This window comes from Acomys minous, assembly GCF_964271855.1.
Source record: "Acomys minous genome assembly, chromosome: 4".
Taxonomy (NCBI): domain Eukaryota; kingdom Metazoa; phylum Chordata; class Mammalia; order Rodentia; family Muridae; genus Acomys; species Acomys minous.
In genome coordinates this window covers 64157675-64229763 of record NC_140486.1, presented here as the reverse complement: position 1 = coordinate 64229763, position 72089 = coordinate 64157675, and the positions used below count along the sequence as shown (strand labels likewise).

The window sequence follows — 72089 nt, the reverse complement described above, 5'->3', positions numbered from 1 at the left end:
CATGTACTTTTTGAAAATTTGCACCAATTAAAAAAGTAATTCTTTTGTAATACAAGGAGTAGATTTTTGCATTTCTGTTAAATAAAATATTTACTTTCTACTGTTGCACATGCTTCTTTTAAGCTTGCTTTTCCAATTTAGTGTTGGTGAAGTGGAATATACACACGGGAGCCAGGGACAGAGAGCATGCTTGAGTGTAGATCCCAGGCCAAACAAGGCAAGATTGTCCTGGTTTTCTTCTTTCTTGTTGGCTGTGCCTGTGTAGTCTCTTCTGGTTGTGTGCACACTGTCCCTTGTACATTATCTATCTGACTTGGAATTATTGCAGCACTCAAAGCATTGGTGCACACACACACACATGCATGTGCAAACATCTGTGTTTTTCAGACTCTTGCACTCATAGGTTTCTTTTGCTATAAGTTCTATGGTATGTTTTTTCTTCTGCTTGAAGATTTCTCCTATGATTCTGGGCAGATTAACTTTTTTCCTTTCTACGAATATCAACTTTCATTTGTCCCCTGGCCAAGTAAAACCCTCTTCATTAAACCAATTCAGAACATGTGTCACAAGTACCATGGTAAATTTGTTAGAGTGAATTTTTATTTTTTAATATATTTTATTAATTTATTCATACTACATCTCAATTGTTATCCCATCCCTTGTACCCTCCCATTCCTCCCTCCCTCCCATTTTCCCCTTACTCCCCTCCCCTATGACTGTGACTGAGGGGGACCGCCTTCCCCTGTAAATGCTCATAGGGTATCAAGTCTCTTCTTAGTAGCCTGCTATCCTTCCTCTCAGTGCCACCAGGCCTCCCCATGCAGAAGACATGGTCAAATATGGGGCACCAGAGTTCATGTGAAAGTCAGACCCCACTCTCCACTCAACTGTGAAGAATGTCCTGTCCATTGGCTAGATCTGGGTAGAGGTTCAAAGTTTAATGCACGTATTGTCCTTGGCTGGTGCCATAGTGTGAGCAGGACCCCTGGGCCCAGATCTGCTCATCATAATGTTCTTCTTGTAGGTTTCTAGGACCCTCTGAATCCTTCTATTTCCCCATTCTCCCATGCTTCTCTCACCTAGAGTCCCAATAGGATGTCCTCTCCTCTGTCACACTTTCCTGATAAACCCAGTTATTCCACTCCTTGGAATATACTAAGAAGATGCTCCAGCACACAACAGGGACATATGCTCAACCATGTTCATAGCAGCCTTAATCATAATAGCCAGAACATGGAAACAGCCTAAGTGTCCCTCAATAGAAAAACAGATAAAGAAACTGTGGTACATTTACAGTATGGAATACTACTCAGCAATTAAAAACAAGGAATTCCTGAAATTTGTGGACAAATGGATTGAACTAGAAATGATGATAATGAGTGAGTTAACCCAGAAGCAGAAAGAGTCAAATAGTATATACTCATTTATATCTGCACACTAGCCTAAGGGGCATGTCCCATTAAAGTCTTCACTTATTAGAGTGAATTTTTAAATAATTTTTCTTACCAAAGATTACGTTTAATAGCTATGTTTTGGGTTTTTTTTTGTTTTGGTGGGGTGTTTTTGGTTGTTGTTGTTGTTGTTGTTGTTGTTGTTGTTGTTGTTATTGTTGTTCATCTTTATGCTCCCACACTGGTACAATTCCCAAACAGTTAACACTTAAGTATTTGTGGTTTGGATGAGCAAATGGGCAAATAAAGATTGACAAATGTACAGCACATTTGGGCATTTTTTTTGACAAGTGGCATATTAGATTGAAGTCTTGGGTCACATTTATTAAGACTGGAATTCCTGATAAGTATAAAAGACACTGAATATGTTTAATTGATAAAGATGAGCCTGCAAGGAAAGACCACTGTTATTTCTGTAAAAGAGTAGACAAATACACTGATTGATTTTTAACTTATAATTTAAGAAAGACTAGTGTGCACTACGAACTTAATCTCTATAAGTAAATAAATGTGGCAGAGTATAGTGCTTAACCTCAGAGTCACCTCAGAGAAACTCCATAAAGGAGAAGACGCTCCCCCAGGTGACAAGCACTTTCAAGGGGCAGTGCAAGTTACCTTGGCTTCTCCCTGGTGAGGGCACCTGTTCTTTGTTACTAAAGCTGCCCTCCTCCCCTAATGTCAGATTAGGCCCAACTGAAGCATCCAGCCTCATAGACTAACCTGGTATGCTAACCAACCATGCAAAGGAAGGCACTAAATTCTGTGGCCAACAGGAAATTGCTCAGTAGATAAATTCTATAACTACTGCCTATTCAAGACTCTAGTATTCTTTAGGACTTCTTAGGAACATTACAACCCCATAACGAGTCAAAAAAAAAAACTTACTGAAATTCTAAGAAAAATAGATTTGATAATCTAGAAGAATACAGTAATGTATTTTAAAATTATTTGATTTATCAAACTCTAATATTTGAAATATTAATGTTTTAAAAGATTCATCGGTTCAACTACAACTTACATTATAGAAATAACTTTAGTTGACAATATTTATGACAAGTTTCCACGTGTTCAGGGGAAAGTTATTCTTTGAAGTTTTGTTAATAAAATGTAAAGATTTATCTTGAAGGATATGTCAATGAAGAGACACTCAATAATGGGGCTGCAGGGTGTTTGATGGGGCAGCTGACAAACAGAAAAAAGAGGACGGCAGCTGTCACTCTGCCTGGAGGCCATTTAGTAGCATAATGGAGAAAGAAGAGAACACAGTAACTGCTGATGGGCATCGTCATCAGACTCCCTTCTCCTGTGTGTTCCCACCATTATCCAGTGTGAAGTTGTGAGAGGAACCTCCCTAGAGCTTTGTTGTTGTTGTTGTTGTTGTTGTTGTTGTTGTTGGAAATGTGCTTTATTGTCTCTTCAGTTACCTTGTTTGTTTTCTTTCCAGTTTTCCACCTTGGCATGGAGGCTGTTCTACACACATGGAAAAGTGAGTGAGTGCACTGGTGAACCAAGAACAGATTCAGATAGAGGAAGCAAGAAGGAAGAGAGAAAGAAATTCTGGGGAGCCAGAGACCCCTCCAACACCCTCCCCGCTGCCAACTTGTGCAGGGCCACCTCCCTCACCATGACACCCATGCCCATGTGGTGAAAAGTGCCTGCACACTTGCCATTCACAGTGTCAAGAGGCCCTGAGACTGCGGCCTAGCTCTGTGCTACCCTAGCCTAGAGCTTTTCTTTAGCCATCTTTGTATACTTCTGCTCTGTTCAAACTCAGAACACCTGCCTGACCTGTCACTGACCTGTTTTCTGTTTCATAGAGCATTTGGAAATTATGGATAACTTCTAGAGGCCTCTCTCCACCTAAACACCCCAGGGCACTTGTGCCAGTTGTGGTGATCTCTTCTTCCATTTCTTGCAAGCATCACCCTATTCATGACTGAAGTCAGGGCTTTCTTCTTGTGTCATCATCCGTCTTCTCCCACCTGCTCAAGGTCATTGCTGGACACATTCTGCCTCTTCTCTCCCACCTCATCCACTAAATCACCACTTTCTTCCCATCGTACATGAAGAAACACAAGGAAAGCCCTGGCTTTGAACTACCCCCATGCCTTCTGCTAGTTACCACATCCCAAGTATAAAGGGATGATCTTATAGTTGAATGGAACAGACACTTTTTTTTTCCAGCTTTGTCTTCGTATCTGAATTGTATGAAGCAGGTTCACCCGTCACTGAAACATACCTCACCCTTTGCTTCTGCTTTTCCTTCCCCATATCATTAACTGATGCCTTTTCCTTGTGCAACCTCTCAATATTGCAGTGCTGTCGGACTTTGTGAATACATGGGCACTAAGTACACATCACAGGTCTCAGTATTCTCACTCGCCTATTGATCTCATCCAGACTCCAACTTTATGTTTTGGCAGAATGCCAAGACAAGTATGTCTAAGTCTCTGTTACAGATCTCTTTCTAGATTCTAGATTCCAACTCTCTCATATGGTCTTAACTCTGGTGCCTCCAAAGTCTAGAAATATCAGTCTTTCTGCTTTCAGTCAAAACCAATGCCCCCTTCCAGTAGTTAATGAAAAATTTTAGCATTTATTTTTCTTATATTCTAGGGCCAATCAGTAAACTCTACCAAAGGTACCTATGGACCATACCTGGACTTTTCCTTGTTCTCAACATCTCTAGCAAGATTGTTCTGGTCTAAACCACCTTCATCTTTTCTCAGGGTTATGCCAAAACCTCTTACTTGGAGTTCCTGTTGCCAATACTCCTAACTTTAATCTGTTTTCAGCCAAACAGCTTTCCTGCCTTTGTCATTAAATAATTTAGAATTGTGCCTAACAGTACACACCTGTCATCCCAGCCCTCAATGACTGAGGAAGAAAGACCAGGAGCTCAAGGCTAGCCTGGGCTACATAGAGAGTCCGTTTCTCAGTAAATCACTAAGTAAATGGATGTAAAGAATTTGGATTCTTCTGTTATTGTACTAAGTTCCTCTACAGTCTTTCAAATTAAACAAACAAACAAGTGAACAAAAGAAAATCCTTCAGCGGTTTCCCATCCCAATGAGATCAATACCAAATGTCACCAAGAGTCTCCGGGATTTGAAATACCACATGTTGCCTGGCTAGTTCAGTGTGTTCAGAAGGCTTCAGAGTCTCTAAGAGGCTTTCCATGGCCTGCTGTTGCTTCCTGGGAGCTGAAGGGGACCTCTGCAACTACAGTCTTTACTCAGTCACGTCCACCCAATAGAAAATCATCTACCTCTCAGTCACTGGGCTCTTTTGTTTTCTCTCACTTTGTTTTTCTTTCTGTAATGGCTCTTTTAAAATAGAACTTAAGTTGTTTTCTCTAATGATAATTGTATTTTTACAAGAAAGTAAGCTTTCTGGGACTGTGGCTGTAGCTCAGTTGGTAGATTGCTTGCCTAGAATGCACAAAGCTCTGAGTTTAATACACAGCACCTCCGAAATTGAGCACAGTGGTGCATGACTGTGATCCCAGGACTCGGAGAGGTTCAGGCATAAAGATCAGAACTTCAAGGCTATCCTCAGCTATATGTAAAGTGCAAGGCTGCTCCAGGATACAAGAGTCTGTTGCTGCTGCTGCTGCTGCTGCTGATGATGATGATGATGATGATGAACATATTAGTTTGACTTTTCCAACAAACCCTAGCACCTAGAGTCAGGATAGGAGATATAGGTAAATGGGAAGAAATAGCCACAAACCAAAATGCTTTCCATGTTCTTGAGCATAAGTCAAATATGCACAGTTGAATCTCTGTGCAGTTGAATAGCCACACAGAATGAGTCACAGCACTAGTCATTTTTATAGCTACATAATAATTGACCCCTGCCCTGAATGAAATTCGAACACTTGAGAATAGATTACATGTGTGCTAAATAGTAGCAAAAAGGTACATTTAGTATGTCCTTTATGACTAAGTTAGAGACAGGATGGATTTGTCTGAAACTCCTATAAATAGCTCATGCTCAAAATATCTGACCTAAATTGGCATCGTCACTCCAAAATAAAATGAGCTCTGCTGTTGTCTTCAGTGAAGCTAATGACTTTGTCATCCTCCCACTTGGTCAAGAATGAAGAGTCATGGATATCAGCATCTCTTCTCCTCTTGGGCCTCTTACCAAGGTCCCAGATCACAGTTGTTCTGGTCTCAACTCTGATGACCGCATCACCTGGTCTCCCGACTCACTACCATCCCCTACCTATTCATTTAACATCAGTTTCCTAGCTGCTTTTGGGGGCTCTTTTGCTTCTTGCTTGGTTGTTTCTACTGCTGGTTCTGGTTGTTTCTGCTTTTTCTTGGCTCTCCTCTCTACTTCTATGTCAACAAAATGCTGGCCTTTGCCTCACTTGAGCCATGCGTCACTTTTCCGTGGAGGACAAAGCCCTTGACACTTTCATGTGCATCTGACAATTTTTCTCCACTTCTGTCATTACAACAACCAAAGAAAGGCAATGATTAGATTTGTAAATAGGTTTCCTGTCTTTAACCTTTTGTTTTGCTTTGTTTTGTTTTGTTTTGTTTTGTTTTGTTTTGTTTTAGTTTCTCTGTGTAGCTCTGGCTGTCTTGAAACTTGCTCTGTAGACCAGGCTGGCCTTGAACTCAGAGATCCACCTGCATCTGCCTCCCAAGCACTGGGATCAAAGGTGTGTGCCACCACTGTCAGGCATCTTCTGGTCTCTTTGTAGTCAGATAATTGTAGAGTTCTAGATTCATTATCAGTTTCAGCAATCACTTTAGAGACAAATGTGATAGTTGGAATTTCATTGGTCATCTTGTGTTTTACATAAAGTGTTTTGTTTAAAAGATAGCAAACAAAAATTTATTTCAAGAACAGTGATTAAGTTTCCTCCATATGAGCCCAGCATTTGCCTTGCTTTGTGCTAGAGAAAAACTAACTTCTATTACGTTTAAGCCACTGCTGTATACCTGCTATTAGAGACTAACACAGGTCCTAGCCATTCCATTGTGATAATTAAGATGTTTTATATAGTCTGTAACACACAGCAACAGAATTCCAATGCTGTTCACTGGAAGCTGTTATAAGCATTGGTCACACAGCAAAACCACAAAATTGTCACAGACTGAAACTGCCACCATCTCTGTCAAGCTCGCCTTTAATGGTTCTAAGGCTGAAATCTATGCAAGGAAGCATAGAAAATGGCTTGGGCTTGTAATTGATGTAAAAAGACAGAATTTTGACGAGCTGAAAAGTGAAATCATGCCTTGGGCTATGATATTGCAAGTCAGTATTGAGTCTGTCAGACTGAAGGCAACTAGAACACTGCCACACCATCCAGCAGGAGTGCTCACAGAACAGAGCACAGCACATCCCAAAAATAAACACACTGCATTTTAACCAGTGTCCACTGGTTAAAGGGACTTTCACTTAGAGAGCTGACTTAAGGCAACAATTAAAGATTCAACACCAGGTATAAGAACAATTTAAAAACAAAACCTCAGGCCTGGGGGTAGAGCTCTGGGGCAGAGATGTGTCTAGCATTCATGACACAGATTCCATCCCCGGCACAACAAAAAGTAAAAACGAAAGAAGATACTGAACTCAGGTGTCAGGTTTAACAAAAAGCTACTTTACCCAATGAGCTCTCAGTATTTCTAAAAATTTTAAATTAACTATTGAAAACTTGGCTATATGTGTATGTATGTATGTATGTATATGTGTATGTTATGCAAATATATAAGAGGGTGTGTGTGTAAGTTTGTGAAAGACTGAGTGTCACAAGTGTGTGAGAGATTGTGTGTGAGGTATATGCATGTATGTGTGTGTGAGTATATGTGTGTTCAGGTGCATGAGTGCATGTGGTATGTTGAGTGGATAAGGATGTGTGTGTGAGTATGTGAGTATGTGCCATGTGTGCATATATGAATATTTTTGAGTGTATAAGAGCGTTGTGAAAGTGTTGTGAGAGAGTGTATGTGTATATGTGTGGGAATGTATGTGTATGTGAGTGTGTACATAAGTGCACGTGAGTATGTGTGGTGTGTGAGTGTATAGAAATGTATAGGTGTATGTGTGTGTTGGAGTACGTGCGCATGTGAGTATGAGTGTGTGTGAGTACATGTGTGAGAGTGTATGTATGAGTGCATATGTCTGAGTGGGTGTGAGTGTATGTGCATGGCTGTTTGCATTCACATTAGTACGTATAAAGGCAGTCACTCACGCAAGGAGGTCAGAGGACAACTCCGATTTCATCTCTCACTTTCTACCTTGTATGAAGCATGTAATGTGGTTTTGTGGGAATTCTTCTTTCCCCATTTTTCATCTATGCTGGAGGAATGGAGGAATCCCACTTTTAGATGGGGCCTGGGGATTTAAACTCATGTTTTCAGGCTTGCACGGCAAGTGCTTTTACTGACTGATTCATCTTCCTAGACCTTGTCTTAGCATTTTCTGCATGGCTTCCGAGCCTGGGGGGAAAAAAGAGCATCCTTGGCAGAGTGTGATTACTTGACATAAAAGACAGGTTTTGACAATGTCTTAGTCACAGCTATGACATTCTGTACCAGCCACACCCAACAAAATAAAACTTTAAAAGCAAGCATAACAAGAAACTGTACAAAAAAAAGAGACTACATCAAGCCACCTCTTCGTCAAAGCAATATTACTCATTTGAGTTATTCAACTTCATTAGCAGATCAAATTGTATAAATAGTTTTGATGGATCTGACTCAAAACTTACATCAAATCACACACATGCAGACGTATACATTCATACACACACACACACACACACACACACACACATTCTTACACATTCACACACACTCACACATACACATATATTCCTACACATTCAGACATCATACATCAACATTTAATTTTGTTAAATGTAATTTTTCTTAATTCGAGGTGGGGAAAACAATTTTATTAAGTAGTAATGAAAATGTCTCTTGTTGAAGAGTTCCAAGGTGGCGGTGCCTATCATGCACTGTATCTGATCTACCACACGGAGAGCAGGGACCAGACTGGGAACCACAGACTGCAAGAACTGGAGAACACTAGGTGAGTGGGGCCCTGCACAGCGCAGACCACAGGTGGATCTGTGCCCAGGTCAACCAACAGCCCATAGAGGTCCTGAACCCACTCTCCAGACTTTGGAATGGAATTCACCTGTGGACTGCAGCTGGCCTCTATAGCCCAGGCACAGTGTGTGAGATGGTGGAATACCGGAGCTCCTGGCCTAGGAAAGTCTCAGGGAAACAAGTGATTCTGTCTTCAGAGACCCCTACCTGCCCCATGCAAGTCCATGGAGAGCCCCAGAGGCTGTGGGTAAGCCCAGGCGGTGGTAAACACGGTGGAGGTAATCACTATGCCCAGCAACAGGTGCACATTCTGGGCAGAGCCGGCCGGAGCCAGGCAGCCAACCTCAGCAGACTAAGCTTGCAAATTTGGGCTGATAGAACCTGGCCCAGACAGTCCCCACAGTCCAGCAGGGACTCCCACGCTCATGAGAGAAGCTGGACAGCCCTGAAGGGTCTGGAAAGGTGTCTGAATTGCGGCCAAAGCTCAGTGGGACTGAACCACCAGAGGTGTGCTATCTAGACTGGTCCGCTATCTAGACTGGTCTGGGCAGGAACCTCACTGTGGGCCACAGCGATCCTGGCCTGGATAATTGGGCAGATAAAGCCTGGCCTGGACAGTCCCCACAGCCCAGCAAGGTCTCTCACGCTCTTGGGAGAGGATGGACAGCCCTGAAGGATCTGGTAGGGGGTCCAAAATGTGGCCACATCTCAGTGGGACAGAACCACCATAGTCCTGCTGTCTGAACAGGTCTGGACAGTAACCTATCTAACTACCATAGCAGTCCGTGCCTACACAATTGGACAACTAAAACCTGGCCTGGCCAGTCCCCATGGCCCAGTGGGGTCTCCCACACACTTAGGAGAGGCTGGAATGCCCCAAGGGGTCAGGACAGAAAATTAAAAAGCAGCCTCCAACACAGCTGGTCTGAATCCATTCAGTAGCATGAACTGGATCAGGTAGAAGCCTACCTCTGCTGACCTAGTCAGGAGCTTAAGGTGTAGAGCAAAGTCTCCTGGAGCAGAAACCAGATCACCTGCTGGTTCCAGGGAAGAACTCCCTGATCTCCACAGGCAAGGGCACATGACCTATAATCACTCACCAATGATCCACTCTAAAAGACCAGTGAAGGATACAAGAAGCTACCACCCAACATTAGATATAGCAAGATGATTAAAGACAGCGTAAGAATGCAATCAACAAAAACCAAAACAACTTGGCATCGCCAGATCCCAGCTAGCCCAAATAAAACAACCCTGAGAACTCAAAACACAATTGAAATACAAGAAAATGACCTCAAATCCTTAGTAATGAAGATTATAATGGAGGAAATGAATAAAATCCATAATCAAAAGCAGAAGATGCAGCCAAAAAGATGGAAGACAGAAAAGAGGCCTATAGAGAGGCACTGGAAAAAATTCAGGAAAATACAAACAACCAGATGAAAGAAATAAGTAAAGCAGTTCAACATCTTAAGCTGAAAATGGCAACAGTGATAAAAGCACAGACAAAAGAAAAACGAAAAAGAGAGACCTTAGAGGAGAAAGTAAGCAATACAGATGTGAGCTTCTCTAACAGAATTCAAGAAATGGAGGAACAAGTCTTGGGACTAGAAGATATAATTGTAGAACTCAAAGCAATTGTCAAAGAAAATGCTAAATCTAAAAAATTCCTGACACAAAATATTCAAGAACTCAAGGACACCATGAAAAGATGAAACCTAAGAATAATAGGCATCGAGGAAACAGGAGACAGACAACTCCAAGGACTAAAAAATAATTTCAACAAAATCATAGAAGAAAATTTCCCAATTTAAAGAAGGAGATGCATATAAACATAAAAGAGGCCTACAGAACACCAAATAGAATAGATCAGAAAAGAAAATCTTCCCAACATATAATAATAAAACCACAAAATATACAGAACAACAAAAATATTAAAAGCAGCAAGAGAAAAAGGCTAAGTGACATACAATGGCAAACCTATCAGAATTACACCTGACTTCTCAGCAGAGACCATAAAAGCCAGAAGGGCCTGAACAGAGGTCCTGAAAACACTAAGAAACCACAGATGCCAGTCCAGACTACTATATCCAGCAAAATTATCAATAAGCATTGATGGAGAAAACAAAATATTCCATGACAAAAACAAATTAAAACAGTTCTGTTCCACAAAACCAGCTTTACAGAGGTTATTGGAAGGAAAACTCCAACAACCAAAACTACACAGGAAATAGATAACTACACCTTCACAAAAACATGACCACACAAACTCTTTACTGTAACCAACATCAAAAATTAAGGGACTTAACAGTCACTGGTCATTAATATCTCTCAACATCAATGGTCTCAATTCTCAAAAAAAAAAAAAAAGGCACAAACTAACTGAATGGATGCATAAACAAGATCCAACATTCTTCTGCATTCAAGAAACACATCTGACCCACAAGGAGAGACATTACCTCAGGGTAAAAGGCTGGAAAAAAATTCCAAGCAAATAGTCACAAGAAGCAAGTTGGTATAGCCATTTTAATATCTAATAAAATAGACTTTCAACCAAAATTAATCAAAATAGATGAGGAAGGACATTTCATACTCACCAAAGGTAAAATCAACCAAGATGACATCACAATTCTGAACATGTATACTCCAAATACAGGGTCACACACATACATAAAGAAACTATTAACAAAGCGTAAACCACACATTGATCCTCACACATTAATATTGGGAGACTTCAACAACCCACTTTCACTGAAGGGTAGGTCATTGAAACAGAAACTAAGCAGAGAAATAACGTCATTCACCGATGTTATGAACCAAATGGATCTCATAGATATTTATGAAACTTTTTACCCAAACACAAAGGATTATACCTTCTTCTCAGAAACCCATGGAACTGTCTCCAAAATTGATCACATAATAGGTCATAAAGCAAGACTCAACAGATTCAAGAAGATTGAAATAATACCTTGTATCCTATCAGATCATCATGGTCTAAGGCTGGACTTCAACAACAACAGAAATAACAAAAAGCCTACTCATACATGGAAACTGAACAACTCCATACTTAATGACACCTGGGTCAGGGAAGAAAGAAAGAAAGAAAGGAAGAAAGAAAGAAAGAAATTAATTAAGGACTTCCTAAAACTCAATGAACATGAAGGAACAACATACCCAAATTTGTGGGACACACTGATAGTGGTGCTAAGAGGAAAAGTCATAGCACTAAGTGCCTTTATAAAGAAATTGGAAACATCCCACATAAGCAACTTAATGACACATCTGGAAGCCCTAGATAAAAGAAGCAGAAATACCCAAGAGGAGTAGATGTCTGGAAATAATCAAACTTAGGGCTGAAATCAATAAATTAGAAGCAAAGAGAACAATTCAAAGAGTCAACAAAACCAGGAGCTGGTTCTTTGAGAAAATCAACAAGATAGAAAAACCACTAGCCAAACTAACTAAAAGGCAGAGACACTATCCAAATAACAAAATCAGAAATGAAAAAAGGAGACATAACAACAGATGCTGAAGGAATACAAAGAATCATAAGCTCCTACTTTAAAGACATATATGCCACAAAATTTGAAAATCTAAGGGAAATGGACAATTTTCTTGATCGATTCCACTTGCTAAAATTGAATCAATATCAGATAAACAAATTAAATAGTCCTATTTCTCCTATAGAAATAGAAGCAGTCATTGATAGTATCCCAACCAAAAAAAAAAAAAAAAAAAAAAGCCCAGAGCCAGATAATTTCAGTGCAGATTTCTACCAGCCCTTCAAAGAAGAGCTAATACCGATACTCTTCCAGCTACTCCAAAAGATAGAAATGGATAGAACATTACCAAATTCATTCTATGCGGCTACAGTCACGTTGATATCTAAACCCCACAAAGACTCAACAGACCAATTTCTCTTATGAACATTGATGCAAAAATACTCAGTCAAATACTTGTAAATTGAATACAAGAACATAGCAAAGATATCATTCACCATGACCAGGTAGGCTTCATTCTGGGCATGCAGGAATGGTTTAATATATGGAAATCCATCAATGTAATCCACCATATAAACAAACTGAAAGGAAAAAAACATATGATCATCTCCTTAGATGCAGAAAAAGCATTTGATAAAATCCAACATGCATTCATGTTTAAAGTTTTGGCAAGATTGGGCATACAAGGCACATACCTAAACATAATAAAGGCTATATACAGCAAGCCAATAGCCAAAATCAAATTAAATGGTGAGACACTCAAGGAAATTCCTCTAAAATCAGGAACCAGACAAGGCTGCCCACTTTCTCCATATCTCTTCAATATAGTTCTAGCCAGAGCAATAAGACAACAAAAGGAGATAAAGGGGATCCAAATGGGAAAGGAGGAAGTCAAATTATCTCTATTTTCCCCCCAAAATTCCACCAGAGCATTCCTACAGCTGATAAACACCTTCAGCAAATTGGATGGACATAATTAACTCAAAAAAGTCAGTTGCCTTCCTATATACAAATGGCAATAATGCAGAAGAAGAAATTAGGAAAACTACACCTTTCACGATAGCCACAAGCAATATAAAATATTTAGGAGTAACTCTAACCAAGCAAGTGAAGGATTTGTTTGAAAAAAAACTTCAAATTTCTGCAGAAAGAGATTGAAGATGACATAAGAAGATGGAAGGATCTCCCTTATTTGTGGATCAGGAGAATTAACATAGTAAAAATGGCCATCTTACTAAAAGCAATTTACAGATTCAATGCAATCCCTATCAAATTCTTACACAATTCTTAAAAGACATTGAAATTCTCAATTTCACATGAAAAAACAAAAACCCAGAATAGCTAAACCAATCCTATACAATAAAAGATCCCCTGGAGGACTCTCCATACATCATCTCACACTGTTCTACAGAGCAACAGTAATTAAACAGCATGGTACTGGCACAGCAATAGGCTGGTTGATCAATGGAATCAAATCGAAGACTCAGAAATAAATCCACACACATTTTGTCATTTGATTTTTGACAAAGAAGCCAAATCTACTCAATGGAAAAAGGATAGCATTGTCAACAAATGGTGCTGGTCTAACTGGATGTCTACATGTAGAAAAATGCAATTGGACCTATATTTGTCACCATGCACAAAACTCAAGTCCAAGTGGATTGAAGACCACAACATAAAACCAGAGATACCAAATTGGTTAGAAGAAAAAGTGGGGAAGAGCCTGGAACACGTTGGCACAGGAGACAACTTCCTGAACAGAACTCCAACAGCCTAGGCCTTAAGGTCAACAATTAATAAACGGGATCTCATGAGGCTGAAAAACTTCTGTAAGCTGGAGACACTGTCAACAGAACAAAGCAACAGCCTACAGACTGGGAAAATATCTTTACCAACCCTTCATCTGACATAGCTCTAATTTCTAAAATATATAAAGAACTCAAGAAATTAAACACTACCAAACCAAATAACTCAATTGGGAAATGGGGCTCAGAACTAAACAGAGAATTCTCAACAGAGGAATATTGAATGGCTGAGAAACACTTAAAGAAATGCTCAACATCTTTAGTCACCAGAGAATTGCAAATCAAAACTACTTAGAGATTCCATCTTACACCCATCAGAATGGCTAAGATCAAAAAGTCAAGTGACACCACATGCTGGTGAGGATGTGGAGAAAGAGGAACATTTCTTCATTGCTGGTGGGAATGCAAACTTATATAACCACTTTGGAAAACTATCTGGCACTTTCTCAGAAAACTGGGAATAGGGCTTCCTCAAGAAACATCTATTCCACTCCTTGGAATATACCCGGAAAATGCTCCATCACACAACAAGGACATATGCTCAACCATGTTCATACCAGCTTTATTCATAGTATACAGAACCTGGAGACAGCCTAAATGCCCCTCAGTTGAAGAATGGATAAAGAAACTGTGGTACATTTACACTATGGAATACTACTCAGCTGTTAAAAACAAGGAAATCTTGAAATTTTAGACAAATGGATGGAACTAGAAGTGATCATACCAAGTGAGTTAACATGGTATATACTCACTTATAGGGCATTAGGCCAAAAGGCATGTCCCATTAAAGTCTTCACTTACCAGGAGATTGGGATAGATGTGAGGACATCCTACTGAGACTTTAGGTAAGAGAAATATAGGAGATGGGGAAATAGAAGGATCCAGAGTGTCCTAGAAACCTATAAGAATAACATCGTGATGGGTGGATTGGGGCTCAAAGGGGTCTGCTCAAACTTTTGCAGTAACCAATGACAATACAACTAGTAAACATTGAACCCCTACTCTGATCTACCCGATAGACAGGACATTCTCCACAGTTATGTGGAGAGCAGGGACTGACTCTGACATGAATTCTGGTGCCCCATATTTGACCACCTCCCCTTGGTGGGGAGGCCTGATGGCACCCAAAGAAAGAATAAGCAGGCTACCAAGATGAGACTTGATAGCCTATGACCATAGAGTGGAGGAGGAGGTCCCCTCAGTCATAGACCTAGGGGAGGGGAATAAGGTGAAAGCAGGGGGGAGAAATGGGGTGATACAAGTGATGGGATAACAATTGAGTTGTAATCTGAATAAATTAATTAAATTTAAAAAATGTCTCTTGTTAAATTTGATTACATTATATGTCCCTATGTCCCTTACAGTATATGATCTTGTTTAGGTATGGAATTTCAAAAAGTCAGTTGTCCACAACAACTGGTAAAGACTGATACTTTGCAACTGATGAGAGATGGTTTTGAATGTGGGTCTCCTACTCAGCAAGGCTAACTTTACCTCAGACCTACAGCTCCAGCCAACCCTCCCTGCCAATGGCTTCATTTACTTGTAGTAGGTTCGGTCCTTCTTCTCACCCAATCATTTACATGGACCTTACCAAAGTTTTGTGTGTATGCACAGCTACTGGCACTCTTCCTGAAATGTGGATTCTAATTCAATCAGGCTGAGGTGAGGACTGAGATACCCCTACCCTGACAGGCTGTCAGGTCCATGGGTCTACAACCACAAGGATGAAAGAGCAAGCAGAACACAGAGATGAAGAATCACTGGAGAACGGGGTCCTAAGGTTTACTCCATCAGAAATTTGAGGGCCGGGTCCCAGCTCAGAGGGTCCTGTGTGGAGCCTTCCATTCAGAACAAAAGAATTTGCATTTCTAAGAATTTCCCAGGTTAGTGCTCTTGGTGCTGCTCTCCCAGATGAACATCGAGAATAATGATGGGACAGAGACAGATCCTTCCCTGTTACAAGCTACACATGTGTGTGGAGTGTCTTCATGGACTTATCTGCTAAGGGAAACCCCAGCTACAGAACCATTTGTCTAGTCTGTGATTTCCTATACTACACATTTTGTGGGAGGGAAAGTGAAAGATAAAGAAAATCCTCCTGTTTCCACTCTGGGTTTTCTTTTGCTTTGGAGCCCAGGGATCAAAGCCAGCTGCTCACACATATGAAACAGTATGTGCCCCCAACTGCCCCTCTCTCTTTCCCATTTTGGACTGCAGCTTCTTTTACTCTTCCTGAATGTCCATAGGGAGAGAGTAACTCTATGTAAATTTCAGGTACGAATTTTAGGGGAAAAAACCTTCCGTAGCTTTGAATTTTTTTTTTTTTTGAATTCATAGTGTCGGGTTACATGGTTTAAAGTTCCTAAATATCAAAAATAAAATTCCATAGTTTCAGATATTCATGGTTGCACAATGATAACTAAGCACACATTTCAAATAGTATCTATTCATAGCCTCATGATCAGTATTGACCAAAGGAAAGCCATGCCTACTTTTGCCTACCCTTAAAGTTAGTGAACAGAGGACTTGTACCTCTGTAGATTGTCTATCAAAGGATACCTTATTCCCATTCATTAATGGTAAGTAATGTAGATTTTAAACAGTTTATCTTCACACAACACACATTACAAATACATCAGAAACCTGAGGACTGAGTCAAGGGGGTTTCATACTGAATCTCTCTCTCTCTCTCTCTCTCTCTCTCTCTCTTTCTCTCTCTCTCTCTCTCTCTCTCTCTCTCTCTCTCTCTCTCTCTCTCTCTCTCCCTTCTCTTTCTCATACACACACATACACGCACACACACATACACACATGCACATATCCATACACATACACACACACACACTTTAAAATGGCTATTGTTGATGGTTAAAAGGATCTCAGGTGACACATCTTAGCTTTTATCTTTTATGCAGTAATGTCTATTTCAGAAAATCTTCATTGTGTATTCACTTATTTTATTGGGCTCTACACACTGTGTGAGTCTATGCATTCTCAGAAAACTTCTCCTTCTATACTTTTCCTATTTCTCCCTAAGTAGAAAGACAAAGGCAGTGTCTGGTCACATACAGTGTTCCTGTAGATTTATAAGAGAAACAGGTAACAGGCTGGGTCAATGCCATGATACAGTGCATCCATGGCTGTCATTTCCTTTAGGATTTTCAAACACTACACTGCTTTTATGACAATATACTACAAAATGGAAAGTACAACTCTTTAGTTCTAAAACACCTCTTCTGATCTCTTTCCAAATGACATTTCTACAAGTAAATGTACACATAGGTTTTTAAGTTGAATGCAAGATTTTTTTAGACATTGAGAATTAAAATCCGTTATGTTAGGGAGTATTTGAGGAAGCTCACTCAAAGGAACCGCATTTTTTCTTATGAAATATTTGAATCAACTAGATAAATCAAAAAGATGAAGTCAAATCAAATATAAATAAAAAGGATTTAAAACTGGATTGTATGGTCCCCCATATATGTTAAACTATAGAAAACATTTCATAACTGTTAATTTGTTAAATCAACAATTAACTCAAATTTTGTATGAAATACAGTACTTTATTAGCAAACTAAATTTGTAGTCTGGTAGGGTTTCATAGATTTAATTCATCATACAATTAACATTTAATTTTGATGGAAAAAAAGAGAATTACTAGATGTTGCTTAAATAAATCCGACAATAAATGCAATTTCTCGAAGTCATAATAATGACTTGAATATATTTTATGTAGCTAAAATTGCTTAATACAGATGAATTTTCCACACTTCCTAACAACTCTCCCAACCCTTTAGAGAGCCTTCCCTTGATAAACAAGAAAGCCATGTGAACATCAATCATACTTTTTAATAGATACAAATTTTATCATCTATAATTCAGTAGATACAAGAGCAAGATGAAGACAAACAACATATAAGTTATTGTTAAACTAATAATTTGTAACTGATCATTGAATATTCTATAACTATATGGAAGAATATGATTTACTATGACATTTGATGCATTTCCAAATTGGTGCTGTTAGATAGTAAATTGACAAAAATCTACCGTCAGTATGACGTTTGCCTCAAAAAGTAAAAATTGCATCTCCACCCCAAATTATCTTACAATGGCTATAAAATTCATATATTATAGGGGAATTCACAAAATAAAATCTGGATTATTAACTCTATATTTCATTTTATTCCAATATCCAATTTAACAATAAGACACACTCTCCCTAACTGAGACCAAAGGAGTAGTTATGAAACCTACACAGATCAAATCTATTTTGCCAGTAGATAGAAAGTAATGGATTTAAAAGCCAGTTTAGTTTAAATGTCAAATTTCCAAGAGATGTAACTTGACACATATCTATAGTTTCCCAGAAAGGACTAATAAAGTATCATTTAATATCTAGTTTCTTTATAGATCAATAAAATAACATCTTATTAAAATGCTACACCTTCATTTATTCACTCACGTTAAAATATTTATGAATTCAATAATATTTGGTAGGTGTTGGTGTAATGGATTAATAATCTTAATGCTTATCTACCCACCTTCTAGCTTTTCTTTGGGTAATTACCAAGGTGGACAGAGTATTAAGTTCCAGTATGGATATTAACTCAGTGCTGACCCATGATAAGTGCCTATGCCAGAGTTACAGCTTGATGCCTTTAAGGCTACTTGGAAAAAGATAGAGTCTAGCTGAAAGCCATTGGAATAGTGGATTTATATCAAGTAATAAGGCTAATATTCTTCTCAAAGTGTTCATATATTTTTTAAGGCATCCTGTGGATATCAGGACTCCAGCGCATCACAGAATGCTCGACAGTTCTCGAGGCGCTGTGAGCACGGTGTTCTGACCCACGTTGTTCTGACAGGAGCTCCAGGAACCTGACGCTAACACAGCCGCATGGGCAGAGATCCGAGGACCAAGCTTTAGAGGCTCCTAGATGAAGATGGTGCTCCTTGGCGGGGTGAAAAGCATCGCGAGAATCGAGCTTGTTTAGGCACACAAAAGGCTACACCTAAAAATACTCTAAAATCCATCTGAAGCTGCTCTCGGATAGGAAAAACAATATCTCGGCCCGTAAAGAAAACATTTTAGAAGCAGAATTCTCCCCCCCCCCCAAGACTTTGAAGACAGTGTTTAATTTGTATATATACACAATGCAAATTCGTGTTTTAACCTTCCACAACACCCAACTCCACCACGGAGTCTTGCATAGCGTGCAAAAGAGCTTAAGTGTCGAACATCACCAGAATTTGAGTGGCACACGCAGTCCAGTCCTGAAAGGGCAGTGTATACATGCGCAGAAAGAAGAGGAGCGATGACAGCTTCCTGTCCAGGCAACAGAGAAGTTCTGGAGACAAGGAGAATTTGGGGACGTAGGGGTGGGTTAGGGTTAGCATCCTTATCTACAAATGACTTTACCTTCTTTTAATAAGCAAAGTCACTCCTACAGGCTGCTATCGTCTTATATCTAGTGGCACATCTGTATTCATTTGCAGATGCCTCTATCAAGCAGCACCTTTATTTCTTCACACATGTCTTTGCTAATGTCCTAAATTTCGGTTCCAAGTGATCTAAGAACTCCAGCCCTTCTTCCTCCTGCCGATCACTGCAGCAGCCTACAGAGCCGGCCATGGACCCTTTGCCTTCATAGTGATATGCACGGACGTAGTCTTCACAATGCTTGTGCTCCTCATCCTGTTCACACCGATACACCTTCTGTGCGGAGAAAGAGCACAATTGATTATGCCTTTTAAGTGACACCTAAAGAGACTAGCATAAAAATGATATCTTGGATTTACCTTTTACTGTTTAATTTTTAATCAGAGTGTGTCCTCTAATGGATTCCTACATATAAAAAATGCACATGATTGGTCTATATTAAATTCATTCTTCAAATATAGCAAATAAATAACTGCTCAGAGTGAACACATTTATAAGAATTAAGACTATGCACATATCACAGAAACAACTTACAACTTCTCACTTGAGTATAAGGTGTATGTAGTTGAAATTTAACCTCAATGGTTTCTTCATGTATGTGAGGAAAACCAATATAGGCTGGAGTCCTTTAATTCATACTGTTATATAGTTTTGAAGGGCTAATAAACTAATGTTATCTATAATCTGTAGCTGTAATTAATAACATATGACTCACATCAGCCTGAGCAATCTGAAACAAACAAGGAAAACTCTCAGAATACCGAAATGGAACCTAATATTAAAGCTTACCAAGCCATCTGGTTGATTTAGGCAGGCAAGATTTCATAACTACATAGAGAATTACAGCACACTAGCAAAATGGTGGTAATTTGAGATCTGTTCGTTGTCCTATCACCAATTTTTCACTGTATATGTCTTTCTGATATTTGGCAAAGACATCAGTCTCTTAATATCCCTAAGATAACCACATAAACTGGTCCTAAAGTCTTGTAAGTCATACTTTTTAAAATTGAACTTTAAAAGAGCATTTGCTCCAAGTTTGCTCCTGACATCAGTATCTACATTGGTTCAAGAGAAGAAAAGTGTGTTTCATGTATGTAAGGGGTACTATGGGAAATCCTGGTTTATAAATCGTGTTGAGATTTCACATACTGGTCACCTGAAGACTTGGGCACTTACTTCTCCAAGCCGGGGTTGAGTGAAACTTTGCCAGTCAGTGTAAGTATATCGGCCAGTGTCTGCTGCTCCCAGCACGCCTCCCTTGCTGGACTCCAAGGTGTGGTGGCCACCTCCTTTGTTGGACTCCAAAGTGTAGCCTCCTTTGACCATCTCAAAACTTTGTTGCGTTTTGATTCCTTGGCCTCCAAGAGTCCCAACAGATGTGCTTGTATCACAGATGTTGGCTGTCTGTGAGGGGAGCCTAATATTTGCCTCCTGAAGATAAAGTTAGAAAATGAATCAGTGGTATTGAAACCAACTCTTTTCTTTTTTTTAAGATTTATTTATTTTACTTATTGCATATGAGTGCTTTATCTGCAGAAGAGGGTATCAGATTACATTATAGATGGTTGTGAGCTACCATGTGGTTGCTAGGAATTGAACTCAGGACCTCTGGAAGAGCAGGCGGCACTCTTAACCACCGAGCCATCTCTCCAGCCCTGAAACCAACTCTTTTCTACCACAGACAAGTCAGGTATTATGCTCCCATTCCTCACATGTGAAATCAGGATAACGCTAAGAGTCATTCCATAGGTATTCTGGGTCAACCCCTACCCCTTATAGATTCATATGTTGAGGTCCTGACCCAGGGTCACTATAGATGCAATCATGTAAGTTTTAAAGAAGCCATACCAGACTAGGTGAGTCTCAGATCTAACATGACCAATGTGCTTACCAAAAGGAAATTTTGAATTGAAATTTGAAAGTCACTTATGTGGCCACAAGCCAAGAGTCAAAAAGTGAAAAGAGCTTAGGACATTCCTCCCCATGGCCTTCAGAGGAAACATATCAATATTTTACCTCTGATTTTTAGCTTACAAAACAGAGAGAACATGTGTTTTTATTGTTTGATTCACTCTGTTATAGTAGCTCTTTGAAGCCAGTATAAGTGGTCACTGAATTAAAATATGCAAGCACTTTAATTTCTGCTTGGTGTAGTAAGGATCAGTAAGCATTACATTTTACTATTACTATGGAGTAATCAGCTATGTTCATTGGCCTGCCATGTAAATCAGTGGGACTTTATTTCTGATTTACCGTCACTTCTTCTCCGGGTCCCTCAGTGTTTGATACAATTAAATTTTGCTGGGCTACATCATCTGGGAAGCATTTCTTTACTGTTCTTTTAGCAGTAGTCACACAGAAACATGTAAACAGAATGCCTACAAGAGAAATTAGAAAGAAAAGTAAAGTAATACATTTTTTGCATTCTGGTAGATATTAAAATAATTTGACAATAAGCAAAAAATTAAAAATTTGAAAATAATATTTTTAAAGTGTCTGTAAACTTTTCAGAAACCTTTACTACCTCATGAGTAACTCAAGAATTAATGCATGAACTCTGAAACTCACCTAAACAGCTTTAATCTGTTGTTACTGCTGTTTCTTCTAGGACTCAGAACCCCACTCACAGAAGAGGTACATGACTTTTAAAAGGTCATGTGCCAACAGTTACACATGTCCTTAATATAAAGAACTACCATATATTTTTCTAGACTATTTTAGCTGGAGTAGGCTGTGCTGGGTGGTCCATGTGTTAAAGTTTTGGTCTTTCCCTCAGAATGCTGTTGAGAGGTAGAGGTCTTCGAAGGGTAGGCCTTAATGGGAGGACATTGTACTACTGGGGACATGCCTATAAAGGGAATAGTGGAACCTTAATCCTTTCTTGATCTCTTGTTGCTTTCTAGTTGCCATAAAGTAAGCAGCTTTGCTTAGCAACATGCTACTGGTCACAGGCACAATACAACAGAGACTCTTGGCCCTGGGCTGAGAACTCTGAAAGTGAAGTAAAATAAATAACTCTCCATAAAAGTTGTTTTCCCCAGGATTTTGTTACAATGATGAAAAATTAGCACGTGAGTGTTACGTGACACTGGAGTTGACACACCTTAGATAAAGATACTTACACAATAGCAATGCAGAACCCAGGACCATGGAGAGGATGGCCCACTTCCCAAGGACTACATTTGGCTTAGCATCCCTTTCCTCCCGAACACTCATTCTACATTCTGATGGAGTTGAACAGTCACACACTCTTACTGATAGTACATGTCTCGCAGAGAAACCATGTCTGTCTTGTATTTGAATTGGCACAGAATAGTAGTTATAATTAAGATTGTGTCGTTGACGAAGAATGGCACTTTTACCTAAAGGGAAGAGGGTAGAGAGCATTTATTAATATCACATCTCAACATCAGCACTGTTCCTACTTGGCATGCTCTCAAGTAATTAGTTTTCAATAAGGACTCTAATGGTTCATTTTTCTTTCTTAAGAAAATGATTTTGATGTTTCAGAAAACTAGAAAAAGGATTGACATTATTTTAAATTAAAAAAAGATTGATCTCCAGGCTGGGCATGGTGGTGTACTCTAATCCATGCACTCAGGACACATTTGCTCTGTAAATCTGAGGCCAGCCTGGTCTTTATAGTTCATGCCAGGAAACCAGGGTTATGTAAAGAGACCTTGTCTCAAAACAAACAAAAAAAGAAAGAAAGAAAGAAGTGTGATCTACCATTAAACTGTTATTCCAATTATTTAAAATTTATTTCTGTGTTTTCTTAAAGGATATTCAAAGCAAAGTAAGTATAACATACATAAAATAGATGATTGATATGTAGATACAAACATACACATGTAGAAAATTAATAATTGAGAGATATTCGGTAGATACTTGACAAACAAATAGATGAAAGACATATAGATAAATGATAGACATATAATAGATAGATGATAGAGAACATATAGAAAATAGATTTTAAAGCATTAATTTTTCCAAGATCAGTAACTTCCTACAGTGCACATGGATTTATAATGTCCAAATTAAAAGCAAAGGTCTTCAGCAATCTTGAACCCGGATTGTTTACAACACTTAGCATAAGAACTTACCATCCTGTGGTTCGAGAGTCCAAAGTTTGTTGGCAGAATTATCCAGAAGGAACTGAAAAGGTGGACCATTATCAGGCCCATCAAGATCGACAGGTTCCAAAACAGCATAATCCTTTTCCTGCTGACAGATGGTCACATCATTGTCAATCTGTGGAGGGTGGTCATTAAAATCCTCCAGAAGAACTACCAGTGTTCCCGTGCAAGATCGGCCAGCTAGCATAAATTTAAAAAAAAAAAAAACAAAAAAAAAAAACAAAAAAAAAACAGGTTACTCTAATAGCAAACTGAGATTCACTTAAGTTTATATTTAACCAATATTTATCATTTAATGTTTTTTTCCTAGAAGAGTCTTCATTTGAAGCATGCATTACTTGGAAGTTATTAGTCAAAACCAAAGTTGAAAATAAACTCTTGGAAAAATTGCCATTGAAAGTCTGGCTTTCTATATGTGTAATAATATAAATGTATATGTGAAAAATAAAAATAAAAAAGTTTAAAAAAAGAAAGGCTGGCTTTCCATTTACAGGAAATAGTGGAACATCATGACAAAGCAGGCTTATCTAGTCCAACAGTTTACTTTAAATTATCAGTAAGTGGGGACTATCAGGCACAGAGCTAAGATGTAAACTAAAATCTAAACTCTTAGCATGACTTGAAAGAGCCTCTGAAAAGTCAGTAGTTCTCATTATTGTTTTCCATATCCAGAAGCTCAGTGTTTTACAAGTCAGGCCCTGAATGAATAGAGTTCTGTATTATTAGAAAGATTCTGTGTTGCTTCTTCTTAAGCTCTGGTATGCCCACTTGCTCCCAACACTGTGGGCGTTACTTTTGGATTCAAATAAGAAAATGCTTACCACTTTGATACGGCACCCACTCAGTAATAATTTTAAGACCTTTTTTTTTTTTTTAGAAACTGAGAATGAGAAGGTATCTTATAAAGTTTGAGCTCAGTGGTTCCAAGTACCAAGTACACCTCAAAGGTGTAACCTCCTCAGTAGTCAATTTCACAAGCTGGACCTGGCGGCTTGTTTATGTACTTCACAGACCATCCGGAAATGACAAGTCTAAACATTCGCATGAGTTGAGATGTATTGGGAAACAGTAGTTGTTACACTTGCAGAGGACCTAGTGTTCATGTCAGGTGACATGGACAAGCAGGTCATTCTTCAGTGACAGGGTCCTAAGAGGAAGGACCAGAAGATGAGAAGTTAAAGGAGATAGGAAAGCTGGGGTCAGGAGTTATTGCGCAAGTGATGCTTTATGCCAAGCAAGGTTATTAAGAAGCACAGCATCTTATATGCAGGTTTTAGGGGAGCAGCGGGACAAGTTCAGCAGAAGGCTGATAAAGCAATGTTGTACAAGGTGGACACAGAATATCCCAAGGATGTCAGCAACCCAGCGCAGGGAGGCCTTGAGACTGATGACTGTAGTCTCTTGTGGAGGCGGGGAGCCACGTTCTTGGCAACTAAAAGCTTAACTCCTCTGAGACCCTGGCCCCAGCCCTAGACAGGATTTTGCCAAGTCTGTGCCTGGGCATAGACACTGAACCAGGTCCCCTTTGTCCTTTTATCATGGACTGTGAAAAAGTTTTGGGTCATCCTGGCTCCCAACAGCCAGTCCTTTCATAACTCTGTCACTAGCTCCAGGGCATCCAATGCTTTCTTCTAGATTTCTAAAGACGCTACATGCAGATGCACAGATACCCATACACATACATAATTTTTTAAAAGTCAACCTTAAACAGATATGTACCAAATTGTCATTGTGATGTTCAATGAAGGGAGAGTTTACCAGTAGAAAATAATTGAGCGCTTAACCAATTTATTAGAAAAGAATATGAATGAGAAAAACTGAAGGCACACTTTCAGAGTAATAAATAGCACAGCATATGTGACAATCAGCTTACTATTAACAGTACATAAAAAGTGCTTAAATTGCAGCATTAAGAATCAAACAAAGAGCAATGAGGACCACCACAGAAGCTCTCACTGCTGTTTATTTGAACCGTTCAAGCGACATGAGCTTCAGGGCGGGCTTAGGGGAGCACTGTTGTGCTGATGTCCTGTGAATGGGGTGTGTAAACAGTGTCTTCTAGGCTGACAGCAGAGAAATCAGCCTGACAGACAAGAATGATGCACACAAAAAAACACAAGGACATAATCTGTATTCTAAGAAGTCATTAGGACTTTGTAAATTATCACCTAGAAATACCTTTCAACATTACATATAGAGAGAGGGGGGGAGGGAGATTGGGTAGGGAGGGAGGGAAGGGAGGGAGAGAGAGGGAGAGAGACTGAAACTAAAAAAAAAAATTATTTTATATTGTCATATAATTTTCTGATTAATGTTTGTAGAATCCTCATCTTTTCTAGAACACATTCATGTTATGTCTGGCACTGGGACGTTATTTTGCCTAAACTACCCTTTTATACTAACCCCACCATGCCTACCCTCAGTGTCTTTAGCACTAAACGGCAACATGAATTTCTTATATTTTGCTCTTCGTGATTTCCTCCTCTGCAGAAAGGAACTTAACTTCCCTTTCATCTAGTGCCAGCATTTCTGTAGTCTTCTCTTTTGCTTCCATCCAAGAGCCTCTGCACTCTCTCTCCGTGTGTGAGGGCATCTACACACTCTCAATGGGTGAAATTCTCAAGCCATAGGCTCTCTTCTCAGAATGCATCCCCCAGAATTGTAAAGTATATTAAGTGGATACACTTCTCAGCTAGAACTCCTTCCATTAGTCTGCAGAGTTTTTGAGCTTGTATCAAAGTAACTGTATAAAAGAAATGTGTATTTGAGGTGTGCATCAAGAGGAAAGATGATGTTCAGGTCGGTTACTCTGTAACGGCATTCACACTTAGAGGCAGTTCAGAGTGTGAAGGCTAGATGTTTCTAGATGAGAGGCAGGTTGGTTCATGCTGCTGGTAGCATCACTAATGAGGAGGATGTGTAACTGGGCATTTCCATCCCAAAGGCAGCAAGACTGAGTGTCAAGAAAAAGCCTTGAATAGGCCAAGTGTGCATGAGTCAGCTTGGCCTGTCTACATGAGCAGTAAGCAGCTGACATCTTCATACTTAACCTCTAGACTCTCTTTCAGTAGATGCAACTCCTGTTTTTAAATGATAGCTAAGGGGTTGGAGAGATGACCCCATGGTGATGAGCAGGTAGCACTCGTCCAGAGGATCTGAGTTTAAACCCTAGTGCACACATGTACTATTCTTGAATGCATTATATAAATAGGTCATAGAAATAAATGAAATAAAAGTGAAAATGAGAAATAAAATATAAACGGAAGCTATACTTTGCTTATGTACTTACCCATGTAAGACAAATCCTCATAGAGATTTTTAAATATATATATATATTTGGCTTTTCAGACAGCTAATTTTTTTGCCTATTTGATTAACCCAAGAAAGAAACCCAGAAGAAACACCTGTAGACTCAGAGATACACATTTGCATCTCTCCACAAAATCAGGCTGTAGGCAAGCCTGTAGATTAGTGATCAGTGTGGGAGAGCACAGCCCATTGGTAGTGGGGTCATCCTGTCCTGGTGGCCCTGGCTTTTATAAGAAAGAAGACTGAGACAAGCCACAAGGAGCAAAACACTAAGCAGCACCCCCACCCCCACCCCATGGCCTCTGCATCTGTCCTTTCCTCCAAGTTCCTGCCCTGTGTTCACGTTCCTGCTCTCACTGCTTTTGAGGATGAGATGTTAAATGGAAACTGAATGAAATAAACCCTTTCCTCTCCAACATGTTCGTGATGTTTTATCACAGCAATAATAACCCTAAGACAGAAAAAAGGGCCCACATAAGGAATTAGGAAAATTTTTTTAATCTTCAAAGATAACAAAGTTCATTTTGTGTTGGCCACCTACTCTTGAACATAGGACCTACCCTTAAGTGTAGTTTGTATACACAGGGAGACTCAGTTGAAGGAAACTAATTTTGCCTTTATGAATTGGCTATAGAACTAAGCTTGGCACTCGTATAATCCAACAAAGATGCCACCTAAATTGGATTTATCTCTGCACTGCTTTGAGCCTTTTCAGCATGTGTAAAGGGTCAATTTAAACCAAAGAGGAGACAAGTACAGGAATCCCAAGGCGGAAATAAATAACTTAGCACTCAGAATTAGACTCCGGTCATTTAGTCTCTTGTAGCTTTGCCTCAAGGGCAGGCAGAGGGCTGAATGGGTGGTCTCAGTAAAATGAGTGATCATACTGGACATATTGTTCTGTGTTGTAGATTGTTAGTACCTTAGTGTGAACAGTGTCTGAACTAGTTTGACCTAGACCCAGACACACTCTAAGTTCACGGTTTACATTTGGAAACCAGCACTCACCCGCATCCGTGGCGACTACTGAAATGTTGTACTGGTTGTTTTTCACAAACTTTGACTCTCTGTCTAATACTTTGACAGTTCTCAAGTCTCCAGTGCTTTCGTTAATCTCAAACCAGTTATCTTTGTCTCCGAACTTCTGATACCTGGGTTTTAGAAAGCAGACATCAAATGACCAACGGTGGGACACACGGCTCATTCCTAAACTTGAAATAAGTTCATGCTTCTATGAAAAGGCAGGCGCTTGGAGAACGTGTGTTACCTTAAGCCGTCACCATTCTTTGTTTCTGGGTCCACAGCTTTGTAGCCCAGGAGCTCTTGGCCAGCCGGCAGTCCATCTTTGCTCTGAATGACTTTGACGTCTGGATGGCACTCAGGGCCCTCGTCCCTATCTTTAATCTTCACAGTGACAGTGGTGGTGCACATCGTGGGGAGCTGTGTGTTGGCGGCATTAGAGAACTGGGCTTCATTGACAACACCGATTTGCAGAGTGACTTGATTACTGACTTCGTAGTTCAATGGCTGTTTAATAAAAGCACACCGATCAGTCCACACATTGTTATACAGACACTAACGATCCCAAGTTTTAATAGAAAGAAAATGTCATTCTGAGTTTTAAAGTGTTAACCCAAAGTTGGTGCTGGCAAAAAAGGTCAATTGTCTTCTTAAAATGGTTAAAATCATCAACTTTTACCGAGTGGAAGAAGGGTAGAGAGAGGAGCAAGGGTGGGAATCAAGTGAGGGGAGAGCAAGGGTGGGAGGTGAGAGGACTGGGAGAGAGAAGGAAAACTGATGGGAAGAGGCATCTGGGACAAGTTGGAGGCCTGGAAAGGGGTAGGCTCCTGGGAGGGTATGGGGTAACTCTAGCTGAGACTTCTAGTAGCAGGGGATATGGAGACTGAAGTGGCCACCTCATATATCTCGGCAAGATTTCCAGTGGAAGGAAGAGGACACCAACCCATCCACAAAACCTTCAACTCAAAGGTTACTTTCCCTACATGATGTGCAAGGATAAACATGCCATGCCCTCAGGAATGGCAAACCAATCAGCAGCCCAACTTAAGATCACTCCATGGGAGAGAGTCATCCCAAGAAGACATAATTAGTCATACGCTGCTCTACATTGCAGACAGGAGCCTAGCATAACTGTCCTCTGAGTTGCTCCACCAACAGTGGATTGATACAGAAGCTGAGACACATGGCCAAACAATGGAGTGAGCTCGGGAAATCTTGTGGAAGAGTGGGGGCAAGGAGAGAGGAACCTGGAGGGGACAAGAACCCCTCAAGAAGATCAACAGAGTCAACTAACCTAGGCCCATGGGGGGCTCACAGAGACTGAACCACCAACCAAAGAGCATTCATGGACTAGACCTAGGCCCCCCCCCCACATATATAGCTGATTCTCAGCTTGGTTTTCATGTGGGCCCTTTAGCAATCGCATCAGGGGCTGTCTCTGACATGGATTCTCTTGCCTGCTTTTCAATCACTTCCCCCTGGAGTGGCTGCCTTTTTTTTTTTTTTTTTTTTTTTTTTTTTTTGGTCTCATTGGAAGAGGATGCACTTAGTCTTGATGTGACTTGATGTGTTGGGGTGAGATGGTAAGGCAGTGGGGCTTCTCTTTTCTGAGGAGAAGTGGAGGAGGGAAATGGGGCCTGTAATCAGGATGTAAAGTGAATAAATTAATTAATGAGAAAAAAATTTTTCAACCGCTTTCCTTGCTACTTTTGTTTTGGGAGATACCACCTTCATCTTTTTTATTGTAACTTTAAACACTGATAGGAATGCAGCATGATTGTGTCCAATCCAAGTAAGACCCCCTGAAACAAGTTAAACTTAAAGGGAAAAGGTGAAAGAAAGAAACACAAAAGACCAGCAAAAGGGAAGAAGAGTGCACGGTATAATTTTTTTTTAATTTTTATGAGACTTATCAGAAAAATAACTTCTTTAGAAAGCTTTCAGCTACCTCCTGGGAAACAAAAGAGGAAGACATGTAAGACCTGGACACAGTGGCTCAGAGAGCAACGTACCCAGGCAAGCCTCAGATTCAACATGTGTCTGCCTTAGTTCTCCTCATATATGGAGGAATGAAATCTGTGTCTGATATGAGTTTCTGCTAAAAGAGTGTGAGACAATAGAAAAGTGTCTGTGTATACCAGTGTAAATCATTTCATCACCATGTTGCACTATTGTGGTTATACACACACAGGAAGAGTAAATTTTCAATTTATTTATTATACACCAACTTCATGTACTCATGATGTCCTTCGATCAAAGCCCTCATCATCTTCTCTTGCCCTCTTTCCCCTCCACAAACCCTCCTTTCTTCCCCAGTCCCCTTCTTAGCCTTATTTATCAATAGAATGGCTGCATCATGAGGAGTTGCTCCCCTCCCCTGTATCCTTTAAGTGCCCGTAGGCCCTCTGAGAAGGGCTTATCAAAGGCAGTAACTTTTATACCAGTGCTAAAGCACGGGGTTGAGACTTTAAAAAATAGCTTTAGGGTTGTCCCATACCTTGACCACGCACAAGATTCCTTCATTTGTGTTCGGATCTGTTGTGATTTTGAAGTTCCCATTTTCATTTCCCTGTAGGATTGTGTATACCGCCTTCGAGTGAGCAGTGTTGGGCAAATCTTGATCGTGTACCGTCATTCTTAGAATCTCAACATCAATTCTGTTTTCTTCTACTTCTGTAGTATACTGAGGGGGGAAATGTCTTTATAATTATATATCCACAGCTTTAGCAATGTCATTTTTATATTTAAAATGTAATATATAAGTTATAGATGCTCACAGTTTGGAAAATAATTTGCAAAGTTATATGCCTAGCTAACTTCTTTAAAATCTCTTCCATTCACTAAAGGTGATTCATCTCTTAACTGACAAAGTCCTGTGAGCTGATTTTCCTGCTCTCTCTGATCCTCAGAATTGTCTCTTCTCTGACCCTGTATTGCATTTATAGTCTATTCCCCTCTTTAGACATAACAAACACTAACTAAATTATAGTAACATATTAATCAGACAATACGTGTAGACAGAGAGATAATATATTCTGTGGTTGCTGATTGTTTTTTTTACAGTATTGTGGAGGCCTCAAGCACACAAAGCACGTGCTCTATGACTGAGCCATGGCAGAAAGTTAGAATTATCTGTTTTTTCATTAATCTTGTTTCACTTGCTTTGACTCACAAGCAAACATTTTAAGGGAAAAGTTCTCTCTTTTCTTGAGAAATTAAATCACTCTTTGGAATGAAAAAAGACAGGAGCCTAAGATATTAAAAATCTTCAAAAGCATGAATCATAATTAAAAGAGATGGGTGGTGGTTTGAATATAAATGGCCCCTATAAGCCTACAGGAAAGGGCAGTATTAGGAGTGCAGACTAACTGGGTGGAGTAGGCGGGACTTTGGGAGGAAATACATCTCTGGCTTTGAAGTTTCAGAAGCTCAATCCAGGCCAACTGGCTCACTGCTCTTCCTGCTGCCTGTGGATCCAGATGTAGACTCTCAGCTTCTCCAGCACCATGCCTGCCTGTGTGACACCATGTTTCCCACCATAACAACAATGGACTAAACCTCTGAAACTGTGAGCCGGTGCCCCCCCCCCCCCCCAGATAAAGGTTTTCCTTCATAAGAGTTGCTGTGGTCATGGTGTCTCTTCACAGCAGCAGAACCTTAGCTAAGACAAGGCACGAGATGAATTCATAAGAAGATGAAAAGGATTGGCTCTATATTTAAATCCTACTTACCCTGATTTATGGTCTATATGAATGAGCTCTTTAACAATAAAGTATCCACCAGCAAATTAGATTTCTTGTTCTCTGACTAAAACTATGGTGTAGATTCATGAAAAAATGTAAAGTTGCTCATTAAAAGTCATCTTCTTTGTAATCTCACCATAGATTATGCCTCCCATAATTTACTAGCTAAGGCACAACACAGGAAGAGCTGGCAGCAGGACTTCACTCTGACCCCAGAGTCTCTTTTTTCACTTCAGAACTTGGAATACATAGGGCCTTGAAGAGAAGGCTTCTTCTTCAACTTATGAAAGAATTTAAGTGCAAGAACCCCCAAGCTGGAGAGACTTTAATAACCAAGAAAACACTGAACACATGAGACACACCAGAGGGGAAGAGGTCTTCACAGTGGCCAAGAGCAAAGCCACTTCGTTAAATCCAGAAACGTTAGCCACCTTGGATATTCTTCTTATACAAACCATGCTTTTCTGACTATGTTGTTTTTTCAGTGATTACTATTTTTAGAACCAAATGTCTGTCCTCGGGGATCTGCCAAGTACTAGATTTTTCTAATGTGAAGGGATAAATAAACACACGGGTCTACTCACAGAAGTTTGGGTGAAATACGGTGAGTTGTCATTCTCATCCTCCAAGGAGATCGTGATTGTTCCTGTGTTAAATAGACCAAAGGGCTGGCCCCCCATGTCTCGGACTTCCATCACTATCTTGTAAGTATCACATTTCTGGAAAAGAAAGGAAAGGAAAGAAAGAAAGAAAGAAAGAAAGAAAGAAAGAAAGAAAGAAAGAAAGAAGGAATGGGTATATTTTTCCTCTCACTGGCCGTTATTATATATACTATTTGTGCTGTTATTATATTACAAATAAGCTTTAAGAATTATATGTGTGTAAATTATATGTGTGAACATACAACTGCATGCTCAGCCTTTAATATTATTTAATAAAAACACCATAAGTACAAATACAAAACAAAACACTGAACAAATAGTGCAACTAATTTCAATTGTCAGTTTGCCTAGATTTAGAATCTCCTAGGAGACACACCACTGGGCATGCCTGAAATGGTGTGTCAAGAGGTTTGACAGAGGAGAGAATACTCAGCCTGAGTGTGGACAGCACCATCCTGAGTACTAAGGGACAGCACCGTCCTGTGTACTAAGGGACAGCACCACCCTGTGTACTAAAGGACAATATTGTTCTGTGTCCTAAGGGACAGCACTATCCTATATGCTAAGGTCCCAGACTAAATAAAAAGGAAAGGGAGAAAGAGAGCAGAGCTACAGCATTGAGCTGTGTCATGTGACCAGCCACCTCACGCCACACCCTTCCTGCCGTAATGAGCTGTACTCTCAAAGCTGAGTACAAACAAAACCTTCTTTCCATGAGTTATTCTCCTCAGATATTTTGTCACCGCAAAATAAAAGGAACTGATGACCCAGAGCTGATGTTTACATTTAAAATGCGACAAAGCCTAAGCAGAACCCAAACGCTCCTTAGCTGTGAAATGACTAAATAGACCGTATATTAAGACAATGGAAGAATACTTCATTTTGTAAAGCAAAGAGCCATTGGGCCATAAACAGACATGGGCTGAGGAAGATCAGATAACTAGGAAAGGGCAGCCAGCCTGGAAAGCATGGCTCAGGCTGTGATGTTCTGGAAAAGGTGAAACTATGAAGAATCTCTCTGCCTCTTCCCCCTCCTCTTTCTCTCTCTCTCTTTTCCTCTCCTTACCCCCACTCTATATAAAAGATGATAGATAGATAGATAGATAGATAGATAGATAGATAGATAGATATGATGATATGATATTCATTTACAGATATGAGTGGTTCCTGAGGTACAGAGAGGGACCTATCAATAGACAACAGACCTGTAGCTGTGGACCTGTGCAGGCACGGGGAGGAAAACAAAAAGATACATTCTTAGTTTCTGCTCTATTTACCAGCGACTCTAAAACTGCTTTATTAAAAAACATTTCGTTAGCTTCCAAAATGACATACATTGTAATGAAATAAAATACAGCAGCGTTATCAGGCCATCGTGTCGCACAATGAGAGCAAGCCAAGCCTGTCTTACCCTTGCACTATCTATCTCAGCATCTCTGCAGACGCAGAGGAGTCTCCAGAGAATCCTTGGGCACGGCCTGGGAAGAAAGCTGAGGGAGGAAGCTTTCCGTTGGCTGCACTGTAATCATCCTGGCAGTAATTACCAGCCTAAAGGAAGCAGCTGATGAATTGATACACTGGCCCATTACCTCTCTATCCAGGAAAGCTGTGGTGGTAGTGATCACACCTGTGTCTGGGTGGATGGAGAAGTGCTTTGGGTGTTCTGGGATTTGTTGAAGGATTTTGTACTTCAGACGAGTGTGGAGGGTTCCTGGCTCATCGTTGTCTATGGCAGTCACTTGTCCCACAGAAGTTCCTGTGTAGATAAAGCCAACGTTGTCAAATTTTTAAGTCATAATATAATTGAACTATAAATAAAAAACACAGGCATCAATGCAGTGCATTAAGTGTATGTGTGTACATGCGAGTGCATGCACACGCACACGTGCATGCACGCACACGCACACCAGTGATTTTCACAGACAATTTGAGGATTGTATAAATGTTCTTGTGAACTTCCCATAAGTACCTCTTCCTTGGAACTTTAAGTAGGTGTATACTGGGAAAAGCATGGCTCATATTTTACATATAAGAATTTAAGCAAGAAACCCAATGACCTAAGCAGCAGGAAGTAGCCAAAAGAGTTCTATGCTCCCTCCTCATTAACCCTCATTCTCTTCTACCTGGTGTTGGGGCACTGGAAGGGATTTGGGTAGAGAAGGGAAAAAGATATATAAGAAACCACAACAAAATAAAATTAAAAAGTGAAAAAAAAAAATTTAAGGCCTTTGGGAACAGTGACTTTGAAATTCTTCCTCCTGCTAACAATTAGCAGTTATCAAGAGTTCATAGGCTGTTTTTATTTTATTTATTTTTTTGAAAACCATTTCCAACAGGAGAACAAAATATGTGTGTAATCCAAAGTACCAAAAAAGCATGAAGTGAAATTTATTGAGACAGTGTCTCTCTATGTATCCAGGACTGGCCTTACGAAGTCCAGGTTGGCCTTGAGTGCGCAGATATTAATGACCTCTCATTTTGGAGCTGTGGGTTTTAAGGTATATACCATCATGCCTGGAAAACATGTTAGTTTACAGTACTTTGAAGTGCAAGTGATCTTTTTATTATACCATTGTAAAATGTCAGACCAGCAAGATGGCTCAGTGCAAAAGGGTTTGCTGTTGAGCTGATGTCCTGAGTTCAAGACTCCGAATACATAGTTGAAGGAAAGAACCTTGACAGGGTCATACACACACATACACACACACACACACACACACACACACACACACACACACAGACATGAACACACACAAACACACATGGACACCAATATATGCACATATTCATGCACATACGAACACATATACACACACATTTGCATGCATACAGGTACAAACACCCACACAGACACACATATATGTACAAACACACAAATACAAACATATGCATATTTATGCTCACAGGAACATGTGAACACACACATTTGCATGCATACACATACAAACGCCCACACAGACACACACACACACATACATACACACAAACGCACGAACACACATTTGCACACCTTGATGCACACAAGAAGACATGCACACATACACATTTGTATGCATACACATACAAACACCTATACAGACACACATGCACACACACACACACACACACACACACACACACACACAGACAAACACACACACATAAATAAGTTAATAAATGTTGGGGGTTTTTTATGTGAACTTACCAGACCGGCAATTTTCAGGCACACTGAAAACCGTCAATTTGGTTTCAAAATATGGGGCATTGTCATTGTCATCCTCAACCTTGAACAGCAAGGGGAGCGGATAGTCTGGGGCATAGCCGTCAGCAGTGGTTGCATACCCATATATCTGGAAGGAGGAAAACATCATCAGCTGCTTCTTACATGACAGAATCCTGCCCAAAAGGAGGCCCGGGAGTAGGCGAGAAGGTGCTCTTTAGAAACGTTATGCACAGCCACGTGTAGCCAAGAAACGATGAAATGTTAAGAGTGCATGCACACTGTGTGTATACACCATGCAGTTCCCCCTCCCCCGAAGACTTATGTCTCATTATTCTCCTACCAAAGTCCCATGTGCTCTCAGCTCCACGAGCTCTAAGTGCTCTCTCTAAATTAATTGTGTGCTTTTCAGCTTGTTAGAACGCAGGCAGATCCAATGCTGTTATGTTCATAACAGCTACTAGCAAAGCTTACATATAAAAGGGTTTCAGTCTTAATATACACAGACATGCATCACAATTATTTCTGGGTGATATCTCTACCTGATGTCTAGTAAAATGCTAATAAAAGCATACTTGTATTCTAAGCTACATGACAAAATGGTACATATTGACTCCAGACATCAAAATTTAATGGGTTTTTCCCTATAAATTCTAACCAGTTATTTTTGTACTCTCTTTATGTGGTTGGTGCAGTGGATGTTCAGCAAGCAGTTATTGAATTGCAGCCTACTGTCCTAACTAACACTCCCATCCTCACCACCACCATTGCTATCATCGTCATCACCATCATCACCATAAACCCAACACCATCAACATCATCAATATCATCCCCATCCCCATCATCACCATCATCACCATCATCCCCATCACCATTGTGATGATTTGAATGAGAATTGCCCCCCATAGACTCATACATTTGTATGTTTGGTCCCATTTAGTGGACTGTAAGGAAGAATTAGTATGTGTGATTTTGTTGGAGAAAGTGTGTCACTTGGGGGTGGCCTTTGAGGTTACAAAAGTCCATTCCAAGCCCAGTCTACTTCCTTCTCTGCCTGCAACTTTCAAATCAGATGTGAGCGCTCAGCTATTGCTCTGGTGGCATGCCTGCCAGACTATGGCTACACTCCCCACCATGATGGTTATAAACTAACCCTCTGAAACTCTAAGCCAGACCGCAACTAAATGCTTTTTTGATAAGTTTCCTTGGCCATGCTATATATTCACATCAGTAATAACCTTAAGACAACCATCATCCTCACCATAACAAACATGACATTCACCATCATCCCCATCATCTCCACCACTGACATAATATCATCATCATCATCATCGTCATCATCACCACCACCATCGTCTTCATCTTCATCATCATCATCACCATGACCATCACCATTACCATCATCACCATCATCCTACCCACCACCACATTCCTCACACTACATCTTCACCACCATATTTAGAACATTCAAATGTTACATTATTTAGCTTTCCAACAGCTCCCCCTAGGTTATATGATTTTTTTCTCCAAATGCTGGTTTTGAAATTTAAGACTAGATGAAAACAGAAAATTTTCTAATAGATTACAACACTTCTCAGACATGAAGCTGCAGAGTCACAGGTATTTCCCCATAACACCTAACACAATCACACAGTGCCTCATATTGAATAAGTTTTTAACTAATTTTTTTCTGACACATTCAGCCAATTTTTCTTTTAGGAAAACAAGCTACCTCGTATGTTTGAGCTTTCTGTGCTAATTCTTCTACCTTGTCACAAAGGTATTACACCAGCTCCCTTACCTGTGCCCACCCTGACACTGTTGTGGTGATTTCTGCCTGTTTACTCCTCCCTTGGAGATCATGTTTCCTGGGAAACACTTGTAGCTTTAAATAATATCTCATCGCTTGGTATTTGGCAGCATGTAGGATGCTTTAACACCCATGTATTTAGACTCAGTGATCTTGTGTTACAAGCTATATTGGTTTTAGTTTTCATTGGTAGTAAGTCTAGAATCCCCCAATAAAATCCTACTTGAAATTGTCTTCAACAGAATGATTGAAACTAGGAAAGCATCTAACACTGAAGCTTGGCTTTGATTTCTCATAGAACCAGTTCCTGCTTATATGTTAGAGCATGTTCCTGCTTATATATTAAATCAACTACATATTTGACCATGTCCCCTGGATGGGGAGGCCTGGTGGCACTCAGAGGAAGGACAGCAGGTTACCAAGAAGAGACTTGATACCCTATGAGCATATACAGGGGGAAGAGGTCCCCCTCAGTCACAGTCATAGGGGAGGGGAGTGGGGGAAAGCAGGAGGGAGGGAGGAATGGGAGGATACAAGCGATGGGACCACTATTGAGATGTAAAATGAATGAATTAATAAAAAAAACCAAAATCCCTAAACTGCCTGGAAAAATCTTCAGAAGCCAAGATTAAACAACACAGGAGACAGAACGTGAACACAGTGACAAGAAGTACTGAGTTGGTCTAAAGGTTGTTATTCTTCGCCATTGGTTAAATGAAGTTATCTTAAACACAGAAACTTGTTATTAAAATCTCACACTTATATAAATTAAATAAAATCAGATGATAAATCAGTTGCATCAAAACTCCCAGGCCAAAATTCCCGAGTATTACGTCGTATGTCCCTAAAGGAGTTCTCCTCTTTGCAAGTGATATTGTCAATGTATCCCTCAGCAAGCACTACAACACCTCTGTGGTAGGGAGCAGAGATATTAGCAGCCTACAAACTAGGACCGTAACTCACCAAGTTACAAGGAACAGAGACAAATATTTGAGATGTACTGGAGGAACAAGCCATATACTCTATCTTTTTTAAATGAATTGTTTGCAAAGATTGCAAGAACCAGAGGTGGTGGAGCCGCCCAGGAAACAGACCCAAACAGGACTAGTGCTCATCTGAACTCTCTGAGACTCCCGCCAACAGCAAGCATGACCCCATCCACCTTCAACCCAGATAAAAACCTAGCACTGGAAGGAGGGGGAAGCAGGCACAAAGTACTGTCTCCAAGAGAGGAGTTATTTGTAATGATACCTGTAATAAAAAGAAAACTACATTTTGTTCCAGTGGAGCATCGCTGGGTATAGAAACCTCTCTCCAAAGAAGACCCCATACCCAAGAGACCTTGGCCAACACAAAACAGACCATGTTTTCTGTGTGAGATTTTTGTTTTGTTTTGATACATTTTGTCTTAGTGGGTTTTGTTTGTCTGCTTTGATCTTTGTGTGCGCGCGCGCGTGTGTGTGTGTGTGTGTGTGTGTGTGTGTGTGTGTGTGTGTGTGTGTTTGAGGTGGAGATGAAGCTGAAGAAGTTAGTTAGGGAAAGTAAAGAATATATTGCATGAGTTTTTTAAATAAAAAAGTGAAAAAAGGATAAATATATTTATACAGCCTTATATAGTAAGCTAAAATAATGAAATGAACTGTTGTTTTAAAATATTGATATAATAACCTTAAAGCATATTAATTAAAACTTTTCCAGTGACAAACAATCTTCTGTTCCACCCTGCTTCTAGTGATTTTACAACTTGCATTGTATTTGCAGCTTCTTGAGATACTTCACTTAGTAAATTCTATTTGAAAAATACATATTTTACAACTGCCATTTCTTCATGGCAATTTAGACCTAAACATAAGAAATACAGAGTAGTTCCCAAGGAGCAATTGCTCAAAAGCCTATTTGGATATAGACTTTAAATTGTTTTACTCATCTCTCCCATAAAAATGTAAAACTAGCAAAGTGTGCAACAAGAAAATAACTCAGTGGCCACACACAGGACCACAGGGAGGGAGGGAGGGCGTGACTGAGAAGAATGCTCGAGGAGGAAAAGAGCTGGGTGTCATTCTCTTATTTAAGAGAATGACAAAAACTCAATGTGTGGATGTATGAAAATGTCAAACAATAATAAAACCTTTTTAAATGTCAAAGAAACTTATTTTAACAATTCTCTCCCCCCTCCCTCTGACAGCATTTATAGTAAGAAGCAAAGAAAACAAAAGGCTGAAAAACAGCCCCTGTCAGAACTCTCATATAGCGTGCAATGAAGTAGATCCCACACACCAGGCACAGCAGATGGTTTCTTATGTCTGAGCAGGGTGCTTTCTGGGTAACAGCGCTGCCTCTGGGAAAAGCGTTCTCTAAGTAGTTAAGCCAATTACACTTTAGCAATTCTCACTTGTATGTAGATAGAAAGGTAAACGTGGCTGTGGCGGGACCAGGTGTAGGACACGCGTCTGGCTTGTGTAGGTAAGTCCCTGTGTACAATCACCAGGACCAAAGGAAGCAAAGATGAAAATGAAAGCCATGCTGGCATAAAGACAGATCTGCAGCAAAGAGCTTGCTCGCCAACTACGGCCAGTGCTTGGATTGGCAGATGGATCTCAGCACTTCAAAAACTGAAAATGAAAAGGTCACAATGAAGCTTAGCTTCTCTCTCCTATGGCTTCAGTGGACATCCCCAAGAAACAGTCTTATATTATTAAAAAGCAAGATCTGTTTAATCTGGAATACTTTGGAAGAAGCATAAAATTAATAAAGAAACTGTAACAACGGCTTCACCTTTGTCCTCCGTTATGATATACCTACAGTGGAAATTTTATGTGCTACCTTAGTAAGTTGTTAAATGGATATTCTAGAACAAAGACCAGTCTCCTCTATATCAAGCACCCTCTGTTCCTCGTTTGTTCTTCAACCCTTGTATTTCATATTCTAAGTGTCAAGTAACATTCAGATCAGAGTTAGCTGCAGCTGCTGTATCTTTCCATGCTTCCTCCCTCTCCTCTCCTCCCTCCCCTCTCCTTTCCCTTTATTCTCCTCCCCTCTGTTCTTCTCTTGCTATTGTGATAGACTCTCACTAAATAGCTCAGGCTGGCCTTGAACTCGCAATCCTCCTATCTTGGCCTCCCCTCCCCACTGCTGGCCTGACAGACCTGTCCTATATGCCTGACTCTACATCAATCTTTGCATTGTGAACGCATCTTCTTGAGAGCTCACCACGCCTCCTCAAAGCAGGTAACCTTTGTCACAGGTGGCTTCCTGTGGCCACAACTCCTACTCAGCTCCCAGAAGTCTGCTAAGAGTCTTCTATGGACTTTCTTTACAGACATTTCTCTGGTTTAAACTCCATCAGCAAAGAATCTTACCCTCACTTAGAGTTTAGTAATTGAAAGACATTAACTAATGTCTGTCAGCACCACACTCCTAAGCCAATGGGGATGCCTCTTGTATGCCAGTTAAAGATTAGAATGCTAACCAGATATGTAGATTTGTCGTGAAGTAAAAGAGTGCAGTGGACTGGTAAGCAAGTTCTAGATGGCTAAGAATACAAAATGCAATCCAAGGGTAAAAGTTCTTAAGACTAGGGGTCTGGAGAAAGGAGTAGCAACACACTAAGCAAGGCCTGAAATGGTGGATCCAATCAACATATATAAACATTCAGAAGCCCATGGGTGGTGGAGCCCAGCTCAGAACAACTAGGTCAGACTTTCAGGGCATTGATCCAAGTAACAGTTTTGTTTATGTATTTTAGATCTCATGTGTTTTACAACACAAAAGCTTGGCTAACAATAATGGAAATAATGGGAGGGAGGGAAGAATGGGAGGATACAAGGGATGGGATAACCATTGAGATGTAACAAGAATAAATTAATAAAGGAGAAAAAAATGAAAAAAAAAAGAAAAAAGAAATAAATAAAGAACTTTGAACCCAATGAAGATCTTTGTTGCTTTGCCAGGGTTTTATAGATACATATCTGTGCTTGAAAATGTGTCATTAACCAGGCATGATGGCACGTGCCTTTAATCTCAGTACTCGGGAGGCAGAGGCAGGTGGATCTCTGTGAGTTCAAGGCCAGCCTGGTCTACAGAGTGAGTCCAGGACAGCCAAGGATACACAGAGAAACCCTGTCTTGAAAAATGTGGAAAAAAAAGAAATTGTGTCATTATATTTTGAATATGTCCTCTACCCATTTGCCTCCCCTGTTACACCCACTATCTCTTTTTCAGCCTGGCACCAATGGAACTTTGAAGTTTATATTGAATATTAATAATATTCTACATGTTAAATTATTTGACACTTAATATTTATTTTAAAGCCAATGTTTAAATATTAACACATGAATAATAAAGACCTAATGTTAAATAAGTATTTCAGTGATCTTACCAAAAACTGGTCATACTGCTCACGATCAATGCTTCTGGTACAATAGATGTCCCCAGTGTCTTTCTCTATGTAGAACACATTGAATGGCTCTTTGTCCACTCCTGGTCCACTGATGGAGTAAAAGATGGTATAATTCTGGGCAGCATCAGACTGGATCTATAACAAGAAGAGACAATTTAGAGAAAGAACAAATACATCGTGATCAGTATCTTAATGTACCCTCTTGTGGGAGTTTACTTTTAATCGTTTTTTTCTTTCCTCTGGTCCTTTGCCCAATGTCGGCCATTTCATTTGAAATCTTATCTCTTATTCTTCTCTGTGTGAGGTCACAGACTCTTGTCCCTTGCTAGTTCTCTAACTCTTTCTTCTAGGGTAGCTCTGAAGCCTGTAGAGCACTGTGCCTTTACTATCTGCCACTCCTGTGTGCAACGGGAAACCTTCCAGGGACTTCAAATTATTTGGGACCAAAAACTATACAGTCACTGTTTGGAGTAAGACAACTCCTTGCACAATTAATTCTACAGACCTCAGATTGTTCCCAAGCTCCCTGCGTTTGTGTTTCAGCTAGGTGGCAGCGAGGCACCTCACTTATTAAGCCAAAAAGTGGTCAATTTGGAGTGCGGAGAAGGGGAGATAATGTTCATTAAAGCCACCGTTGAGTTATGCAAAATCTGTAGACGTACTCTCTGCAAGTTAATGTGTAGACAACTAGCAATGGGTTAGAAAAATGACTCAAGAGTACAGATGCCTGCCACCAATGCTGACAACCTGAGTTTGAATCTTGGATGGAAGGAGAGAACCAACTGCTTCTAGCAGTCAGTGGATTCACACACACACACACATGTGCTTCTATGGCACATGTGTATCCCTACCCAAAATAAATATATAAAATGTCTTTAAAACACTTTTGAAGTTAGTTTTTGGATGAAGAAACTCTGTGGGGTAACTGTATGTTCCTTGTTGTGATGGATAGATGATGTCAATATAATTGATAATTTCAACCCTCCATTTAATGTACATTACATATCTATGTATTTTATTAGGTGTTTGGGACCTTATGATTCCTGGACAAGCAGATAACCCCAGCCCATTAAAGTTGAAGCTGTTAAATAGGAAAATTAAATGACAAAAATACTTAACACATATGAAGTAATGAAATATAGAACTCACCTGTTGAATGTGTTGAGGAAATGGTCCTAGTGAGTTCTCCATCACTGAACATGGAATAGGAGCCCATCTTCTCTTACTGCGCTTGTGCACTAGGTCTTTGGTATGCCTCTTCCTAAAAACCTATATTTGGTGGGAAATGAAGAAATATAACATTGCTGAGCATTATTAAATTTTTCCCATGTACCATAAGATTGAGAAAACAAGTAAAGTTTACACATGACAATATCATAAATAGTCTCCAAAGCACTTGTATTATATTTTTCAGTAAACACACAGGCACATATGCGCGCACGCACGCACACACACACACACACTGACCTCATACTACATTATATTCCCTAGTTCTATTTTCTGAGGTAAGCAGTTAGCAGTCAGAACTTGGTTAGTCATTGACAGAGATATCTTTGAGAAGTCAAAGACTTTCCCTGCCTGCCCCCAATAGATGATCAATAAACAAATATTCAAGAACCAGTTTCACTGCATATAGAATGGTGCAGGTGAAAGCCATTAAAACCCTGTCTATCAACATTTATGTACCTCCACACAAAGGCAAAAATCATTTATTCAAACATCTTTCATATAATTTGGGTAAAAAGAATTTTTATAAACATGAAGCATATTTTAAACCCAAGGAAGAATGGTCTTTGCAGTCAAAAGAGGTTTTGTTGGGAAATGTATTTATAAATTTAATCAGTACTTTTATGAGACTAAGGTATTATGCTGAGTTTACTTAAAGTGAGATGTGAAGTTTAGCAATCTTCTCATGGCCAAAATCATCATCCTTAAATGCATGAAGGTCAGGTCACACATCCACTCTAAAGACAGGGGCCTTAGAGAGTTTTCTAATAGATTAGGTTTCTTTGATGAGTGCTCAAGCCCAATCAGTTGGAAGGAAGCCACACAGTGGGGTGACATCGTGCTTGGCCTCCTTCCCTGGTATCTGAGACCTGCCCCTGCATTGCTCTTGTTCTTCAGGTTGGTTGTCTTCCTGCCACACCTTTGATAGCCCAGCTTTGGTCCCTGATCGTAGTCTTCATCTGTATAAATAGTGTAAATACCACTCTCTTTGACAGTCTGGTCCTCAGTCAGGAGAATGTTGAGTGCAAAAGACAGAACATTCATTCAAGGACGGCGTTAGCCTTGTAGATGTAACAGGGGCTTGAAAGTGTGTCCTCCCTCAATATGCTTTACCTTTTTTTCTCTCGCTGACAGTACAACTTCTAGCTCCTTCTGTTCTGGCTCCTGACTGTCTGAGAGGAAGATGGAGAACTTCTTTTCAGAAGACAGAAGCAGGTCACGTGTTGTATAGATTGTGCCATCTTCTAGAATTCTGAAGGCTGGGTCACTGGACTGGATCAGGCTGGGTGACTTGAGACACTCCTCCACGTTCACTGGGGTGAAGACATTCCATGGCAATTGTCAGGTTACACAGGGAGGGAACAAGTCTTACAGGAATGACAGCTGCACGGGAGGAGCAGAAAAAGCACAGGACACCTGCTATTCTAAAATGGAGGGGCTGTGAAAATTAAACTAGTGGAGTTATGGCTCTCCTTTCTTTTCCTTCCTTCCTTCCTTCCTTCTTCTCTTCTTTTTTTTTTTTTTAAGCAATTCTGAGGCTAGAACTATGGACGTCATCAAGGAAAGACAAGCCTCTGCAAACTGAGCTACACCCATGTCCCTCCCATTACTTTGATCATGAATTAGTTTAAGAAACTACTCTGTGGCTTTGTTGGATTTGGTTTGCTTCCACTTTCCCTGGTGTTCAAGGGTTTGTCTGCTCAGGACCTTGACTTGCAGTAGTTCAACTTCATGACAATGTGAGAATGGCATACATGTGGTAGGAACTAACTTTAAGCCTGGGTCTTTAATACTAATTTTTTATCAAGCTAAGGATAAGTGGTAAGACCCTTTCTCATGATGCTGGCTGGAGTTATGAGCCACTCCTAGTGATTCTGGAATTGGGAGAAATTATGGGACCATGTCTGAAACTGCACAGTAGACCTTGTTGCTAAGATAACGCTTGGAAAATAAGGAATGCTAAATATATTTTTCCTTACATTTTTAACTTATAATGAATTTAAGAGGATGTGGAGACCCCATCATAAATTGAGAACAATCCACAAGTAAATGGGTTTGGGTTAATATACAGAGAGAGAGAGAGAGAAAGAGGGGGGGGAGGGAGAGAGAGAGAAATATATTTTTCTATTTCATTGTCCATTGTTTACTTACATAGTTTTATAGTGCATTTATCATAAGATGCTGCAAGTAGATTTTAAGATAAAGTGAAATTTTATTTGGCAATAAGATAAAAGTTGTGTTGCAACATATGAGAAACCTAGTATATTCTTATGCAATATTTCTCAGTAATAATGCAAATGATATTCACACAAAATCTTTCTGAGGTTTGATAAGCTCAGTGCCTAATGCACATTGGTGGCTATGGTAGTGAAACCCACTGAAATTATATTTGACTATCACAAGCTATTCGGTGAAACAGACCATATAAACTACCAATGAATATTCATCCATTGCTACCAACCACGGGCACAGATTTTATGTGGAGCATTTCAACTTTGAGATGTCTTTAATGCTTCATCAGCAAAGAAGCCTGACATTGGGACTCTGACAGTGGAAGAGTTGACATTATTTAAACTATGTTTCTGGTTTTGATGCTTTGGTTTTGTTTGAACTAAGCTAATTTTCTTAATTCTCTGATGTTTGCTAATTTTTCTAGCAAAAAAATATACACAACTAAATTTGGTACTTTGACTCCTTTCAGCCACCATGGGTAAAGGTAGCTGCTTTTCAGTGTATGGTGAGTTGTAATGCAGAGTAGCAATTACATAGCTTTCATCACAAAGTCTACAGGAGCAGCCAAGAGCTAATTGCAGCAAGTTACAACTACTCACTTCCCAAGACAGATGCTCACCTTTGCCTACAGGTGTTTCAGCCTTAAGATGAGAGGGAACTTGAAGAGAAATTTTCTGACAGGCATCACAAAATAATACCAGAACCTCAAAAAGAAAAAGAAAGAAAGAATGAATCCAAGTATCATGTTTGATCACGTTTTTTTCACATTACAATTTTGTCTGATTGATAAAATTTTAGAGACAAATTCATTTTTAATCCTCTACATTTTTATATTCGCTCAGAAAGTGATGGGCTTAGGAAACTGGCTTTGGGAACCCCAGAGTCAATGGAAGAATCAAGTGAACAGTTCTTAGGACTACATTGCAACACAGTGTATGATGATGAATTCATGGAGTACTGCCTCCAAGATACATCAAATCTCACAGATCTTTAGCCTGAAAAGGTACTGAGCTCTAGAATTCTGTGAGCCCTGCTACACTAACCTGCCAACCTCTGTTTTATTATTGCTATTTGAGGTTACTGTTGGGAAAGTGAGAAATAGCTGAGGTATTTTTGAGGCTCATAAAAATAATTCTTAGAAGCATCCACTATCATTAAATCACTTTCAAACTGCCTTAGAAAATAAAAACACTCAAAATCTAAGTGTCATCAAACCACCTAGCTAAATATTTTATATTTCCAGAATTCTCTGAATTTTAACTATATTCAAGGCACACCTATTGGCTTGAAACTCCGAAACAGATAAACCACCTTTAAAAGTGAAAATTTTGAGCTCAGAGAATTCTATAGTTCAAAACATTTTTATATCTTTTGTGACACTTTATACTTAATTGCTTTTTTCTTTTAATTAAAATAACTCCATGATGAGTATTTTTTAAAGACCACAGTTATATTTATCAGAATCATACAGATCAATTTGTGATAACTTTTTCTCAAAAACTAAGTCCTAAAGTTATAGGACATGTTGTGTAGGGATGAACAAAATGATTGATGTTTATATTGAGGATGTTACATCTTTTTAACTCAACTCAAGTTGCCTAGATGTATCATAGCGGCTTAAAATAGGTTGTAAATTTGTTTTACAAAACTGTTAGGCATATAATGTGACTGTCTAACATTTTATAGGTCAAATTTACATACTGCTGTAATTTAATAACCACCTATGTAAATAAGAGACATTCATATCCATTTGGCTTTTTAGAAATCCCAAGAATTGCAGTAGACTATGCCTCAGGTCTTGCTGTGGATAAAGTTTATGTAAGTAATTGCCTACATGTATAGTGTGGGGAAAGCACATCACAATTAGAAATAGATGAATAAATACATAAATACATTTATAGATGCATAAACCTATGTATGTATATGTGTATACATATATTTATTTTATAGGATACATCTATGTTTCCAACACTATCCTCATTTCAGTTCTTCCCTGTTTCAGGACCCCTACCTCAGGAATGCACCTTCTGTTGACAGAAGTAATGGAAGTTTCTAGAACATCAATAGTCATTCTGCTTCCAAGTTAAATTGGGGTCAAAATTTGACTTGGAAAGAGTTGTTACCTTTCCATTTAGTACGGGGTTTAGGGATAAAAAGGCACAGGATGAATCAAGGGATAACAGGCTGGGCAGGCATCAGGACCAAAGCAAAAAAGACATGGGCTTAATCACATTTTACTTAACCAGTACTAACTTCAAGCAGCCTCTGGGTGCTCTTGTCGCAAGTTGTGGCAGGATAAGAAGCTGACCATCAGCCTTGCACTAAGAATTATTCATATGGAGAAAATGTTTGTGCTCACTCATGAAAACCCTCAGATTCTGAAAGTATATAATTTGCAACTAAAGTATTTCTGGTAAAATACAAAAGTAAACTTTAAAAGCCAAGAAGTTCACAATGCATAGTTTCTAGATAGAGATTTGAGAGACTTTCAGCATCAAAGGTAAACATGGCAACCTGTAAATTACAGCCCAGGTGAAGGCAGCTTCGTGGCAAGCCTGGTGACTGTCACATCCCCCTTGTTGCATTGAGTTGTAGTCTCACACTGAAAGTCCTACCCATCCTTAAAGGCTTCTGGGTGAAGACCCAGAATCCTTTTCTCTTTTGGCTGCTCAGTGGAGAAGCATGTTAAGTATGTGAGCTTTATAATGCCTAGCCAAATGCCAAAAACTTTTTTCACTACTCCTCAGGGGGAAAAAAATCACAGCAAAACTGAATGAGGGACTCCCCTGAAAGACATTATCACACATGCGTTGGAGCTTAGAGAGTCAGCTCAGCCCTCCCCATCCTGGATCACAAGCCCCTCAGTTCTAAATTGTTCCCAACTCAACTTTTTTTTCCCCTCCATATATCCTCCCTGCCTTCCTACCAAGACTCCCTTTCAAGCCCCAGCTGGCAAGAGGAAACGGGTGAGAGCACGCCTGGTTCCCTAATCCTTTGGATGTTACTCACCAGGAGAAAGAGAAGGAGCTGGTTAGAGAAGGTGCTCCCTGGGGCAGCGGAGGCCACAGCCATCGGAAGAGGTCCCAATGGCCAGGGGTGGTGAGCTGCTAATGGGATGGCCTGCAGTGCACAGGGAGGCTAAGCAGATGCTGGCATGCGTCAATGTGCTCTGCAGCCACGTTGGCACAGCCCAGGCGGCTTTGGAAGAGAGTCAGGATGCAAGCGATAAGCAACAGGAGGAGGAGCGACAGAATGGTCCTCTTTCCTGGCCAGTCGTGTCTTCCTTCCAGTCCAATTACCTGTGAATGTAAAGAGGGTTTCCTACAAGTGAGGAGAGTGAAGCACAAAACACCACATACTCAGCCACTGGCTCCTCCTCAAAGCAGCTTTCAAAATTTCTCCTGCCACTTAACACATAGTCAGAGTTCGAAGACAACACCCTCCGTGCTCAGCCCTCCTCCCTTTACCCCCAGGTAGAGGCTGTGAAGTCCTCCCAGTTATTATGTCCTCCCACAGGCTCCCCTCCTTCTTGGCCTTAATAACCTGCCTTGCCCCCTCGGGGGCAAACAGGAATTGTGCATAAACCCCATGCAAAAAAGGAAGCTAGGCTTCATCGAGCACATTGGCAAATCAGAGGACGGAGGCTTGTGCAATCACCTCCATCTGGAGTTATCTCCCCATCAGAGCATTCGGGTATAGCCTGTGCCATGAAGCACTACAGCTTCGCCAGAGAGACGACATTCCAGTTGATGCCACTGGTGCATTGTGTCTGCCCCCTATTATCTTCTGTCTCTTAGGAGGCAGTCCTCTAGACATCGCAAGGAATAGCCTAAGTATATCAGCCTCATAAGAAAAATAACAATAATAAAGTAACAATGACATAGTTTTCTTTTTGTTACACTAGAAATTTTATTCTTGTTTTGTTATCCCCTCCCCTTGGAAGGACAACTAAAACCTACTAGACTAATCACATCCCATTCAATGCTAATTAGTTGTGCACAACAAGTATGATGGAAGCTGACCTGGAGTACAGGTGCAATGACGTCATAGCATCCAGGTTTTGTAAACACCAATGATTCTTGCAGTGAGGACCTTAGCATCTTTTCTTCTGCTTTAGTTCAAGATGTTTGATATCTGTTGCATTTGATGCCAGTGATAGACGTTGGGGGAGGATGTTAAATATTGGCAAGTATTAAGTGTTAAGTGTATGGGAGGAACTAAATTCGTATTTTCCAGGTTTTTGCTATGAATCAAGATCCATAGCAGACATTTAAGTCAGTTTTTCCAATAGACCCACAAGGGGTTCTTTTAGCAAATGACGGAACCTTGGAAATTAAACCTTATCCCTTCATTCATAAACAAAAAGTGCAGAAGTGGGCTGGAGATACAGCTTAGGCCATGGGTTCAGTCCCCAGCACCACATAAGCTAGGTGTGGTGGCGCATACGTGTAATCTCAGCACTCGGGAGGTGGATAGGGATTCAGACATTCTGAAGGTCACTTCTGCCTGTTTAGAAAGCAGAAGGGCAAGTTAGGACACAGGAGACCTTGTCTCAAAAAACAAAGAGAAAAAAGTAGACAGTGGAAACTACATGTGCTTGCCACCAAAGCACTGCCTATAATTTTTGTCTCATTGTTTGTTGAGGTTACCTAAGCTTGTGCAAACAGATGAACTCTTTCAACAAACACTGAGATTCACGTACCAGACTTTGTACACTGCTAGGAAGGAACACCGTTCAAGGAGAAAAAGAACACTGGAAATCTCATGAAGCTAAAAATAAGTACACTTTTCGGAGATTGCATAAAAGCTTAAAGGGTAATAAAAGGACACCACAGAAAATATTCAAGATCTTAGCACTTAAGAAAAGAGAGAATAACAGTTCATAGTTCAGAGACAAAGGAGAAGAGTTTGCTGTATATATGTAAATACAGCATAATCTCTCATTTACCAAAAACTTAGAGTCATAAAGAGAAAGCTTGGCATGGGAAGCCTCATACAGTGCATGCATTTCTTTCCTCCTTAGCTGAAGGTGCATCTCTGCATGAACCTAAACTGTTTTATGGACATACAGCAACACATTTAATAGAAACTGGTTACATGTGACCAATTCATCGGAAGAGCTACTTAAGACAAAAAATTCAAGACCCTAAAGCAGTTATTTCTAAACAACACTAAGGTCTCTGTCAGGTGACAGGACTTGTAGGATTACTGTATTGATAAAGCCATAAGAAAGTACTCTGTGATGAACACACATACATGGTGGAGGGATCTTATGGGAAAATGTATAAACAAAGAAAAAGGGAAGCCTTGGCTATTGAAAGCAACATCCTGAATGAGAACCTTCTGAGTTTAGTATACTACAAAATAAACAAAACAAAAATAAATCAGCAAACAACTATAAAAATACATTTATTTTCTGCTATTTCCTCGGATTAATGTTTTCTTTGATGACCTTCAAAGTTGAACATTTAAAATCTATCTGTTTTTAATTACAACCCTCTGCCAATTGCTCCGTTTCTATATTAAGCAGCACATTATTCAAGGCAGACTTTGAACATGAGAATACAGTCTGATTGCCTTGAGTAGAAAGCCGTTCAATTCCATTGAACTTGGAAATTATCCAAGCAAAGGTTATTAAAGTTTAGAAGTAAATTATTTGTGGAAATTACTAGGGATGATTTCTTAAGGATTATTACAGAAATTACCAGTTAATTTTACATAAAATGACCACTCCCAGTGATTACCAAAACCATTGTCAAGCCTAAGAAAAGAAAGGCCAGCACCCATCCAAGGGTAATGTAGGGCTTTCTCTATTTAGCACACACACTTAATTCAAACTAGCTTAAGAGAAACACAACTTCCTTCACAGGAATGCACCACAACCGGTTTAGCTGAGCATTTAAGTAATTGCTAATGTTTACTCGTTGTAAGAGCCATGTTTACACATACATGTTTTGAGTGGATTTACAATTATTTCTTAAGCTAGAAGGAATTCTGTGTCTGCAATGTTTTAAATTAACCTCTGTAAGTTAAACATAATCTACACTTGATACTGAAGTACTTGATGTGATAAGACATCCATATTTGTCAAGTCTATATTCTCTCGGTGAATTTTTATTAAAAATGACAGACACTTGAGATCTTTAAAAGCCATAGTAGTAAAATAGCAAAACATTAATTAGAAAGGAACACAACTGTATTTCTATTCTCATTAATAATGTAAGTAGCTTTTCATTTACAGATATAGTAATAATATAAATAATAGATATGGGCAAAGTAATGTATAGAATAGATACAGGATGGAAAGAGAAAACCAATGTAGTAACCTGGGAATAGTTTTAGAAGAGCTGCAATAAGAACACCTTCACCACTTTACAGCTGTATTAACTACAGTTTCTTTTGTGTAGATGGATTAAGAGTGATTACCATTAAACAAAAGAAACTACACTCATTAGAGCATACACCCTCTATGAAATAGCCTCAATTAGCCACTGGCCTCCAATTATCATTATGCTGTGATGCTTCTGCAATCAATCGCTAGTAGACAATCCTCCTTCATTGCCAGGGGTCAGGGACCATGAGTCTGAAAAAAAAAATGCTGAGTTTGGGAACACCCAGAGTCCATTCTCAGAGTCTGAATTCATGTTGGAATGGGCTCAACATGTTGCCAGTCATCAGGTGGTGCTTGTCCACAATATGTCTAGCATAGATGAATAGCATCTATTGTGTCTCAAAGGCCGCCAGAAAATGTGAAGAAAGCAAAATGAACAGCGGAGAGAAACTGCATGAAGGTGAGTACAGTACTGGCAAAGAGAAAAGGAGTCGATTTATGAACAAAAAAATAGAAGGAATATGCAGTCACAAGCTTCTATTGGCACAGAATTGCAGACTTTCAGGAGCTCAGGGTAGACTGAAGTCGTCTGGAGACCACACCATCAGCCCTTGTTAATGTGGTGAACGCCACATGATCTATGCAGCATGAACTGGAAGACACGGTCCTTGAGCTCAGATAAACCGAAAGGACATCAGAACAAGGAGAGACAAAGTGGCACAAAGTGTTTGACATACAAGAATCGAAAGTAGGTTTCTTAGGCCTCATCCTAGAAAATGTCTGTAATTTTAGCAGAAGGAAATGCCTTCTAGATCTAGACCAGTCACTACATATTTACCTTCTTAAAAGTGAAATGCGTGTTTCTAGACTTGCATGCTGATTCTGGAGTGCAACTGTCTACAAATAGATCTTATGGCTCAGGATACCATACATGTTAGGAAATAGCATGAAAAAGCGAGTCAGGAAACAGGAACCAGCTATTAGCACAGACTTATTTAGGATAATCTGAGAAGCACTGATACCATGCACGTAGTCAGAACACCTCTTTTCTAGATCAGGGACTTTTTGTTGGGCTAGGAGGAGGGAAAAGAGGGGCACGGTGTGCGTAGGCAGGTGGCTGCCTTCTTCTTTTGGAGACAGGCTTGGTTTTGTGCTTTCAGTTGCGTCTCAAGAGCTCAGGACGCGGCTCGGGGTACTGTGCTGGTCTCAAGCATGCAGGATGGCTCGCACACGCCTGTGCACTTGGAACCACGTGTTCTAGTTTAAGATGGTCACACCGCTGTTCTACCAACATGTAACATTTTACACTATGACAGTGTAGAAGGAGTGCCGCTTCCCTGCCCCACCCATCTGCACTTGGCAGCTGCAATGTGATCTCTAGTTAACAGAAAACTGTCTAAATAGAAGCCGCCTTGAGCGGAGTTCCAATGGGTGGATCCCTTGAAAAGGCTAGTCAGCAGAGTGGACCTCCTCGCCCTTCCCAGCTAGCTACCTCCCAAATGGGAACAAGGGTGAGGTGACCCAGAGGCAAGAATTCAAAGGATATGAAGCAAACATGCCTGATTACCTGCCATTTTGTATTCAGTGCTGGCAGACTACAAGAATGCCACGTTCGTTTAAGTGGAAGACACTGATTCAGAATTGATGAGGAAGTGGCCGAAGATAAGAAAGAAAGGAACGATCCTCCAAAGAAAATATCAGCTGATAGATAGCTTTATTGTGTAGTACACACAAATTTTACAACTTAAGTCATTGTTTGTATGTCTTGTGTAGACACAACTCCATGCAGATAAAACATGCATGCACATCATAAAGTGATTTAGAATGTTCTAAAGAGAATCAACCAACAATATATTTATGAATGTACAAGAATGCACATGGATAATGTAGAAAAATTAAAGTGATTTTGAGAAAGTTTTGTCATTCAGCACAGAGCTCACCAGTTTGTTTTCCAGCTGAGTAGAATAAGTTTCAGCCAGTGTTTCCCAGACATAGAAGCGGAGAGGTTTGGGTTGTGAAAAGCATAGATGTCCTTGACACCCCACAGACTTACTGAGTCAGATTCTTAAAGCAATAGGCAAAGAATATGGATTATCTTGTTTGCAGTTTGCATGTGTTTCATCTGTATATGAAAGTGTGAAGCCAGGTGTGTGTCCCTGCATGTAGAAGCCAGATGTCTCCTCCTTAATAACTTTTCCACTTTAGGGTTTTAGAAAGGGTCTCTCATTAAACCTGCAGCTGCTTCCACCAGGCTAGGTAGCCTGAAAGCCCCAAGGATCCTTGTATCTCCTTCTCACTAGCACTGGAATTACAGGTGTGCACGGTAGTGCCCAGCTTCTTATGTGTACATCTAAACTTGGGTCAATGCACTCGGCTTGCAACAAGGTGGTGTCCATGAGTAGCCTAAATTAAAACAAATCAATCCAATCAGTTATAGATACTTTCTAAAATTATTGAAGACTCATTTCTGTAACTATTTCTTTCGTCCTAGAGGAAAGTGGGAGACTCATAAGGCTCAGGAAATTAACAAAACGTACAAGGCTCTGGAACTTTGAAAAGTTAATAAGATTCACAAGGATTACTTCTAACTGAATATAGCTTAACTTAAGATTTAGAAAGAGAAATAACTTGTTATGGTTAACCCTGATGGAAGGAACAGAGCAGAGGTTCAAAGTGAAGAAGCTAGGTTGTGGAGCTCTTTGGAGGCAAAGCTGTCACAACTGACACTTGTAAGTAATGGCAGGGTCGATGCTTTGATGCAGAAGGGCTAGGAGACCAGAGGAGGCAGGGAACAGGGCAGATGCTGAACTTTTGAACTTGGATAACAGTACATGAGGAGATGGATCGAGATGCCACAGCATCTGTGTGGAAACAAAGCAATGGAGATGATTTGGGGTCCCCTAAATCTTGATTTCGGATTCTCTCAGAGTAATATCTTCCCTTCTAAGTAAGATACTATAGAAGGCAGTAAATACAGTGAATCTTTGCTCAGTTCCTGTGAAAAACAAAAATTTCTCTAGATAGGGACCATAGAAAGCAGAAACTCTGGTCCTTTCTGTTGGGGAAACTATGTCTAATACCCCAATTAAAATGAAGAGGTGACAAATATTTGAGGTTTCTTGGTCGCATTCATCAGAAACCAAGAGTCAAAGGGAAAAGAGTGGGTAAAGTAGACAAAAATAATCACCTTTGCCACAAACACTACCCTAACTATAATGACTATCATTCATTGTTTGACTTCTATGCATCAGACATACTGTTAAATTCTTTATTTGTATTATCCCAACTCATGCTCATAACAAGTACATGAAATGGGTCCTGTTATTACTATATTTTATAGACAAGTAAATTGAGAGCCATAGAATTTAAATAACTTCCTCCCAGTCAGAGAGCTAGTGAGTGGTGACATGGAATTTTAACCCACTGATAGCAGCTCAGGCACCTCAGAGCTGGGGAGGTAGTTCAGTGGGTCTGAGCACTTGCCATGCAAGCATGAGGACTTGAGTGTGAATCCCTGGATCCCATGGTAAAAACAAACACAACACAACACAACAACAACAATTACAGCTGTGCTTGTCTGTGCCCTCAGCATTTGAGAAGAGGGACAAGAATATGACATGCCTGGTTCCATTGGTGAAGAAGATCAAATACACTGCCAACTGACCTACAGTTCTCCGTGCACTGAGCTGCAGAATACAGCAGTTTGGTTCAATGTTTCTAACTCCATCAATGCTCCTGTGAACTATTGGCTTCTTCAGATTGTTTAGTCATCCAACTCACTCATAAGCTATGATACCAACCAATCACTGTATAAAAATCATTAAAATTAGTTTATAATCCTTTGCATAGAGATGCTCTATATCTTTTCTTTGAGTCAATTGATGTATATTTTATTATATACTGAATATTGATATCTGAGTATTTCTTTCCCTTTAAGGAAGCTTGTGAGGACTAAATGGAAGATGACTTTAGCTATGGTGTTACATCATATTTCGTTCTGATAGGAAGCTGCATCTCTTATAAGGAAGTTTCTTTTTTGTTTCATTATATATGTATATATGTATATACATATATACACATTTATATATGTATATATATATAAAGCTTGCCTAGCATTTTCTATATATATACATATATATGTACATATATGTATATATATGGCAGGGAAGTTCTAAACTAGAAATAATTTTATTATTTAGTATATTGATTTTTTAAATTTTCTTTTCCTTTTCATTTCTTTTGAAGCCATTTTGAATTACTTTTTCTACCTGAAAATTGATTACATTTGCTTGGGACAAAGGTCTGCCATAAAGCAGAAAAATATGACAAAGGATTAATATTGACTCATCATGATCATATACTTATAATTAAGAATACCTTGAGAGTATACTCAAAAACTTTATAAAGAAGATCAAAGGAAATACTAAGATTGACTAAGACATTGTGCAGGAATCAGAATTTTAGTCATTTACGTAGAAATATTTAAACAGAAAATTATAAAGATATGTTTACAAAGGTTCCTCTGAAATTCTAGCACTGAGCCCTCTATTGTTTGCTCATTCGTGTTCAGCAATGAGATGATTTAAACATCAGTTATGAGCAGTACGGTTTCTTTTTCTGTATTTCTTCTCAATTTCTTCCAGCTTTCTGTCTTATCTCCTGTTTTAGATCTTTTTCTTCTCTCAAAATACTGTCCAGTGACAGTGAAATAAAGGCTATATCACTGTTTTTGTTTTACTTTGAATGCCCATGCCTCACCTTTGCTTTTTCCTATCACCACTGAACATGTTCCAAATGGAGTTGTTTTTCAATGGCATCATGGACCAGTAACAGGGAAAAGCCAGGAAAAGCACAAACCATGGGCTTCATGAGGATCATGGCTGGCCACTAGTCATACTCCCAACACAGGCTCTCTGCACACACAAACTATGCATATTGATCTAGTTCCAACCTGCAGCCCATCCCACTCAAAGCTCGAAGAGGCCATCTTCTTCCCCCAATCCCCTAGGTCTGCAAAGGCCGATGGTGTCAAGGGTATCACACTGTCTCTGGCATTTGGGAGCTCTTCTCCTCACACTGATTCTGCCTCTCCTGGTTTCCTCAGCTGTGAGACCTTGAACTAGAGAATTGGTGCAACTTCACCTCTGTTTTCTTATCCATCTAAAAGCATAATGATAGGCTCCACTTGGTGTTTCTTGTGAAGCAAAGGATAATATGTGTAAATCATATGATTAGTGTGGGGCTTGAAGTTCATGGCCACCACACATGATTGACTAAGCAGGCAAGGAGAAGAGAGGTGGACTCCCCCATCATACTCTTTGCAGATATTCAGCACCTAGGATTCTAGAACCATTCTCTCTGTGTATACCAGGGTGTAGTCAAGGGCCTGGTCCTTTACTGACCACAAAACTATAGTAGAGGGAGAAGGGGGGTTATATAAGGAGTTACCAGAGGGTAAGAGAGATGAAAGTAGATGTTGGGAACTAGAAAGCAAAAAAAAACAAAAAAAATAAAAAAATAAAAAAATAAAAACAAAACAAAAAACCAAAATAAAACCTTCCAGTATTAGAAACACTTTTGAAAATTCTACAATCTGCCCAGTGGGGAAGTTTAATGGCTTCTACTACCTCAAGCTCATGGGATATGGTCATGCCTGATCTTCTTCACTTTCCTTGTTTTTTTTTTCTGCTGAGCTTCAGGTTCTGTTCCTTTCTCTCTTTTCCCTGATTCCACAGTCCCTTTGGTGTGTGTGTGTGTGTGTGTGTGTGTGTGAGAGAGAGAGAGAGAGAGAGAGAGAGAGAGAGAGAGAGAGAAAGAGAGAGAGAGAGAGAGAGAGAGAGTCATGGATTGAATGAGAAATGTCCATTGGCTCCTGTGTTTGAACACTCGGTCCCAGTTGGCACTGTTTAGAGAGGCTGTGGAAGTTTGGGAGCATGGAGGTTTGTTGGAAAACGAACCACTTTCAGAGCTCATAGCCTCATCCCATTTCCAGATTTCTGTTTTCTATTTGCAGCTGAGATGTGGTCTCTAGGCCACATCTCCTGCAGCTCCCTACATGCATCTCCACCATGATAGACTTACTTCTAAGCCAAAATAAACACTTTTGTCTACACGGTATTTTTGGTCACTGCATTTTATCACATCAATAGTAAAAAAAAAAAAACTAATACATACACTTTCATACATGTATTTAATGTGTTGTGTCATTTCACCCGATTGTTCTCTCTCTTCCCCACAACTCCTGCTGAAGCCCTTCTCATCAACTCCCCTCTTATTTTGAGTTTTTGTCTTTTGCTGTTGTTTGGTTGGTTGGCTGCTTGTTTTTATGACCTTTTAAGTTTAGAGTTGCTTGAAAGAGCATGGGTGGGGGCTTCCTTACTTGAGCAAGGATAATGTATGAGTGGCTACAATACTGAAGAAAATGATGATTTTTCCCCCAGCAAAAACAGATGGGGAAGGAGTGGTAGACCAATCACTCCCAACAAAGGGTAGGGCATTGTGAAACCCTTCCTCATCCATGATGGACTGTTGCCTGGCCCCATCTTGTTCAAGCTTTGTGCTGACAGCCACAGTTGCTGGGAGTTCATGAGTTCAACGGCCATTATTATTACATCCAAAGACAGCATTTTGCAACACTCCTCCTCACCTCCAGCTCTCCGCATCCTTCCACTTCCTCTCCTCTGACTCCCTCTGAGCTGTGGAGGAGGGGATGTAGATGCTCTGTTTAAAGATAAGCCCTCAACCGTCACTTATTCTCAGCACTCGGACCAGGTAGGAGTCTACGCATTAAACATCTCCAACTACAAACAGGAACCTCTCTGACCAAGGCTGACATCAGCACTAATTTATGACTGTAAACATAAATATTTATAAGGCAGCTTGACAACATGTCCATTTAGCAAAACAACAGTAGTAGGTTACCCCTTAGGGCCTATGCTTTCCTGAGCTAAGGGTTTTTGACAGGGTTTACAGTACCAGATATGAATTACTTACTGTGAAGCAGGTTTCAAATTCAGTCAGACAGAAGTTGGTTAAGCTTGTGTCAGTCATACTACTATACCAGTGAGCACCTCTGTCCTGGCAGGTAAGTATTACAGACATAGGGTCTACCACTAGATAAGCCCATTAATGACTTTTCCCCCACTAGAATGCACAGTATCCTTCAGTACGATGGAAGCTATCCAGCAGGAAGGAGACATCCAGTTCGCTTCACAGCTTTGTCCCACAACAGTGTGTGCAATCTTTAGAAATAGGAGCTGGAGAAATGGCTCAACAGTTAAGAGCACTGGCTGCTCTTGCAAAGGTCCTGAGTTCAATTCAGAGCAACCACATAGTGGCTCACAACCATCTGTAATGAGATCAAGTACCCTCTGACTTACATGAAGACAGAACACTATATATATAATAAATCTTTTTTTTTTTAAGAAAGAAATAGGGTCTCACCACCTAGTGCGGGGGAAGGAGGGCATTATGCCTTAATAGCTAATGTAAAGTGCTTAGATAGCTACCCATCCCATTGCTTCCTTATCTCTTTCCAGTCTTGTCTCTTCAAAACCTCTTTTTATGTCACCAATAAGCTTAACAAGGCATTCTCCTAAACAAAACTATTCGCTCTTAAAGCAAAATTTAATTTGAAAAATACAAAGATAATCTTAGTACAAATGAGGATATACCACAACCACAGAGGCCCTGAGGAGACAATCAGGTAAGTATGATTTACCTGTGAAACTGATAAAATGTCCTTAATGATAAGACAATGAACTTCTCTTTAGGTGCTTAAAAAAAAGCCAGGTATGGTGGTACAAGCCTGTTACCTCAGCAATCAGGAGACAAAGGCAAGAGGATCATCTCCAGTTCAAAGCCAGTTTGGTCTTCATTGTGAGTTCCATGACAGCCAGATCTCTATAACAAGACCTTATATGAATGGATGATGGATGGGTGGGTGACGGTGCTCTTAGGAGAGTCTGCCAAACTGTGTAACATAGGACTCTTCTGAGTTCATTTTTTATGTGGATAAGAAGGACTCAGCTTCACTTAGTGTAGCCACACTTCTAATCTTTCTTTAACCTCATCACTATCTCATTTAATTTCTGAGAATGGATTTTAACTTCAACATTTCTTTCTTCCTTTTCTTCTCTTCACCCTTTTCAATATACCCTATTGCTCTCTCTGAAATTCATTTTTTGTCAACTATTATTGCATGAACATATGTATTTTTATATACTTTCAGTGCTGACCATCTGTCACTGGACAACCAACTCATGTGCTTTCCCCAGGGAAGACAGTCTCTCCCAGTCCTTGCCTACAACTCTTTGTGTAGGGTTGAGGCCTTGTGGGCATTTGTTCAATGAGTTTGGCAGGTTTAATGATGTTTTCTTTGTTCAGATCACATTTGGGTGGTCATGTTGGTGAGATATGTTTACAAGTGTAGCCTCTGGTGTTATTAGAAGACACAGTCTTACAGGAAAGTCCCTGATTCTCTGGCTCTTACAATCTTTCTGCTCTCTCTCCCAGGATGTTCCCCAAGATTTAGTGTGGGTTGTATCTTTTGAGAGTGGACCTTACAACTCTGTGTATTAATTGGTTGCTATTTTTACAGCCTATTTGTATCTTTCTCTCTGTGTAAAGAAGCCAATGGTCTATAAAGATCAAGAAAGAGAATGTTTTTCATTTTCCTAAATACAAGAGTAAAGCCCTTTACACCTCAAGTACTAGGGCCAGTTAAATGGTCCAGTGGTCTAAAAACAGTGAATAATAAGTAATACTTTCATGGTTTTAATAAGTTCTTTTTACTGTCTCAGGTGTTTTACACCTATTAATTTATTCACAAGTTTGGGGACTGTGAGGAGTGACTATATTAGCAGACATAGAACAGATGCTATTATTATCCCATCTTAAAGACAACAAACCTCGGGTATAAAGTGACTCCTATAGAACACACAGACAGTTGCTGACAGAGGAGGCATTTGAATCCAAGCAGTTTGTCTTTAGTCACTGGACTAAACTTCCTTCTCTCAAATAGAAGGAAATACATCTCAAGAATTTCGTAAGATAATTAATGTTTCTCTCTGGGAAATGGAATTTTGTAAACTCACAACAGATGGCATTCTCAAGAGATGAAAATAAACAGGGTCTAACCTGAAAGGGTGAATCTAGGGTGTATGTGACAGAGCTGAAGAAATGAGGTGTGGTAACAAGCAAATAAAATTTCATAGCCTTTGTTTTACACATGTTTTCCAGTACCATAGACAGAAGGATGAAAAACAGCATACACTGCTACCTTTATGGTTTTTCCCCTTGACTCCCTAGCCAGGCTTCCAGTGTGTGGTGACATGGTAGCATCTACAGCAAACACATTGAGAAACAACCAGTTGCTCTCAGTAAACCAGAAATTCCTGATCTCAGACCAGACAAGAAGAGCCATCCTGTGATGGGAAAGGGCAAGATCAAGGAAATGTGCTGTTTAGCAAGCACCATGAGTAGCACAGATGCAAACGGCAGCTTTGGCAACCCTTCAGCAGGGGAGTCTTCGGTTGAGGCTTGCAAGAGTGAAGGGCTCCCTTCATGTGAGCTCTTCTCTAGCTCTAGGTATCAGCTTACAATCACAAACAACAAGCTCGTGGACCATTTCCCTTTTCATGTGGAAGTAGGCTGGAGAACCCAGTCTCACTTCCTCCTAATAAGAACCAAAGTTTCCCATTTAAAAAAAAAAAAAAAAGACTGATGTAACTAAATGAACCCCACTGAACCCATAGGAAGGACTTTAATGACATAAAAAGCCCATTAGTGTGTTACTATGTGGCCTTCTGTTAGTATCTTGAGGTGGTCTTTCTCAACACAAGAAATAGTAATGCAAGTCATACCCCACTCTCCACTCAACTGTGGAGAATGTCCTGTCCATTGGCTAGAACTGGATGGGGAGACCTAGTGGCACTCAGAGGAAGGATAGCAGGCTACCAAGAAGAGACTTGATACCCTATAAGCATATAAAGGCCGAGGAAGTCCCCCTCAGTCACAGTCATAAGGGAGGGGAGTGAGAGGAAAATGGGAGAGAGGGAAGAATGGGAGGATACAAGGGAGGGGATAACCATTGAGATGTAATATGAATAAATTAATAAAATTTAAAAAAAGAAATAGTAATGCAACCACCTCACTACACAGCCTTCGGACCAAGTAATTAACTTAAAATATACTTTGCAGTTTAAAAGACCTTTCTTACACTAAGCCATAAAAATATTCATGTCATAAATGTCAGTTGATAAGTTAAGTGGTAACGCTATTGAGTCGGCTATGTATCGTGTCAGAAGAGCTCTTCAGAGCATACAGAACACAGTGGAATCCAAGAAATGATCTTCCAATCCATAAGCTAAGCTAATAGAAGTTAAAGAAAACAGACTACTTAAAAGAACTCATTTTATCAGAGTGCACTTTATAATTGAAATTCATAAAATTACTTGTATAATAAAGCCAACATTTAACTCCTTGTTCTTCAGTTTAACACATAAGAAAAATTAGTATTTCTCTTAGGCTTATGAGTTTTAAAGGATTCCAGCACATTAATATGATCACATCTGGAGTCCTTTAGGAAATGCTGCCAAATTTAGAGTTTTCTTCTGTTTGATGGTAGACTTTTCCAACGTGTGTCACTGGCCAAGTTTCTGCCTGCATCATCAGTGCTTGTCCCAGGTCAGAACCTGATTCATCCCATCTTTGCGAATAGAACAAGTTTCAGCTTCTTGCTAAGTCATCTTTACAAAAAATTAATCCTTACTCTGGATTGAGAAAACATTTTCTGATTGTACAAGAAGCATCATTTGGAGAAGCAGGAGCCAATGGCAGTTTGAAGCCCTTCTCTTCTTGGTGTCAATCTTGACTCTAGTTGCACTCATGGACAGGCTCTCAGGGTCTGTTTGTTATAATGGTACTTTACACTATCAAGGCATCTCTCACAGGAACCTGAAAGGGATACTACAGTCATGTTGCCTCTTCCTGAGATATGATGACATAGAAATCCTGGGGGACTCAGTAAAGGTAGATAACACTCCCAGCCAATCCAGCCTTGACAGACTAAGGCAATGGGCCCTGCACTCTTGGCAGAAGGCACAAGACACTAGGCCTGAGCCACATGTTTACTTCTGTCCTGGGGTATTACAAAAATCATCTCCTTCTTGGAATTTTGTGCAGAACACTGATGAGTTTGTCCAAGGATACAACACTTAGAAAAATGGAAAAACTTCTTGTGTAGAAATTATAAAAAGATATTTTCTCATATTACACATACACAGAGGGTGTATGTGTAATGAGAGTGACAACTGGCATACAACGACTGTCCAGCATCTCAGCTAGTCTACTTTCAGCAAGTCCTCCCTGGTACCCTTAAATGATGGTGACCATAAGTCCAGGTTTACATAGAGAGTGTCAGTGTAGACCTTTTGTTGGCGCATAATTATGACATTGGGCCTTGCTATTCTCAAAACTACTCTAGATTGGATTATCAGATTTATCTAAGTCTGTAGTTCTACATCTAAAGACCCATCCTGAAAAGACACAGGAAGCAATAGTGTAATGACAGGAGATTTCCAGCTGTGCTCACCCTGTCCAAGTGTCAAGTAAGCAATGCAGAGAATGGTACCCACTCGCAGTGTTCTTAGAAGAGTTCAGTGCATGCTACATGTGGATACATCCATCTCTGTACCCAATAAGAAGCCTGGAGCCTGGAACATTCTCCACAGTAGAGTGGAGAGTGGGATATTATTTTCTCACATAGTCTGGTGCCTCACCTTTTCCATGTCCCCTGGAGGGGGAGACCTGGTGGCACTCAGAGGAAGGACAGCAGGTTACCAAGAAGAGACTTGATACCCTATGAGCATATACAGGGGGAGGTAATCCCCCTCAGGAACAGTCATAGGGGAGGGGAATAAGGGGAAAATGGGAGGGAGGGAAGAATGGGAGGATACAAGGGATGGGATAACCATTGAGATGTAACAAGAATAAATTAATAAAGAAAAAATAAAAAAAAATAAAAGCTGAACAACAAAAGAAGAAGAAGAAGAAGAAGAAGAAGAAGAAGAAGAAGAAGAAGAAGAAGAAGAAGAAGAAGAAGCCTGGAGCCTGGGAAATGCTCCAGATGTTAAAATCTCTATCCATTCATTTCTCCCCCACCTCCTTTGATCATACTGGAAGAAAGTTCTAGAATGAATTGTTCCAAATGAATGCATGATTCTCAAAGCATCATGCTTGCCTTCCTAAGTTCTCAGTGACATGAGGGCTTTCCCACAATTTCAGGGGGCTTCAAAGATTCATATATTATATTTATTGAAGAAGGAAAATGAAAAGGCAGGAACGGTGGTTTCTCCTGACTGCTTCTGTGGTTGGATGAATGTCCCTTCCTCCGCGGACAGAGGGCACTTAAGCAGAGAAAACCAAAACTTTCTGTTCAGATTAATCTCAATTAAACACAATGAACATTCTGGCTAAGCAGCCTATAAAGGGATGAGAAGCCTCAGAAAATACAGATTTCTCTGTCACTCTTTGGGTTAAATACTGCCAAATTAATGATACCATCAGTAGATAAATTTGTCTTAATTTTTGTTTTAATTTTCATTGTAATGTTTTTTATTAATTCTTGGAGAATTTTATACATGCACATAATGTATTTTCATCATTTCACAACCTCCCCCCAACTCTCCCTAGATCCATTTCACACCCTCTAGACCCCTCTCAACTCCGTGTCCTCTTTTTTTCAATTTTTTTTCTTAATAGCTCAGTACACTCAGTACTGCACATATTCGGAGAGGTGTGAGGCCATCCACTGAAACAAAGTCAATCTACCAGGGCCCCACCCTGAAAGAAAACTGACTCACATTTCCCTAGCAGCCATCATCTGTCAAAGTGCCTTAGCTAGCTAGAGTCAGGACTCAGGAGCCCCTCCCTCATTAGTAATTAGCATATTCTTATAGAGGAAGTTTCCACTTCAAGAGGTACTTAGGACCAGGAATCTTTGTTTAGCTATGCCTGATACACCATTCATTTTGGTCTGCAGATCAATCTGCACTTCTCTCTTTTCTTTCTGAACTTCTAATCAAAAGTCAGTGTTTTCTAATGAGGCTGTGTGTGTTAACTAAGCGGTACCATTCCCCATGTTTGTTTTTGCTGCCTCACAACCTCTCTGTCAAATGCCAAGCGTAGCATGCTGTGTGTGCGCAGTAAGTACTTGGTGACTACAAATGCAAACACATTCCTGTAGATTTTTTCCCATGCCAGTCACAAATAAAAAATTGGCCCTGGAGTCAGCAGCACCTGCGGCCACACAGCCTATTATTCACGTCTTCGTATGATGCAAGAAACAGAGCCTCAGAAATCTCAGAAAAAAAGTATTAGGTCTATGAAATGACTCAAACGTTTGGATTACAGATACAGAGACTGGGAACAACTGTGTCAACCAGAGGAATACAAATAAAACACACTGTGTCTCAGCAGCAGTGATCCTCAGAAGTTTCACTTGGCCAACACTAAAAATGACAGATGTGCTACAATAAAGTAACTGATGTCAAAACCTCATGCACATCTAGACATGTTTCCTGTCTGAAAGTTAGAAAACATAATGTTCTATGGGAGAGGGGTGGAGTTCAGTCAGCAGAGTGCTTACCTGGCACTCACAAAGCCCTGCCTTCCATTCCCAGCAAGGACGAAACTGAATGTCACCCACTAGTAATCCACTCCTCAAGAGGCAGAGGCAAAAGAGAATTGGGAGTACAAGGTCATTCTTGGCTACAGAGTGAGTTTAAAGCCAGCCTGGATTACATGAGATGTTGAGAAAATGCTCAGCATCATTACAGCAAGCATAAATAATTACTGGCATTTTGAACTTAACTTACAGTATTAATTTATTTTATTAAAAGTGTAAGCTCTACAAAATGATAACTGCAAATTACAGCCCAGTAGTTTGTACAGCACACTGGGACCTCTTCCCTTGTGTCTCCTCTTGGAGGAATCCATACTATCCAAGAGGTGCCTTGGATGCTGCCATTAGCCATCCTTGTGCCTTTTGGTTTGTTTTTTTTTTTTTTTTTTTTTCTTTTTCTGAGAGTATCGAGCAATAAAAACTTAGGTGAAAATTGCCAATAACAAAATGACCAGGGTCATCTCCCTCTTCATAGAATTATACGAGAAAAGCAAAAACAGAGATATAGGGCATTTTGAATGTTTATTTATAAACAAGTTATAGAAACGCAGTCCATACTGATGAGGATGAAGAGAAAGAAAACTACTTACTACATCACAGAACATAGAATTGAGGAAGAGAAGAGAAGAGTTCCATTGGATAGTAGGAAAAGTCTCCACCATTGGTTGGAAGATATTGTGCCCCATTGTCTCTCATTTGCCCCAAATCACCCATACACTAGACTAACTTTCATGAGAAGAGAAATGACTATTCATTGTTATTTAAATCAATCTTAAGAAGACTGAAACTTCTTCTGAGCTACTCAGGCTTTAATGAGATTATTATAATTAATATATCACCCTAAAAGCATGGAGGTCAAAGGAAGAAGAATGAGTGGTGCTGCTCAGGGGAGATGAAGAGGGTTAAGGAGAGACATGCACTCATGCTCTCACTCTAGGATGGACCTGGGCTCTGAGGTTTTCTCCTTTGGCCTAACTGGGATGTCACAACTTTGGCACAGGGGCTGGTGAGGTAGCTCACAGAGGGTAAGAGTAATTGCTGTGAACCAAAGTCTGGCTCCAACACCCATGAAAAGCACCCAGTATGACTCCATGTTCCTGTAACACACTGATGTGGGAAGCAGAAAAAGGAGGGTCTCTGGGGCTTAGACCATTGGGGTTTACAAAATCCCATGTAAAATGTTCGCATTACTTCCATCTTGGTCTGTGATTGTTCCTGGCATAACGCTATTGATCGCATTTGATCGACCTCAAGTGCTCTGGTTCCTGTCCTCTTACATTACTCTTAGATCCAAAACAATATGACATCGTTATAACCCCCAAAATAAAAGTGTAGTCTTCAATACTTCCTGTTGGGTATTTATTCAGAATGTAATCAAAATACTGAACCACTGTTTTTAATATTCTAGAAGCCATTTTATACAGGGCAACAGCTGCCAATTTCTACGCAAGATGGCCGTGGCACTTGGGAGGTGTGAGGATCACTAGATCGAAGTCAGTCTGACATTCGTGAAGCCTGCCTTTTAATATTAGTTCATGGATTTTCTTACATATTTTATAAGGAAGTTGTGACAGTAAAGTCTTTAAAAAAAAAGAAAAAGAAGTTTGAGATTAAAATTGAGCTTCCCTGGGTATAACTTTACGATTACATTCTCTGTGTATGTAACCAGATATGCTAGCTGTTTTACCTGGGTACTGTAGACTGTATTCTGTCCAACAATCTTGAATACAAACAGATGCATCTTTCAACACCTATTTTTCTCAAACACTAGTCTAGATGTATACATTAAAAGCATTTAGAGCATTTTAAAAATATTTTAGTGGTTGTTCTAACTAGTAGGTAGTTTGTCTTTTTGTTTTGTTAATTTCTTTTTAATTTTCTACGTAACTTTCATGGACATTTATGATGGGAAAACATGAATTTAACACAAAATTTTAATTTTTCAGCAAATTTAACTGACAATCATTTGTCAAGCATTTCATATGACCCTAAAATAGCTCTGTCATTAAAAATAAGAAAATAAAGGGCCTACAGTCAGGATATGAAGAATTTAAACTGCAGAACAAGCAGGTAACTTACATTGCTAATCCCACCATTATGAGATTAGCTCTGGGACTGGCTGAAACGTGAATGTCTAGGCATAGACAATGCTTCTTATTGACTAAAGAACCCCTATGAATTACTATTAGATGCCATTCTCTATATGGCATGAATGAAGATTTACAGATGTCTTCTTTTCCCGCTCATACAAAGAGCAGAAATCCGGCCTTAATTTCACCTTGCATCATGCATACCTTTTATACACTTACAATTTTAGGACTGTATAATGCTGTGAGAAATTATACGCTTTCAGAACAAAAGAACCAGACACTGACATTAGATCAGACCTGACAGGATGCATTCCTCACAGCATGCTAGACATTGATATCCTGTTTGGAGAAAGTAGTTGAAAAGAAAGAAGGGGGAATATAGAAATGTACAGGGAAGATAGAACAAAAAGTAGTTTAGTGAATCTACTCCTCAACTTAATGCCTCTATTGTCACTCACAAGATATTTTTAATTCACTGATATAGAATTTTGTATATAGATGCAAAATAAGTTCTAGATACAGTAGTATAGAATTCAAATGTAAGATTATTCTTCACACATTATATATATGTATATATATAGATTTCTACTCTAATATGAGTTATTATACCCATATAACTAAATTAGAATAAAAGGTTTACTTCCAATGCTTTGAAAGTGCTATCAAGCTGTTTAGGAGAAATAACTTATACAAATTAAATGTTAGTAGATTAAATCATGGTCATGTCAATTGCTAGTCTACTTTTATCACAAAAATATACATCTTACATACAGAAGATAGATATGACTCTATAGAATGGCAAAGTCTTTAGACACTGTCAAGAGAACAAAGCGACAGCCTACAGACTGGGAAAAGATCTTCACCAACCCTACATCTAACAAAGGTCTAATATCCAAAATATATAAAGAACTCAAGAAATTAAACACCACCAAACCAAATAACCCAATTGAGAAATGGGGCTTGAAACTAAACAGAGAATTCTCAACAGAGGAATATCAAATGGCTGAGAAACACTTAAAGAAATGCTCAACCTCCTTAATCATCAGGGAAATGCAAATCAAAACAACTCTGAGATTCCATCTTACACCCATCAGAATGGCTAAGATCAAAAATTCAAGCGACACCACATGCTGGCGAGGATGTGGGGAGAGAGGAACACTCCTTCATTGCTGGTGGGAATGCAAACTAGTACAACCACTTTGGAAATCTATCTGGTGCTATCTCAGAAAAAGGGGAATAGGGCTTCCTCAAGACCCATCTATTCCACTCCTTGGAATATACCTAGAAGATGCTCCAGCACACAAGAAAATTTGCTCAACCATGTTCATAGCAGCCTTATTCATAATAGCCAGAACATGGAAACAGCCTAAGTGTCCATCAGTAGAAGAATGGATAAAGAAACTGTGGTACATATACACTATGGAATACTATTCAGCTATTAAAAACAAGGAATTCCCGAAATTTGTGGATAAATGGATTGAGCTAGAAATGATCATAATGAGTGAGTTAACCCAGAAGCAGAAAGACTCAAATGGTATATACTCACTTATATCTGCATATTAGCCCAAAGGATATGTCCCACGAAAGCCTTCACTTGCCAGGAAACTGAGACAGAGGGGAAGACATTCTAGTGGGACTCTAGATGAGAGAAGCATGGGAGAATGGCAAAGTAGAAGGAGCCAGAGGGTCCTAGAAGCCTACAAGTAGAACATTATGATAGGCAGATTTGGGCACAGGGGTCCCGCTCAAACTAAGGCACCAGCCAAGGACAATACAGGCGGTAAACCTTAAACCCCTACCCAGATCTAGACAATGGACAGAACACTCTCCACAGTAGAGTGGAGAGTGGGATATTACTTTCTCACATACTCTGGTGCCTCACCTTTGACCATGTCCCCTGGAGGGGGAGACCTGGTGGCACTCAAAGGAAGGACAGCAGGTTACCAAGAAGAGACTTGATACCCTATGAACATATACAGGGGGAGGTAATCCCCCTCAGGAGCAGTCATAGGGGAGGGGAATAAGGGGAAAATGGGAGGGAGGGAAGAATGGGAGGATACAAGGGATGGGATAACCATTGAGATGTAACAAGAATAAATTAATAAAGTAAAAAAAAAACCAGAGACATGCAGAATGTGGCATTTTTAAAAGGTTTTTATTACTTTAGAGATTCATTGGCAATGAGACAGGTTAACTCCTGGTAACACCCAGCCTACTTCAAAGAAGATGATGAGCATCAAAGAACCTCCTTATGGAGATGGCTTCAAATGTGGCAAACTTGCCACTGGGGAAAATGTCCTCATTTCTACCACAGACAGAATTCTGCCTTAAAAAAGGGCAAGCTTGGATGCAGGCCGAGTCGATGGCCAAACTCTGCCAAGACAGGGTAAGCAAGTCCTCAATAGTTCCTGTCTCACAGGACTGTCAGATATATTGGGCCAGAAGGCTGAAGATGATGCCCCAATGTTGTAGAGAGTATTGGGTGACTATTCAGTTAGAAAATTGTCTCTGTCATCTTCTCATTTGGAAAGTTACTAACCTGCACTCCCAGCATATTCAGATAATCAGGTTTACTCCTTCTCAAGTCTCTGAAGGAGTTGAAGACCAGGTAGCTTAGTTTTACAATGAAGCTTAATTGTTTAGGGGTTAAGATGTTTTTAAGTCTATATAGGTGTTCTAAGTTGATAATGATAATATGTGATGTAAACTGATTTACATTCATAAATTTAGATGCGCCAAGATAGGAAAGATGTCTTCTTCAATGCTGTCAAATACAAATAGCAAAAACACTAAGAATGTAACATTTATATAATTCCTGATTGTGTTCTTCTTGCTATAAGTAATCTATGATATATATATATATGTGTGTGTGTGTGTGTGTGTGTGTGTGCATGTATATGTATATATACATATACATATATATGTATGTATATATGTATATATACATACATGTGTGTATATATAAATGTATATGTAAAAAAATAAAATAATTTAAAGAAAAGAAATATATGGGGGAGAGAACTTGAGATACTAGAACCTTTTAATGTTCCCAAGATAATTATAACACTCAACTACCTGTTCAGAAAAACTGACTTGATGCATTCAAAAAAAGAAAGAAAGAAAATAAGTAAAGAGGTTAGAATCTTGTTATGACTGTTGCACAAAGCTGACTAAAGCTTCATCACAGGTGGAATAACTGGCATTTTTTGTTTTCATCTATAAATAAGAGTTTAGAATAAAATTCAAAGTTTCTATGAATCAACGCTCAGTGGCATACACCTGTAATCTCAGCATTTGGGGAGGGGTAGATGTACAAGAAACAGAAGTTTATAGTCATCCTTTGCCACAATAGCAAGTCATTCTGGGTTACATTCAAGCTCTCTTCCCCTCTCTACCCCAGGTTTTCTTAATTCTGCAAGTATATCGTATATAACCTACAAATGAGATGTAAATAGGAAATATAAACAAATATTTTTATAATTTCCGTTCAAGGAAATGAGCCATATAAATAAGTATAATATATGAACTGCAGAAAAGTCTCTAATGAACTTAAAAAACAAATGAAAGTGCATAGGTTTTAAATGTGTGTGTGTGTGTGTGTGTGTGTGTGTATGTGTGTGTGTGTGTGTGTGTATGTGTGTGTATGTGAGAGAGAGAGAGACAGAGAGACAGAGAGAGAGAGACAGAGACAGAGACAGAGACAGAGAGACAGAGAGACAGAGAGAGACAGAGACAGAGACAGAGACAGGAGAGAGGAGAGAGAAGAGAGAAGAGAGGAGAGACTTACTTCTGAGTCTAATTGCAGAGTCAGCCTTTACCCAAGGCAAGGTTTGACTCCTGCCCTGGCTAATGCTTTTACAGTTTCCTTGTCAATCTTCAAGTAGCATGGTGACATATCTGGAAAGAAGTTTACAGACTGCTGAGGTCTGGCAAAGCACAGTGAGCAGGGTGGGTGGGGTGAACCTTATTTCATAGTGAGATGTCCTGCCTGTCTGATGAGGACGCCGTGACTCACTGTAGTTGGCACATGTTCAATTGAAACACATTTTACTTCTCTCCCATTGGTCTGTCTGCTACATATCATCCTGGGAAAAGATAAATCCACCAGTTGTAGATGAAGATAAGCCTTCTAAGGAGTCTCATTCTGAAAGCACACTGTATGCTCCTAGACCCCTATACTAGTCAGATTGTCCTCATGTTATAAAGACAGCTTAAGCCATCCCATTGTTCTCTTGCTTTACTTATTCTGGAGATGTGTGTGTGTTGTGCATAGTACCCTTTAATCCATAAAAATGGTTATAAGTAAATTAGAAATCACTTATCAAACTTCCAAACATGTCTATTTTAATCCCCCCTGCCATCTGAATGATCCATAAAGGTCCTATACTCCTGTTCCTGTCCTGTTCAATACACATATTGAAGCCACAAAGGAAAGGAAGAGAAATGGCTGAGAGCCTTATTTAGGATAAATATGTTCATATACGTAAACTCTACAAGTATTGCTAACATTGTGATGCTTGAGGGAGAGTCAGTCCCCTGCATGTGAGCCATCTGGGAAGAATTAGATTTCTTACTGCAGATCCAACTTTTAACCTTAGCAATAAGTTGACAATCACAGTAGCAAAATAAGCATCCTTCCAATATAAATATGCATATGCTTACTGGGACAAAATTATTGGTTCCATGTAGAAAGGTGGGTTTGAATATCACCAAAGATATTCAATGTCTACAAAGATGTATTCTCCCAGACCAATGGGAGGAAAGCAAGATGTGTTTCAATTGAACATGTGCCAACTACAGTGAGTCACAGCGTCCTCATGGAAGGAACCTCATGGTTCCTTCCCACCCATAGATCCGGCTGTCCATATTGAAGCTTTCTTCTCATGACTTCACACAACCACAGGACCACCACTCCCTCCTTCCCTTGGGTTTTACTCTTCAACTTTAACTAAGTTCCTGTTCTGAAGGA

General features: G+C 39.8%; 1 protein-coding gene across 2 annotated transcripts; it reads right to left on the bottom strand.

Moving 5' to 3' along the window:
• Nucleotides 1-17661: 17661 nt before the first annotated feature.
• DSC1 (desmocollin 1) lies at nt 17662-48512 on the bottom strand. Of its 2 annotated transcripts, XM_084778367.1 has the most exons (17): nt 48025-48512; nt 45635-45719; nt 43897-44096; nt 42706-42825; nt 41536-41691; nt 35333-35477; nt 33738-33904; nt 32071-32205; nt 30241-30426; nt 27991-28250; nt 27732-27874; nt 23382-23594; nt 22401-22640; nt 21532-21656; nt 20455-20709; nt 19635-19680; nt 19413-19551 (listed from the first exon to the last, which is right to left on the bottom strand). In XM_084778367.1, the coding sequence occupies exons 1-16, from the start codon at nt 48085-48087 to the stop codon at nt 19645-19647; spliced, it is 2529 nt and encodes an 842-aa protein (XP_084634493.1). In that variant the 5' UTR covers nt 48088-48512; the 3' UTR covers nt 19413-19551; nt 19635-19644. The 2 variants fall into 2 exon arrangements, with proteins under 2 accessions (XP_084634492.1, XP_084634493.1); XM_084778366.1 differs by lacking the exon at nt 19635-19680 and having other exon boundaries at nt 17662-19551.
• Nucleotides 48513-72089: the final 23577 nt, after the last annotated feature.

Bases quoted from the DNA above. Each gene is read 5' to 3' on its own strand.
- DSC1 (XM_084778366.1), bottom strand. From the start codon at position 48,087: ATGGCTGTGGCCTCCGCTGCCCCAGGGAGCACCTTCTCTAACCAGCTC. The intron at 33,905-35,332 runs GTAAGTTCACAT...TTATCTACACAG, and splicing joins GCCTGAAAATTGCCGGTCTG to GAACTTCTGTGGGACAAGTG. The intron at 27,875-27,990 runs GTAACACACGTT...TCTAAAACCCAG, and splicing joins AAGAATGGTGACGGCTTAAG to GTATCAGAAGTTCGGAGACA.